Here is a 60775-nt window from a genome sequence, read left to right as displayed (position 1 = left end):
AGCAAACTAGGAAACTGGAACTTGAATTTGATGAAATAATTATCAAGGATCTATGTATGTCTCAACATCTGCAGCTAGACTCAGTAACACCAAATCAGGTTGAAACCGCTATTCACCGCCTTAATACCGGGAAAGCTCCAGACTCTGACGGTATCACTGTGGAACATTTTAAATTTGGAGGAGTTTTAGTTACGCACATCCTGGCCTTAATCATTAATACCATCTTTAGACAGAAACGATTACCTGACGTCTTAAAGAATGGCATTACTACACCAGTCTTCAAAAAGAAAGGCAGACCTGATGCTGCATCCTCTTATAGAGGCATTACCATCATTCCAGTTATTACAAAAATTATAGAAATCATCATTAAAGATTTAATACAGCCATCCTTGCTACAGCTGCAACATCCATTACAGTTTGGTTTCACCACTGGAATCTCCCCAATGTATTGTGCATTTCTCCTACAAGAAGCTTGCTTCAATTCAAAACTTGAAAAGTCTAATTCTGCTGTTGCCTTTCTAGATGCAAAGTCCGCATTTGATGTAGTAAATCATGCAAGCTTGTTTCGGAAACTGTTTCTCACTGGAGTACAAGGACCTTTATGGCTCCTCATCAGAAATCTATATGATACAGCTACAACCCAAATCAAGTGGCATGGTGATCGTTCTAACCCAATCATCATTACACAAGGTGTTCGTCAGGGAGGCATCCTGTCAACTGATCTTTACAAACTGTACATTAATGATCTACTTAATAATATACAGTCAACAAGTGCTGGAATCTCAGTCGGTTCTATTAATTGCTCTTCACCTACCTGTGCAGACGATGTCGCCTTAATATCGAACAATCCTTCAGATCTTCAGCTTCTGTTAAATATTGCCAGCGATTACAGCTTGTTACAGTTTTATGAAATACAACCCCTTAAGAGTGCTGTTCTCACTAACTCCAAAAGTTCTCAACCCTCGTACACTCTACAAGGAACATCATTACCAAGCCCGGAAACTGCAGTTCATCTTGGTATACATAGAGACTCCAAACTAACTGATCCTAAGTTAACTATCGAGTTTAATATACAGAAAGCCAGGAGAACGATGTATTCACTTCTCGGATCTGGTCTACATGGTATCAACGGTCTAACTCCACTGGCCTCCTTCCACTTAATCAACACATACGTCTTACCAGTCCTACTGCATGGTACAGAAGTTTTCATCTTTAATAAGCTGCACATTTCCATTTTTGAAGATTTCTATAAAAGAACTCTCAAACAAATTCTTGGCCTACCGGACAGAGTGGCGGATCCTGCTCCATACATTATTCTTGGTGCACTTCCAATCAAAGCGTTAATACATCTTAGAAATTCACCTTGCTAAGTAATATTTGCGTGACTCCAAATAGTATTCTCTACGAGATTACAATCCGACAGGTTGTAATGCAAGGATTCTCTGCCAACAGCTGGTATGCTGATACTCGCTCATTGTTATCTAAATACAAATTACCTTCTATACATCTTATCATGAAGAACAAGCCAACCAAGACTTATTGGAAAAATCTAGTAAAGAAAAGTATCTACAGTTACTGGTCAGATGTCCTTTACACACAATCACAGTATTATTCATCATTGCGTTATCTTTCCACTAGAACACAACCAACACTTCATCCACACTCCTCAGTGACAACTGTTTCTTCCGCTGCCTACGATATACGGACTGTCCCTATTCGTTTAAGACTTTTAACGGGAACATATACTCTTCAAAGCAACCGTTCAGTATTTAACCAGTATACAGTGAACCCAACTTGTCAGCTCTGCCTTGCTGCATCTGAAGATAGACAACACTTTATTTCATCCTGCAATAGTCTTCGTCACATCCGGACAAAATACATTGCGCTTCTACAGAGTAGCCTCTGTCATCGCTGTTACACTAACTTGACTGATCTGTGGTCCAATGAACATGCCTTGACCTGTTATATCCTGGAACCTACTTCAGTACTTAATACAGCCAGCTGCGATTGTTTTTATAAACAGGAAAAGTACATTAGACAGTACCTATATGTGCTCAACAATGCAAGATTAGAGATCTTAAATCGCTGAGAAGACACACCAGAATCCAGCATCAGGAATCCTGATAGCAGCAGTCTTCTTTTACCTTTTTATGTTCTTATTTGTGATGTATCTGTTTGTATTTGTTTGCTTTATCTTTACTCCACAGTGGAGGTGCTCCTATACAAAGGAGGGATTTATGCATACTGAACTGAACTGATGGCGGATGCAGTGACACCATACAGTGTACGCTCTGAGTGAGTGAGACATCCAGTCTCTAATCCAAGCCATCCGGCCTAGATTGATGTACTGCCATAAAGATATGTAACTAAAGCAATTCATGCTTCAGTTTGGAACAAGTTTGTCAGTGTTTTGGCAATTTATGGTCCATAGGAAGTCTTCGATGAGTCTGTTCCATATAGTGCCATTGACCGCCCGTTCATGCTGTGTTGCAACTCATGAAGAAGTGTCATTTAGTCTGGTAAATATAACTGAACTTGATATAACACAGTTGCAGTTTGTAACATACCGTCAATTCCAACGCTATGCTGCCGTCATTGACATTGTGAGATGTTTAGAAAGAGAGCAACCTTTTCTGTTTTTTGTTGCTTTGAGAAGTTGCCGAACACAAAGAAACGTGTAACTCAGCCATGTGCATTATGCAAATTAGCAAAAGTTGAGAAACATCTGTGTCGAGTGTTTCCAGAACAGACTTTCGCTTGCTGTTGACTTCATTACCTGAGTATATACGTTTGTTCAAGTACTGTATCCTGTTATGTTAGTCGCTGATACCGAGAATACAGTTTGCTGTCATTTCAAAGGAAGATTTGCCGTGTATCTGAACACTAAAGCCATCGAGTACCAGCAGTTGGAAGCCTATACGAGTGATGTTGTGTTTGTTCATGACTGTATAGCATCGTTGAATTATCTGCTTGGAACTCTGTCAACAGGTTTATGTAGTCTTTTGATATTGACTCACACTAAATGCCTGTTATCAGTTTAGATATTTTTCTTTTGAAAAGTGTGTCGAGTTGAACAATATTGTATGCGCTTATACAGAAAGTTTCATGTATTGAACTCAGCGATACTGTAATACATTTTTCTTGGTAATAATTAATTTGATATATCATTAATTTTACCATTTGCTTCAGTGTTTTATTTTATGTTTAGTATACAGCAACACCTACGCGAGCAAAAGCCCCTACGACCATGCACAAGTCAGAAAGCTCACAGTCCCAGTATAAAATTTAAATATGAAACGTCATGATAGCAGTTTGCTTGTACGTATGGCTTACACTCGTCTTTTTTAAACTGTCAACTTTTTTCATTCGGGTGCAACAAATATATACACAGCGTCGATTTACATACATTACAATACGAATAAATTCTAAAAATTGTGTTTTGCGTGTTTATTTGTTAAGCTATTACAGCTTGATCGTGCAGTTAAGTGAATTAACTTGATGGAATGACGTTGAATTAGATTGTGTGTTTCACAACCTTTTAATTTATAGAATGTTCTCAGGTTTTCATGACGGACAAAACCGTTTACAAGAATTCAATGACTTGAATGCCTTGTCTCATAGTGTTGGAGCGATGAAAAGTGATGAAGTTTTGATGTCATAATGGCTTAAAAACATACGAAAACTATTATTTTTTTCTAGGATAGATCATTTACTATTATGAGTATTTCATTAATCTCTCCTGCTATTCAAATTGCCTTTAAGATACCGTCACATCCATCCATCCATCCAACCAACCATCCATCCATCCATTCATCCATCCCAACATACATACAGACTTGCATACAAACAGACATACACAAATTAATTAATTAATAAACAAAAATCGAAATAAATAAGAAATAAAGAAAGAAGAGACGTGAAAAGAAGACGTAAACAAGAAAAAATTAGGTAAACTCTTTCACGGTTATAATTGCGTTCATTGCCGGGAGTCCCTGCTGGAGTGATTTTGAATCAAAACGCCCTCTTGTGTTGAGAAAAATAGCAACGAAGAATGGAAAAGGAAGGTGAGGTGATTTAAACAGGAAAACTTCGACAACACGTAAATCGGCGAATGATGCTTTATCAATTCGACTATTGTCTCACTACGCCTGATGGTCTAGTCTACTGCATCGATGCAAATCACGACCAACGTGTATAGATGGTGATATCCCCTCATCAATCTTTACGTTGACAACTGGGATGTTGCTCCCGCAAAAACGCTGAAACTGCGATTGTCTTTGTAACTGACCCGCAGTACGCTCAGCCGGTTTAAATAATCTACCTCTTGTTTAGCATACCACGGAAATCATCAAATCCATCACACAAAATTCGCCATAACCAACTTTGACAATAGTGCAACGCAGTTTGCTGTGGGAATTGTTGTGTACTTTCATGGGTGATCCTAATTCAAGAGCTACGTGGCTGTGTGCCCAAGTGCAAAATTTCTGCAGTTTAAGTAATAAACAGATGGTCAAACCAATTTACTCTATCGATTCATAAATCACATTAGGGCTTCAACGGTGCCTTCAATAGGCATGAAGTGGTGATCTCTGATATATATTAACGAATTCTACATGTAGGAGCCCAGCTTATTACGGTATGACTAAATCGTGGAATCACCTGACCCTGCAAAGGAAGCTGTGGCCTTATCAAAAAAATTCACTTTCCGTCGATTCGATGTGTTCAAATGGTCAATCCATGGTTTCACATCGTATTTTCTTTCAGCCCCCTTTTCGTCATTTTTATGCATGGCCTTGACACTTTTTCTAGTTGAAAGTCGTCCAAAACTGACGCAAACTGTCAGCCTACACGTAGGTATTATGTTAAGTCGAGAGGTGGCTATAGCGTGTCTTTGTGAAGTCACACTGAAAATTGTCCAATTATATACGCAGTCGCCGGTAAGCGGACATCAGCAATAACTTTTGGCTGTGCCGTTATTTTTGCCCTGTATATTACCATAGAGGTATAGGACTGATACGTAAATTGAAGTGAGCATGAATCTATTTCTAGTTAAAGGGAGGCGGTCGTCGGAACTGCGCGTGTGCGACTTTCTTGTTTACAAAACAATGTGTTTCATGCATGATACTAGGTGCATCACTTCAACATCGCTGCAACATTTATATTTTATGATATTAATTAATTGTTAACAAACATGTTTCAACTTCCATCAATCGCCAAAGTTCTCTAAACAGTATGTACATCAGTCGTAGGGGTTCCTGGCAACCTTTGAGCAGAGTTCCGACGACCGCCTCCCTTTGAGCTGCAGAATCATGGCCCGTAACATTTGGCATGCCGGCACGCGGCTCTTGAATTAGGCTTACCTGTATTAGGGCCCTGTGTATGTCGTTTCTTTCAAGGTTAACGTTTCGTATTAACCTTTATTTCACTGAGTTTGGAGCAGAATGAAGTGTAAGCCCGTTAACTTATTGTCGCTTTATTCGTGTTCATAAAGTAAATGTTTTGAGGTATATGCTTGTAATCATTGTCTCTTGGCCAAAGGATTGCACACTCTGTTCTTAGGCGTCAATTTCTAGTGAATTAGTGTTAAATGCCCGAAGGTACCCTACCATTGCACCAATTGTTACTCTGCACAGAAAATCGCTCTCTCACTAAAAGGTAACATGAATATGTCTTGATTCTTCCGTTCCATTTTCAAGAATAATAAACAGTCGACGTCCTCGATATTTTAAGACTAAATGTCACACATTCACCAATCAACACAAATGAACTGTTTCGTCTGCATTGCTTGATGCATATCCGTCTCAAGTTCGCCTGTCATTATTAAGTCCAAGCAAATGTCCACTGTTTTAGTTCAAAGGCGTGGCACTCAGACAGGAAAGAATTCCATAAGGCTCACCACCTCAAGATTTTTTTCTTAGGTAGGATTAACCCTAAAACTAACTCTTCCCCTAATTCCTATCCTCTCCAAATGTTATATTTGATGTGCTTCTTCCAAAGAAAGTCCGGGACCAAAGTGATTTCCAGGTATTAGGGGAAGGAACTCTTGCTCTCAGAGATAACACTCCACGTCAACGTCCAGCTCTTTTAAGGAGTATTCCAGCTTTCGTGAGATCACGTCAGTGCAACCTTTTCCAGTTACAGCGCTTCTCTTTCCGTTTCTGTGAAGTGAACAGGGAATGGAAATGAATTAAAGTAATATTGTCCGATCCCGAGTAAATCAAGCTGATTCTTGGCGAAATTAATTTCCCCTCTTCAACACATAAACGAAAGATGTGTGAATCACAAAAGGCACATTCGGGGTTTATTTTGTCTTAGTTTGTTGCGCACCTTATAGAATAAACTGCTGGTTTATTTGAATGTAAAGTTGTCAGCCAAGGTGATATCTCTCTTGAACGACACAATTTCTCGTACCAAAACACTTATTGTGAGTTATCGAAAAATGAAATCCAAGAGAGATATTCCTTAAGACCGAGAGTGACAGATATATAAAACAGTCTGGCATATGTGCTGTGTTATCACCAGTCAGTAATAAGAGTTTTGAAGCTCTGTTGGCAATCGGACAAGATCAATTATCTGAATGTGAGGAAAAAAAGTAACTCATTATATATTTATGCTATAACGAAGCCATGTCTTCAAGTTAATAAGCGCCTCGAAAGTGAAAGACTTACACTGTTGCTCAAACTTTCCTTAATTAAACTGTCAACCATTCTCTTTCCAAAGCAAGAATAAAAATCTGGGGTTTATCGTGCAAAATTTGGTGCTAGAGAGACAAATTACCCAAGATTTCCCGATATTTGATATTCAAAATGGCCGCCATCCCTGTGTTAACTCTAAGGGGAAAATAAAATTTTCGATTTTCGGAAAAACTAAGACGGTAAAAGTTTTCTTTCATCAAAAGCTTTAAAATGAGCCCCCACAAATAGTAGATCAGAAGAGAATTTATATAATTTGAAAGCTCCTATTTCTGTCAACGTGGCGCGTCCTACCTTAATCTTAACAAACCTTAATATAAGCTTACTGCATTATCGCTGTGAGGCTTGCACTGGAAAGTCCATTGAGTTCATAAACACACGTGTCTTTATGGCAGACACAAGTCCATGATCATGATGTGTTTAGATGTCTAGCGACTAATAGCAATGAACTTACAGAACAAAGATCCACACGTTTGTTTTTAATCTAACATTGTGCAAAGACGAATTTTAGAGCGTGTTTCTTTTGAAAAACACTTCAACTGGCCGCCTATAATAGTTTACAGCTTCTATACTCTACTTTCTTGTATAACGTATATCGGTGATTTGCATGACATTATAGCCCGTCCGATTGTTTTACCCACCCATGCATTTCTTCAAAATCTTCCACTGTCGCCGGTAGAGGGCGGTTCAAGGTTTCGGGGGCAATCAGAAAGAAAGTTCCTGAAATTGCAGTCAAGGTACCGATGATGACGTAAGGAAAAGGTGGCCAAATATCTGCAAGCAGCCTAGTAAATGGTATGACGCTCGTTGATACACGGGCGATGAGTATAGAAAGACCAATAGCCATATTGCTGAATAAAGAAACATGCAGATATATGTTCATTAGCAAGATGTGCTCTTCACTTCACATATATTGCAAAATATTTGCCCATAAAAGTACGAGTTCAGACATGTACGAAACAACCCACCCGACCCACCCATGCATCCATCCGCCCACCCACCCACCCACCCGCCTACCTACCTACCTACCTACCTACCTACCATAATGAGCAAATGAAGAATTAAAGGCTTAAAATAGTCGAGTTTTCTTGGATCTTACAAAGTGAATTTCAAAGGTGTGATGATGAGTAACGACATCGATCAAAATGCAAGTGTTCGCCTGATTTTATTCAACAGGCCGAAAGGTGAACATGGTAATGACACAATGTACCATTCATTGAACTACAGTAGTGGCGAACGAAATACCATGAAATAGTTAAACAATACTAGTCTTTTGTGGCTCTTACCTTACAACAGTAGGAAAGAGTTCAGCCTCGTAGATGTAAATTGACCAGAAGGCGGCCGCAGCACCGAGTTTGCCGATCATGCCAAACGCTGTAGAAAGATACTGCCAATCTGAGACAAGGAAAATATATGTAAATCCGGCATATGAGAAATTTCAAGTACAATTATACATTGTATTGTTTATGTTGATAGATTGATAGTTAGAATGGGTTACAGACAGACACACACGTCAGACAGACAGGTTGGACAGAAATACAAATAGATAGACAGACAGACAGACAGATAGATAGATAGATAGATAGATAGATAGATAGATAGATAGATAGATAGATAGATAGATAGATAGATAGATAGATAGATAGATAGATAGATAGATAGATAGATAGATAGATAGATAGATAGATCGATCGATCGATCGATCGATCGATCGATCGATCGATCGATAGATAGATAGATAGATAATAGATAGGTAGGTAGGTAGGTAGGTAGGTAGGTAGACAGACAGACAGACAGACAGAGGCAGATAGACAGATAGATAGATAGATAGATAGATAGATAGATAGATAGATAGATAGATAAATAGATAGATAGATCAACGCCACCTACCTGCCGGAGGGAACGGACAGATGAAACACGATACACCGCTCACGATATTGAATATGGCTATTGGTCTAGTTCGCCCCCACCGGTTGATAATGTATACACAAACAAGGATGGATGGAACTTCGACTACGCCGGAGAGAAAGAAGTTGACGTATGCATCCCCAGCCAGCGATGTTGAAAAAATAGATAACCCAAAGTAGCACATGGTCACTGCAAAACTGAAAAAAGACAAAAAACGAAAACCACAAATTTGGACCAGCGAAACGCAGCGTAAAGTAGCTGTAGGCTGCCGGACATGTTTACAGCTAGCCGCCATCTTGAAATTATGCAAATTAACATGTCATTCAAATAATATGTCAATATCTATGTTCCAGTTTTCCGTCAGCAACTGCTTGGCGATTAAACGAGAAAAACAAAGTTACAATATGTATAAAGCCATTTGAGTCTTCTTTCTCATACAAAGTGCAATAAGCTGGCGGCCATTTTGATTATGCTAATTTTCTCAAATTGCTCAATGCTGACAGAGGGCCAGTAATTAAATTCTTTTTTGTGGTGGTCTTGACAAACGAAATCCACCAAGAAAAAACTTAAGACCACAAAGCAAGGTTTACCCCACTGGCTGCCGGACTACTGTGGCAGCTGCAAAAGATGTTGAAGGTTAGGAATTAAGGGATGGAAGATAAACTTTCTGTAGTAAGCACCTCTAGATATTCAGAGTCTCAAACTTACGATGCTGGTTTTGTCTACCATTTGTCGGGGCTCAGTCCGAAACTCATGAAGTAATTAAATTTTTAACGATTTATATTTTTTGAAAATTGAAAACACAATTTTCCCCATAGAGTTAACAAAGAAATGATGGTCATTTTGATTTTCACGCATCGGTAAATATCGGATAATTTGTTTCTCTAGCACAACATTTTGCACAGTGACCGCTGATTCTTTATTCCCAAAGGGTTTGGTTAAATGTTTCCCTACTGAAAGTTGTGAGCAAACGTTTAAGTCTTTCAATTTCGAGGCGCGTATCTCAGAGTTAATGTCAAGTTTCAAGTGTTAGAATCAAGATATTTAGTTCAAATTTTCAGGATGACTCCCTTAGTTAATATTTTTTCCAGAGAATATAAAAATTGTATATTTGCAGCCATGATTTTGAAATATGACACCAGTAAATATTAAAATTTAATTTTTCATATTTTTTTTACATATTTGAATTTAATAATAATTGGATAGTATTAATATTACCAAATTAGTTATAAATATGTTGACACTATTAATTGTAAGATTTACACGGCAGGATTTGTAAATAAAATTTCTTTTCATGATTTTACATGGGTTTATATATCAAAAAATTATTAAAAATTCTTTCAAATTTTAAAATGTGATTTTTCAAAAAGTACTTCAAATACAGGAAAATTGTGCCATACCAATCTTATCTGTAACCTTGTTAATAGGCTGTAAAAATTCCATGTCCATATCTCATTTCAAAGTTGGATTAAATTGGTATACAATTATGTAGGAAAACTGTTATTCTGTCAAAAATGTTGAAAACAAGCCATATTTGCACCCCTTTTTTAAAGTCATAGAGCAGGGTTTTTTTTGTTAATCTCACTTTTGACACCTCTTTGACACTCAAAAAAATCTAAAAGTGCATTTACAATAGCAGTCACTCACTCTGAATGCCAGCACCGCCTTGTCAAACTTTCCTGAAAAACAGCGAATAATGACTTTCCCTTTTCAAACATTTTATTAAAAGCTAGGGGACCTCTACCATAGTTAATACACTAAGGACTCCCCCCAACTTCTTCTTATTTGGTCAGTTTTTAAGAAGTTTTAACAGGCTATAACGCCGCAATGCCTTTGTGCCCAAATGTCTAGTTTTTTTATTCCACAGAGAATGTTGACTCCTTTTATATTTTAATAGTTTTGTTGAAATTTATAACTGACGCTCGAGCCTTTCCAACCACCTTAACCCTTTGAGTGCTGTAATTTTTCCCACAAAAATTTTATCGCAACATTTTACCAAATTTTATGAATTTTTCTGAAATCGTTTTGATAATTTTTGACCAAATGTATATTACATTTCATTGCCTACACTTTTTTATCAAAATTTAAGCAAAAATCTCAAAAAACTTGACAAGGATATATTTTATGAAGGCAACAAAACTTGACTTGGCGCTCAGAGGGGTTAATATAGGCTCTCCCGCCCGGCCTATCAGTATGCCAAGATCAAATTTTAATGAATGCTACTCACGCATTGACACAAATGATCAAGGTGACATTTCGAAGTTTCGTCGTCTTGAATAAATCTGCTAAGCTATGTTTTTCTGCCCTGCGTGCCATCGACCAGTTTTCTTCTTTCCTAGCGCAGCTTCTTTTCTCGAGATTCTAGTGGGTAGAAAATGAGAAATCATCACGCCACTGAAAATATAGCCCACAAGAAGTAAAACACAAATCTAGAAAGATGTGGTCATTCTTGAAACCCATGCATTAATTCATACTAGCATTCACATATCCACAATCATACAAGTGTGATTGCAGACGATAAAAAATAAACGATAGTGACGTCATGAGCTCACACATAAATTATGTCCGACGTTTTGAGGACGCAAAGCAGTCGGCCAAATAACATTTTAAAGCAAGCTATCTGTGAAGTAACAACCTACACAACTTAGCAGAGAAACCACTAGATATGTAGAAAAACTATCCGATTCAACAGCATTCAGTTAATGTACATCGTCTACAAAAGCAGAAACTGAAGTAAAATTTTATATGAGATGTGAATTATCGCGGATTGGTTCCCGCCATTTTGTCATTCATGAACCTGAGAGGCCTCTGTATTTTCATTCATGACTACATCTTTCGCTCGAAGATTAAATTCCCATAGGATCAGAAGAATACCACAAGTGATTTAAAGAAAAATACTTGGATCGTCTTTTATTTACATGTGTTACAATCAAAATATAAGCAGACTACCGGTCTATCAAAATCCTATACTTATCACCTCATCCTCGTTCAAGACTTAAATGTTGCCCACACGTCGATATTTGATAGGCATAGATATACATAATTCCTCACTTAACCTACGTAGTAGAGCATGAAAAGTGCACTAAGAATAGTTTTCATACATTCGAGAATGTCCTGGTGAATACAAAATAAGAGTTTGGTAATGTCGCACGGTTCATTCGCACGGCTTTGCGAATGATCACATCAGCCTCTTGCACATGACCCTGTGTCAGCAGCCATCTTGGTGACTCGGGAACGACTCTAACAAAAATAGATAATCGAAAGTGGTCATCTGAATGTCAAAATCGCTACAAGGGTCTTTTGTACCACAGAAACGGTAATGAGCCCGTGGCCCTAGAAAGCTTCTTGTCTGTCACTAAAATTTATCATCATTTTGCACCTAATAAGTAGCAGCATGCACCTTGTCTTGGGAAGTCGTTTCAAGTTGTACCAAAAAATTAACGGCATAGTTACTCTTTGTGCATATTCAATTTTTCTGTCTAGAATGTTCATCCGTATTCCCTATCCACAATCACCATTGATAATAGTGGGGTTGAGCAAAGCCATATAGTGGTGAAAGGCTTAAAAAAAATTTACCCTCAGATTTCTAGTCAGCGTGACGCCAAGGTCTGGCCTATAGGCGAGAAGCTAACCTGTTCACTGTCGATAAAATGCCAAACAATCCTTTCGCACCCGTGAGGGAGTTGGTGTGCAGAGACCAGAGTCGTATTTCTATGTATTCATTACTCCCACAGCAGTTCACTTACTAGGTATTTTCACTCAAGAGTGAAGCAATTAGTCATAGCTTGCTGCATCAAAGAATAAAGTAACTGACTTGAATTAGGAAGGTAAATACAAAAAAACGATTTTGTGAATGAAATTTTCCCAAGAACGCCGCGGTCGACAAACGGCTGTATAAGCCTTACATTTATTTCGAAGTTGTGAAAGTAATGAAGCATACCATTTGGCTATATCAGTACACATGGAACCGTACCTGAACATGTACACAACCAGTAACGCCACCTGGGGTAAAGCGATAGCTACTTGTAAGATTCGCCAATGTCGAATGAAATAGGCAAGTAGGGCAAAGGTCATGTGACCACAAACATACATGAGCGCCAATAAGTTTCCGACTGCCGATCGTTTCGAATGCCCAGTCCATTCGAGCACTGCAGAATACAAGGAAAGTTATACTGCGATTAATTGTTATTATGGGATATCTTAACGAATTTACACCAGGTGTGAAAAATAGTTGACAAGACCCATCTGCTACTATGCAATAGATGTTTATTCTTCCTAACGTTTCGGACGGACACGGACGACCTTCTTCAGAGGCTATACAGACACAATGGAAAAAAGGGGAACGAAAATTACATTTGTTCTACTGTTCCACAAAATATAGTCGTCGGAACTGCGCTCAAAGGTCGTATGGGACCCATACGACCCATGGCAACAATGTATCCAAGGCACAATGGTGATTGATGAAAGTTAAAACATGTCTGTCATAATCTATCATCGTATAATTTAAATGTTGCAGCTATGATGATGAGGTGCATCTTGATATCGTGCACGAAATACATTGTTTGTAATCAAGAAGCTCGCACAGGCGCAGTTCCGACGACTATATCCCTTTAAGTAATACTGGGGATCTTAACCATTATTTCTTCCCACTGAAAACCATACACTTGTTCTTGTCTGAATTAGATATAATATCATGATCATTGCCATACCCTTCACAGATATAAAGAAGGCATTGCAAACCTTTGATAGAAGGACTGAGCAGTGTCATGTCATCTGCATAACACAAGTTATTTGCATTTATACCACTTATATTACATCCAACCCCAGCGTTACCTAATTTGACAATCAAATCATCAATATAAATATTAAAGAGGTAAGTTGACAAAACGCCACTTTGTCGAACACCATTTGTCACTGCAAACCAATCAGATGTAACTTTACCCCATCGCACACAAAATTGTTGATTTCTTTACTGAAAATAAATTAATCTTACAATGTACATTGGAGCCTTTCGATCGACAAGTTTCTGAATTAACTTAAAATGATTCACTTTATTAGTGTTAGTATATCATAACAGCTTTAAAATACGCCTGAATTTAGGTATCCATATTGACATCTGCCCTTTCACTCATGTTCGTACAGTCATATACTGTACCTCAAACGATTTATCGAAATTTTATGATCTGAAGATTCCCCATACACTTTTTTCATAAACATCATGCGCATTCAGTTATCAGTACATTTACCGTATGCAAACGGCGCCAAGAACACGCCTGGGTAGGTGCAGCCAATAGCAAACTGACAAACGATATACATGGCCAGATAGGGCGATACAGCCGATATGAAACAGAAGACGCTCTGCAGAAGCAGGCATGAGGAGATGGACATCCATCTGCCATATCTTTTGAAGAAGAAAAATATAAAATATAAATGTACGATATAAGAGAGTCAATAAACATCAAAAGATGGCGTTTTGTAATATTTGTAAAAACCTGCTATCATGACAATCTGTGCTTGCATGCAAAACAGTCACTTACTTACGTCATGTCACGCACGTAAGTGGCTGAATTTTATGGAGGCACTATAAGTACTGAAAAGTTCTCAGCTTTTTGCACGTGATTCGTCCGAGTATTTACAGTCATGTTGTTTATTGTTAATTTTGTATATTTAAATAACATGATTCAGTTCCATGGGTATGGTTATTTGGCGTTCATTCAAGCGATATTAAAATGAACGAGCTAGGTGCCTTGTCTTAATTTTCCACCATGGTTAAAATGTCTGCACTGTAAAAATAGCGGACGCTAGACGCGTCTTTACGCGTTCAAAATGTACATGTCGGTGTTCAAATTTGAACGGTTAGTGTTCATATTGTTAACACTAGTGTTCATATTATTAACAATGATGTTCTAAACCTGAACACGTAGTGTTAACAACTATCTCCTTCAAGTGTTCAAAATCTGAGCATCACAGAAATTTTACAATACTGTGAAACAATTAACAATCTTTTGTGTTTTTTACTTTACAATGGCTATATTAACTTTACTACTGCCTCGCTGTCCGGCATACGTACACGGATTTCGGTGTAACGAATTTCACAATAAGTGGAAAATATTTCCGGTCTACAATTGCTGAAAGCATGTTTTTTCTAAAAAAGGAAGTATAAAAAATAATTTTACACGTTTATTACGGGTTGAAATTTTGAAATTTTGAAAAAAAAATCAAAAAACCACCATGAACGTTCTAATTTTAACATCGGCGTGCAAGAGGCGTTCTACTTCTTAACACTTGGTGTTCAAGTTTGGTGCCTTTTCTTATCCCATGATGCATCAAAACGGAAGTTGCGACATTTTTCTTGTAAGCGCACGCTGAAGTCGTGATCGTGCGAAAGCAAAGACCAGAAAGGGTAAGTTTTCTCTCAAAAATATTAAAAGGTATTGGATTTTGAAGCATCTGTATTATTATCCTTCGAAATTAATTGTATTGTACTTTGAAAAAGCTTAACTACGTGAAGAAACCTTTATTTCTTTCAGTGGCTGGTGGACCATACACTAGCTGTGAATACGCAGCAGTGTTTTGGGCCATGGGGTATCGATCGCACTCGCGTCAAGGGTCATCACTGGAGCGATGACCCTTGACCCGAGCGCGATCGATATGCACATAATCGCTGCGTAATCACAGCTTACACATGTCTTTTAGTAACCACAATCGCATGTAAATTTAAAACTTTAGTTAAACATCGAAGAATATTATTTTAGCATATGAGAGTTGGCTTTGCTTTTACTTTCATCAGTTGATGACACGAAGAAGCCTATATTTTGTAACATTGAGGCACTGTATACAAAAGTCACCCCTTTTCCTTAAGCTAATAAGGCCAAATTGTCTTCATTTGAAGTCTCATGTCGCCATATTATCTATTGTTGTATTATTTCAGGATGTGAAAAGTTGGATGAACGTGAAATCGAAGAGTTATTACAGAAGCTATTGGTACAGAAATTGAAGAATATGAGTGTATAGATAGCTGTCTGGAAACAAGCTTGAGAACCTCAGTTCATCTCTGATGTAGATTTGAACTTTCGAGGGTTAGTAACTGAATTGATAAGTTTCTGTATTTTTGTTCTGAATTTATCTGAGCTATGTCCAGAACGCTATGATTAACTTAATGTTACTGAAGAATAAGCTTTCAAATACTTGTAGTCGCCCTTATCAGATGCAATGGTGGAATGAAGAATTAAAGCAGAAAGTCACAGAAAATTCACAGTGAAAAATGTACACTCTACATTTCGAAATTTTCTGAAATTTCCACTCTGAATTTTCTGTCGCTTTCTGCTTCAAATCTTCATTGCACCCTGGCATCTGATGAAGGAGACTTCACGTCTTTGAAGGCTTATGCCAGTAACATTTAGTTGATCATAGCCTGCTACCAAATCTTTGATTATTTTATATTTTAGATCAAGACGTCTTTTGTTCTCGGTTTGTTACTGATTTTAGCTTTGCTGCTAAGGACGTAGACCTTATATCATAGGTGAATGTGTGGCATCATCCTCAAATGTTTACATCCCAAGCGTTTTCTTCAAAACGGCCAGTACGATTCATTTAATATTTGGAGTACAGGTTTCCGGGAATTTTTCTAATCATATATCTACAAGTTATGATGAAATACACAAAATTGTATTTTTGAGACATTAAAGACATTTCAGACATTTTTAAGACATAAGGAATTATCAAAATGTGATATATTCAAGTAAGCCAAATTTTTAGCTTTTTCAAACAGATGTTTTCGTACGTTTTTGCAAGTATGAACATATAACGTAATCCACAATAAGTAAAACCTGTTTTGTCACTACTTTGTTCATATTGTTTGAAAACGATCTACAGTGTTTATGGGGATTTTCTTTTGTTTAAGTTTTGATAGGAAGGTGTTAATTAGCATTGGTGTTTTCCTCTGACAAAACTTTACAAAGTGGCCATATGGCCACTTTGTAAGTTTGTCAGAGAAAAAATACCAACGGTGTTTATGTGCCCAATTGACACTAAATAATTGTATTTTACTAAAGGAATTTTTGTGTATTTTTAAATAAAATAATTTTACTGAATATAAGTGGTCTGTTTTGTTATTTCCAGGCTTGAACACCCCATGAACGCGCAAAATTAAAAGTGTTCAACAAGTGCATATCATGTGTTCTAACCTTTAACACACTTATCGTTGAACGGCGTCCATGCGTTCAAAAAGTGTTACATCCCTTTGAACGCGTAAATGCGTTCAATTTTTTGAACGCATTTCATGTGCAACGTATGTTCAGATATGGAACACATGGTGTTCAATATAATGTCTGATGAACACGAAGTGTTCAAAATCTGCACACGTGTGTTAAAAAATTGAACGTTGGATGAACACGTAGTGTTAAATTTCTGAACGTCTAGACGCGTTCAAAAAGTGTTACAAAAAGGCGTTTAATTGGTGTTCTATCCTTTAACACTTAACTTTACAGTGTGTGAGCGACTGAGTGCCTGTGTACACACAGTTTGATCGGGTTCTCTCTGCATACAATCTCCGTGAGTTTTGCTTGCATGGAGTGCAACAATAAGGAAATAGGGCAAGTAATAACGACACCGCTAAAATATCTACACCCATACATAATTTTCAGAGAGATTTGTAATGTTTAGCAATCTCAGGAGAGAGGACAAAGAATGTCTCATACAGAGAACTGGAGACGACAAAAGTGGTGGTTGTACTTACATACGCTATACAAATACAACACTTTCGTACAAATATTTATTATAAAACTAAATAACACTCTTGAAGCTTTGAAGCAAAGTAAACTTGAGCATGTCAAAACAGGCAATCACATACTATTTAAGCGATCTGTATTCATAACTTTATTCTAATTCTGAAAATGACTCATTGAACCGTCAGTGGACCTTTCTAAAAATTTAATACGCATTTTAGGATATTTTTATATTTGTATACCTGTACGTTTCGTTAAGCATAAATAGGGTGTTGTAAGGTATATATAATAATAATAATAATAATAATAATAATAATAATAATAATAATAATGTTTTTTACAGTTTACCTGTCAGATATACTGCCAAATACGATACAGCCGATCACCATTCCAGCGTAGACTGCAGACTGCGCTAGTTCCCTCAGCCATTTTCTGTCACATACCAGGTCCCACTACGAAGAATTGAATACAAACTTAAATCCGTGTCTTAAAGAGTTACAGTCGTCGGAACTGCGCTCAGAGGTCGTATGGGACCCATACGACTAATGTAAACACTGTATCCAAGGTACGATAGTGATTGATGAAACATGTCTGTCATAAGCTACATCGTATAATTTAAATGTTGCAGCTATGATAATGAGGTGCATCTAGATATCGTGCACGAAATATATTGTCTGTAAACAAGAAACTCGCACAGGCGCAGTTCCGACGACGGTTTCCCTTTAAACGCTATCTCAACAGGTGCCCCATACAGCGGCAGACGTGAGAACATAAAATTGAGACCGAATCTAAGGTCATAGAAGGTATAAATAGCTGGCCGACAAAATACAGCTTCAAAACAATAAATTAACGGGATTAAGATGTAAATTTTGACCATGTATTGTTTTTGTTGCCTCTTATTCTTTTACTCGCAAAAGGTTGTTGAAATACAAGGATAAACCGTACAAACGCAGCGCATTGTGTACAAAATAAAATGTAATCGTTATCACGTGAATTATCGTCTGCACCAAAATTTCACCTCTCAGCAATAAATCTGACGCAAAGTGTTTGCCGGCCGTTTGACATCAATTTTCGAAGTAGAAAAAGAAACTGCATTTCACAAATATTAAACACAAATATATTATTTAAAACACTCCAAGAGAGATCCTTATTTATTTTTTCATGGAAACAATCGAATACCAGATATGAACTGTAAATGCTCACGTGTTTCATTATATATTGCAGTTATGTGTAAATTTGAACCTTTGCTACATGTTTGCAACTTCATCGAAAGTATTATGATCAACATAATGAACATAATTCACCACAGATTAACTCTATAGTCATTAAGTATTCAAATATGTAATTAGCTGAAAAAAATATTAATTTCTTTGACTGCTGTCATTGTATAGTGTAATTGCCTTTGGTCAAGTCCTCCAAACTAAGTTCCAAACTTTACAGGCTCATTAGATATGCAAACTATAAAGTAGCTGACATGAAAACTTAAATACGAAATGACTTCCAATATTGATATAACCTGGTATAATCATCAATGTACATGGCATGTTATGCCAATTTTGATCAAATAAATCCAAGTATATATCCCTAATTAGGAAAGTTCATTAAATACACAAATTAGGAATTGGCTGAAGTAAAAATTCTTAATGCCTTTCAATAAAGTTAGCCTACATAATAGTATCTTTAATGTACATAGCAAGTTTCATCAATTTTGGTCATGTAAATTCAAATATATACCCCTAATTTCAAATATTCATTAAATATGCAAATTAGGGGCTGGATGAAGTAAAAATGCTTAATGACTTTCAATAATGTCGTATCATAGTATCTTCAATGTTCATAGCAAGTTTCGTCAACTTTGGTCTTGTCAATGCAGATAAATATCCCTGATTATGAAAGTTCATTAAATATGCATAAAAGGAATTGGCTAAACTTCAAATGCTTAATGACTTTCAATAATGTTCTATCATAGTATCTTTAATGTACATAGCCAGTTTCATCAACTTTGGTCTCGTCAATTCAGATAAATACCCCTAATTAGGAAAGTTCACAAAATATGCAAATTAGGAATTGGCTGATGTAAAAATGCTTAGTGACATTTAATAATATTCTATCATAGTATCTTTAATGTACAAAGCAAGTTTCATCAATTTTGGTCATGTAACTTCAAATATATAGCCTTAATTTCAAAAGGTCATTAAATATGCAAATTAGGATTTGGATGAAGTAAAATGCTTAATGACTTTCAATAACGTTAAATCATAGTATCTTTAATATGCATACCAAGTTTCGTCAATTTTGATCGAGTAAATCCAGATGTATACTCCTAATTAGGAAATTTCATTACACATGCAAATTAGTAATTATCTTTCATGTCATCCCTTAATATCTTTCAACGCTGATATATCTTGGAGTGATCAACATTTGTAGTGAATCTCATCAAATTGTGTACAGTCGTTGTCAATATATATCAGTCTTTTCTAAAATCATTAATTATGCAAATTAGCAAAAAGTAAGCAAGCCACACCTACCAAAAACTAATCAGTTCTTGCCATTTGCAAACTGAATCTATGTACCAGATTTGATTCTGATCTGATGAGCCGTTTTTGAGATATTGAGTACACAGACAGACAGACAGACACACAGACAGACAGACAGACAGACAGACATCGCTGCGACATATGCCCACGTGTGTCAACACGTGAGCAAAAAATATTACGAGTTCATTTACTGTTTAACTTTTACCTTACATATACATTGTTTTCGAAAAATGCTTTGTCTAATTAAATTAAGTCATGTCTTGCTTGGGTTCTGTTTTCAGTTGATTTTACTCATATCCGATGATTGTCACTGAACTAGAATGCAATTTGTGAATACCCTGGACTCTCCGACACTGTGCAACGCTATCAGTGAATTTAATTAATGGCACGGTTGCCGTTATTGTGTACCATGCAGGCGATGAAATGACCTAAAAATAACTTGTAGTCCCACAATGTCTTCCAATAAAAGAAGACTTGAAGATGTAACCCTTCATGCGTGAATGAACGGTCCTAATTGTTAGATGGACGGAATTGTTCGTACCTCGGTTACTGTGGTGGACTTGTACTGTGTCAAATCGTACGTCCAACTGCTACATTGCCGATGCACTGCTCCGCTGCTGTTTCGTGGTAACGTTTCATTGATGTACAAGTGCATATGGGAGCTGTTCATGAATGATTTCGCACCGATCGGTCTGTCATCCTGTCCATACTCAAAAAAGTAACATTCGCTTTGACTGGTAGCCACAGTTTCGAAGGACGTTCCATTCTGTTGATCACCGTAGTGCATATTTGTCTGGCACGCAAAGGCAACATCCGCACTCATGAAGACCTGTCCAAACGTTATTAACGGGACAGTGAACAAGATCGCCGAATTGATGAGAAACAAGCGCCTCTGGTAGGGACCAAAGTCACCGAGGAAAACAAGAATTTCATCGAAATCCATGTTTAGGTGTCGAGCTCTATTACAGCAGTATTGTAGAAATACAACTCAGCTGCGCAGCTGATAAACAAGGCTAATGAATCAACGGCAGTAGTCATGTGACAAACTAAAATTAGCATCCAATAAACCGTTGAGCACCATTCGTTGTCACAGTCCCTCTACACAGGACTGTGCTTCTTAAGATTTTTGGAAAGTGTCTTTGCACACTGCGCGTGTCGGGTCCGTGTTTTGAAAAGGCACAAAGCTTACGCAATCGACCAGACTTTCAAGGCCTCGCGTGCTGGACAATACATTCATGAACAATTATATGCGTTTCGAAGAGTAGCATATAATTACTATCTATTCGTTATATAAGAGAATTCCTTTGACGCTTGTGTCACCAGGTGTTGAATGCGTATATATTGGTGTAAAAGGTCTTTTGTCTTCAGTCTCGGTCGAAACTCCACGATGTCAACACAAGTATTTTTTTTATATGTATATTCTCTAAATCTTGTGATGCAGTTTTATAGATCTTGTAAGTCCGTTGCCTTTAGACAATGCGTTGTAAGGGGGAATTGTGTTAATAAAAGTGGTGATTTTTCGAGGGTACACAGTACGCTCGTGGGGTGTGACAACCACCGCATACCGCATATTATCGCTGTTGTGTATCATTTATTATCAATTCTCGAAGTTCAGTATAGATATAACCTTCCATACAATACGATGCCATACAACGCAATGCAATACAGAGTCAAAATGGTTGGCACGTAGCAGACTAGTCTGGTTCCCTGACCCATTTCCCCGGTAGAGGGCGTGGGGAAATATAGGGTCAAGTACCGGCTAATGTAAACATGGACGCTATTGGGTTAAAATAAAACAAGCTGTGATTGGGTGAAAGTAACACTTGTAACTTGTTCTCATGTTTCTTGGGTTTCGCACTTTCAGGCTCACTTGACACCAACTTCTTGTTTGTACCACAAAGCCGTGGAGGTAGAAAGAAAGACTTTTTAGCTTCATGATTTAGCTACTGTGATTTAGCACACCTCTTGATACTTTTAGAACGTCGACATGATGCCTGGCATTTTTCACGAAATTCGGACACCATTCTATCCATCGAAATCAATCGTCGTTCACAGTTCCAACAAGGTTTGCTTTCAATCAGCTGTGATATCGCAGCAGTAACTGTGGCGTGTATCGAACGTGCTCTGGTCATTGGGGTCACGCTACAGTCGGCGATGACCTCAATTACCCTAGCGCGTTCGACTGGATACACGCCACAAGTACTGCTGCGATATCACAGCCAGCCTTCAATCACCTCTATTTCCCCGTACTTCCGGATTAATCCTTTCAGTTTATGTTTCCTGTCTCGTGTGCCAATGTTTTTGGTTCGGATACCAGTGTTCGAACATAATTCTGATCCAGTCGAATTTTGACCGGCGTTTTCATGGTAGCAGCCATATTTGTTGTAGCATGTTCTGTCAGGTGACTAACCTCCGCCATCTTGAACAAAATTCTGTTCAAGATGGCTACCCGGTACCTGACCCTATATTTCCCCACGCCCTCTACCGGGGAAATGGGTCAGGGAACCAGACTAGTAGCAGACCTATTTCCAGAGCAAAGCGCAGCCAGCGGTAGAAATGGGCCGGGGCAGCGATGTAGTCCAGTGCGACAACAGGGCGTCAGGTTCATGTGCATTTGTACCTAAGAAAGTGTAGATTTTGAATAAAATTGACAGCTTTAACACCGTGCAGGATAGCTTGGGTAGGGAAATGATAGATGCTAGAATGGAATCCGCAGGTTTGGTCATCTAAAACGATAGCTTTGAATATATTTTGAAGTTGAGGGCGTAAAACAGGATGGCTGACAGCAAAAGCAATGGATGCGGCGGTAAATATTTTACCCGTTTTCTACAAAAAGTCACCAAGTTGTGTTGTTTAAGATGCCGCGTTCAGTGAAGTTCAGGTTCGATTACATTTCTGTAAAGTTTCTGCCCCACAGGCTAGCAGGACGTCCTATTCTAATAAATGTACATGGATTGTGTATATGATAGTGTAAAGACTAGTCGCGAGTGTTGGCAATGTCTGTTTTCCAGAGTTGGTAAAGGCTCAGCAAGACTTCAAAGTCTGCTTAACTTTTAAATCTTGATAAGTCTTAACTCTGTAAAATAGACATTGCCAACACTAACGACTACGTCTTTACACTATCATATACATTCTCAATCTATGTACATGTAAGCTTATAGGACGTCCTGATAGCCTGTTCAGTTCGAAAACGGGAAGGGTGATTTCTCTGCAAGTTTTGTAAAATGGGGGCAGAAACTTTACAGAAGTGTAATTGAACCTGAATTTCACTGAACGCGGCATCTTACACTACAGAACTCGATGATTGTTTGAGAAAACGGGTAAAATACTTACCCTCGCTTCCACTGATTTTGCTGTCAGCCATTTTGTTTTACGCCCTCTACATCAAAACATGTTCAAAGCTAACGGTTTAGATGACCAAGCTTACGGATTCCATTCAAGCAGCTATCGTTTCCCTACCCAAGCTATCCTGCACGGTGCCAAGGCTGTCATTTTCATTCAAAAGCTACACTTTCTTAGGTACCTCTGATGTGATGAACCATATAAACACAAGAGAGGAAGAACTCTATTCGTTTGTACATTATACTTGGGCGAAGTCAAACACTTTACACCGCAATGGTGCCGTAATCTTCAATACTTGACTTACTCTTTAGCAGAATGCTTTCGTGGATCCATATATTCGGACTCTCGCATTTTAACAATTCCTTTCCAGTTCAACGCTTGAGGGGGCTGTTGGGGTGACTTTTCATCGTCTTAGTTTTGTGGCAATAAAAATAATGTAATCTTTCCCCATAGAGTTAAAAGTATACTGTCACCTGTAATCTAAATATCCCATATATGGTCAAAGGGCGTTCCTTTGTACTAAAAATGCCCATTTTAAAGGCGGCCACCCGCTTAAAATCTGTGGTTGGTTAGATTTTCTCTTTCCATGGTAACTGTGGCAATATTGGAACAGGTGACAGTATACCTTTAAGATAGTGGTGGTTATTTTTATACCAAATATGGGTGATTGTTAGGTAATTTGTATCTCCAGTGCCGACATTTGCATGGTTATATCTGATTAGCATTCTTACAATAAGTGAAGGGATCAAAGTTTTGATCAGGGAAGTTTGAGCTCAAGTTTAAGTCTTTCATTTTCAAGGAGCCGGCGTATTACCTTGATTTTATTTTCATTCAAAAATTATGTACATAGAAGTTGTTTCCTTATTTTCACTTCCTTTGTCACCCTAAGCCCCATGAAAAAAATAAATAGTTCGTTTATTCAGTTTTACTGGCCACCGGCCAAAATGTACAAAGGTATATACATTACGTGTATCAGTCGCCAGTACATAATAGAATAAGCAAACATACAAGTCTGTGGAAAGAAGGAAAAATAATACATCATACAAAACTATATTACAAAACTATCCAAAAATTCGTGTCTACGATTTGTCATAATGAATATGTATCTGCTAAGTTTCCGAAGATTGTCCATAATATCTACCCCGCAATATTGCATGTACTTCGACGATGCTTTTGGCAGATATTGGATCGAAACACATTGAGCAGTTTCTTGTCGATTAATTACCCATTTTGATATTTAAATATCAACAATAAGATAATAAGACTGTATATCTCAACAAGTACACTGTCTGAAAAAATTATGAATTCATGAAATGTTCGCTGGGACTAATGCGTGACAAAATATCAAGGTGTGTGACCAATGCGGCCGAGACTAATTTGCAAAATCACCTATAAATAGTATTTAGGTCATACCTATATTTAGGCAATGTTTCATGTCACTCATGATGGACAATTGCCAGCAGAAAAAAGCCTATTAATAAATAATTTGCCCATTTCATGAACGTTTGCATTCTTTCGTTGTGCACAGAAGCACTGAACCAAATTTCAAAATTTTTTACATTCAGCATGTATGAACAGTTCCTGATTTTTGGGAGAGTGGTTACAGTTCTTATTTAGGAAATTTGTAAAGAATTAGCCAGTTTTGACTCCGGTGACATTGTCTAATTTTACGGACATTTCTCATTTGAGGAAAACATTTCACACCATCGTCCTTTGTTTAAACTCAATACGTAGGCCTAGACACGGTAGAGCTATTAACTCATATAAAGACTTTGGAGTGAGACACAGCCTATTTGCACAAAAGCTGAAACAGCTTCCCTGACTTTGACTCACAAGAGTAATTTGGTGTTTTTTCCAGATTACATTAAATTTTTCACTTTGGGTTAACATTGACCGGTATAGCGTGCTAGCAGGGTACGCTTACTCATTGTGTCATCACAAAACAGTGGCTCAAGACAAATCCATTGTTGCTGTAATTTTCCGTTTGTTCCTTGTACCTGGTGAATTATTTATTTATCTGAATGACACTTACCATATTGGACCTGTTTTTATGTCTATTTACCCTGAACCTAATGGCCCTGTCACACCTTGACGATTTAGCCAGCGTATTCCGACGTAACAAAAACATTCTTTAAAAGCGCTTGCGAAAGACGTATTTTTCAATATTTGGCGTATACATAGCGTATTCATGACGTACTCATAGGTTAAAAATATGTTTTGGGTACGCTGGACAATTCTCTTGACGCATTTAGACTTATGAGAAACTTACAAATAAAATGTGTGAACGTGTGTCAACGAGCGCATAACCTACGTACAACTTATGTGTGCTGGACGCATAAGCCATACGCTGGCATACGTCGAAAACTTTTGTGCATGCACAAAAAAGTGCTTCAGCTTGCTCTTAACTTACACAAAACCTATCCATAACGTATTCGACGTACGCCCTGCGTATTCACCAAATTGATACGTTAAAATACGCTGGCTAAATCATCAAGGTGTGACAGGGCCATAGTCTTTCACTGTCTGAGATCACACTTAGTATGTAAGTTGCCGTACCCCTAGTCGGAATATGTGATAGCGGGAAAGTATTTAGTGGCGCTGCCTACATTATAAATTGACAGTTTTATGTAAACGAAATGACTATTAAGCTCGATGTCTTTGCTGTTTCACAATATGTTCCCAGTAATGCATCTGAAATTATAACACAAATGAGGCAATTTTTGGAATTGTTATTGTAATTTTTGTCACGTTGTAAATTTTTTATATATGATTTAGAATTTACAACATGATATAGTCAAACAAGAGAATGGCGTAACCCGTACGATAGGCGTAACGTTCTTTGCCCTAACTCGATCGAGTTTCGAACTCACTTAACCCTCGAAAGCCTGTCCATAACATACAGCAAGCAGTTTGAACACGTCCTCTGAGTTGAGCTAGAACATTAACATGACATGCTGGAAATTGAAACGAAGTCGGTCAAAATCTGAGTTTAAAGGTCACCCGATCAGACATCACAAATACCGTAAGACTCGGGTATTGCCCAACGGCATTCCATCTTTTTGGGGACAGCTTTGATAGAGCTCTTGTCGAACGAATTACGTCTTCTTCTGTGAATGAGAAATCAAAGGGAACCTGTCTTAATGAGTGATGTTGCCTTTGTCTGAAATGTTCTCTCGTTTTGCTTAACAAAAATATCGTCTGGACTGTCTTCGAATTATCATTTTACATTCTAATAACATCGTTATTCGCTACATATTTATGTACGCGTGTAATGTATGTATGTATGTATGTATGTATGTATGTATGTATGTATGTATGTATGTATGTATGTATGTATGTATGTATGTATGTATGTATGTATGCATGCATGCATGTGTGTGTGTATTTATGTATGTATGTATGGCTGTTTAATACAGTATATAATTATCATTTAACATAAATCACGAAATGCAAAACACTGTAGGATGTTTGCAATTTCATGATGTCACTTCAAACACCTGAGTAACAATTCATTCGTGTTTTTTTTTTGCTGGCACATAAATATTTGTCAAGCATAATGGTAATTAAGAGCTAAATGATATTATCAGAGACCAATTCTGACAATTTTCATGGTGATTTTCGTCAGGGTGACTTCACAGAGCGACAACGAAAATAAGAGATATCAAAATGTTACTTATTTCTCAGCATGGGATTCCTTTGCTATGACATATATTAGTGTACATGGCACCCATATTGGATGGGTTCAGTCACTTTATGAGGCCTCACCTATAGTGGAGGTATTATAGTTTCAGCATGATTAGTTGATAGACTGTCTATCAAAAGGGAGGGGGGCGGAACTGCGCATGAGCGACCTTCTTGTTTTCAAACAATGTATTTCATGAACAATATCTAGACGCATCGCGCCAACACGGCTGCAATATTTAAATTCTACGATGTACATTGTGGCAAACCTGTTGTAATTTTCAGCAATTGCCAAGGTACCTTGAACACAGTGTTTACATTGGTCGCATGGCTCAAGGCACATATGACCTGAGTGCGGTTCTGACGAACCCTCCTATTCATTACAATCTAAACTTTTAAACCAGATAAGCTATGCTTTAAACTATCTGGTACGTTGCGCATACTGTCTGTAGCAATGTCAATTTCATTCAACCTGTTCTGAAGTAAAACCCATTTCAAAAAGCGCAACAGTCCAGCAGACGAAAAAGACTCACTTGTGCAATTCCTTAAACTCTTCGATGGTTGCCGGTAGAGGGCGGTTTAAAGTTTCCGGTACCAAGAACATCAAACTACCGGTTAGAGCCGTTGATGCGCCGATGATGACGTACGGAAATGGTTGCCATACATCCGACAGCAATCTTGTGAACGGGAGTAAAATTGAAGATGTGCGAGCGGCCATTGCAACAAGGCATATACCCATGTTTCTAGAAGAAAGAAAATTCAATATTGTATTTTGTCCTTTGCATCGTCACGGAAGCATTTCAATGCAAGGAATGATGTATGATTCGGATAAGCCATGATATTCTTTCTTTTACCTCCACGCCGCGTCATAACAAATAAATACATTTAGATGTCAAGTGACCAGAAAACTAATTGTTGCGAAAGATCGACACCCATACAATACGTTTTTGTATTCAGATTAATATGAAAGCCCATAAGGGACATGTTTGAAAGCAAAAAAAAAATTATCTTGTGCTCACGAGAAACTATCTCGTGATCACAAGATCTTTTCTTGTGCTCACGAGATGTTTTCTTGCGATCGCAAGATCTTTTCTTGTGCGCACGAGATCTTTTCTTGTGATTACGAGATCACAAGAAAAGATCTTGTGATCACGAGATAGTTTCTCGTGAGCACAAGATAAAATTTTTATTTGCTCTCAAACATGTCCCTTATGGGCTTTCATAGATTAGTGCTCGTTTTCATGCAATCCAAATTCTCGTGCATGTATCATCATGATAGGTTGATGCACCAATTCAATACCACTCATCAAAACAACATAAGTGATTTTTGAAAAAAAAGTCTCTCACTTGTGACATCAAAGTTAGATACCGTCTATAAGATCGTTTTGACTAATTTTCCTATGAACTTCTGTTTTCTACATAGTGCATGTATTACAAAGTGTCAGCATTGTGAGCCTACCTGACAACTGTTGGAAACAACTCAGCCACATGGAGAAATGTTGACCAGTAGGCGGCAGTAGCTCCCAGTTTGCCAACCAGAGACAGGGCTGTAGCGATATATTGCACATCTATTGGACGAAATGAACGAATTCATACAAATAGTCAGTTAGTCATTCAACTCACGTCTAGAGGCCAGTCGATAATGGGAAGCTTTCGTTACTACTCTTGTTTATTTGATAATTGGAAAGTAGTTCATAAACAGTTGATCACATGTTTCTGAACGACCAATCATTTTGTAAACATTATGTGTGTATGTCCATGGCAAATATGTCTTTGAAATTGATGTTTCGATGTTAATAACCCATAGATAATAGTTCCTTACTTTTAGGCGGGAACGGGCAGAGCAGGCACGACAAACCACTCGTTATGATGAACAAGGCAATTGATTTCGAGCGCCCCCAACGGTTGATAATGTAACTACCCAAAATGATGCCTGGGATTTCGACCAGACCAGATAAGAAGAAACTGACGTAGTCATTGCCAGCCAAGTCCGTTGAAAATAAGGATAGTCCATAATAGCACAGGGACAAGGTGAACCTGTGAATGGAAGGGAAAATAAGTCACATGCAGCTGCGTCTACTTTAATTTCGATGGAGCTGTGAACACGAAACAACTGTCGGTCCCACGGCGCTGACTATCGATTTGATGAGTGGTTCGATTTGAGAATAAGCTACAGCGGAAAAAGTTGTTTTAAACCAGAACAAACGCGTTGATATCATAGAATAACAAAAACCATACTCAGGTATATTTACACCTGATTCGGGTACTATTTGCTCTCTATAGCGTTCACCTGGCGGCTTGTGCCATATGTCTCCCTTTGTACTCAAATTTCGTGGATTTCGACTGCGATGGATGTTACAGTATTGCTTACAATTACCCACCAATTTACAAACATAATACAAGTTGTAGCTCGAAGTTTGGACGTCCTAAACAGATCACTGAAGTCGTATTTTCTTTCTGTGTACGGCACTTCCTTCTTCTCTTCCACCTTTTTCTTTAATGCCTTATCAAAAAACAAAATGGACATAATGTTGAGTGAGCAAGTGCTTCTGCTACTTTTAGTAGAAAATGCAAAATTACACGTGAGTAGGTGTGTTGTTTTTTGTGAACATAACACTATATTGTAGCACTGTTCGGTTTGATATATGGTCACGTGTTACAGTATTTAGCACTTCATTGAAGTTTCCGATCTGTCTTTCAGAGGGGCACTATCAAACGGAATTAGAAATACTGGTATAATTGGTCTTAAAACGCCGATGGGTAGATTTAAAGATTCTGTCGCGTGTTGGCGCTCTGTTAAGAGGTAAAGTCGCGCCTGCACACCACAGCCGAATCGTCCTGTCTTTGCTTTCACTCTGATTTTTACAAGATTTTGCTGCCAAAATCCGACGCAATGGCTCACAGAAAATCAAATATGGGTTGTGTCGAAATGCTTACATTTGAGTAGATGCTGGTGATTGTAAAATAAGAATTTGGCAGGGATACTTTGTTAGCTCTAACAGCCCTGCGAATGATGACATCAGCCTCACTCACGTGACCAAGGGACAGCAGCCATCTTGGGGACTCTGGAGCAACTCTGCAGTAAAACGGAAACATGATAATTTTTATCTGTTGAACAAATAACTTGAAAATTAATAGTGATATCACACACGCGACGTCTCAAATTCATTTTTCATGGCGACTTTTTGTAATTTTTACAAATGGAAATAATAGAAATGCATGGTTCGATCGTTTCCATCTTGACTGTTTTTTTTAAGTCCTCGACAATGTGTGATTCACGGATTACGTAAATTACTGCAAAATTACAGATTTTACATCAGTGAGATCATTATTGTACATCATAATCCTTTCAAATCGAAGCTTTCCGCGAAAATCCCTATAACCCCCCCCCCTTTCACAACACATACCTTAACAAGTATATAACCAACAACGGCAGCTGAGGGACGGCAGTTGCTATCTGCAAGAAGCGCCAGTGTCGAATGCCATACGCTAGCAGAGCTAAGGTCATATGACCACAAACATAGGAGATAGCCAACAAACATCCTACTAAGGCTCGTTTCCTAGGTCCGGTCCACTCCAACACTACAGGGTATTCAAGAGAGCATATAATTTTATCTAACGGGAAAACACCTCGAGTATTATCAGCTTCTCGTTTCAGCCAGCGATGTTCAATTATATTATATACCTCAAAAAAACTAGTAGCTGAACCATACATACCAATTGGCACATAGATTTCATTGTCAATTTTATAGTACTTTTTAGAACTAATTTGCGCTCTATAATTATTGTTGTTATTGTTGTTGTCGTTATTTTATTCCTATTTATGTTTATTCTTTGTTGTTTTCTTATTCTTGCTGTTTTCATCGTCGTTGATGTTGTTCGTGTTTGTTTTGATCGTTTGCTTTTCTGCCACTGTCTGCCTGCTGTCACATATGATGCAACAAAGATATTCTCTCACCGTTTGCATATGGTGCAACAAAGATACTTGGGTAGGTACGGTGGCCCCTACACGCCACGGAACTCTACTACTTTTGAATATAAACTCTAATTTTTCTTGTCAATATCTTTAATATTTGTTAGAGATTTTATTTCTCCACCGCAAACTTTTAATTTTGTACGGGCAACTTTATCTTAACATTATCTTAACTTTAACTTCTCGAAAGTAGTTTTAGTTTTAACAATAAAGAAAATATGTTTCTCAAAAGTATTTTTATTTTGTAAACAAACGTAAAATTTTTCAAGATAACAAACTCCCCTACACGTCATGGAAATTTATTACTTTTGAACATCAACTCATATTTCTTGACAATATATTTAATATTTGTAAGAAATTTATTTCTCCACAGCAAACTTTTATTTCTGAACGGGGAAACTTTATTTTTGGGGTAAACTGTTTTTAAAAAACTGTTAACAAAAAAACTTTAACTTTTAAAAAATAACTTTTACTTTGAACAAAATATTTGTTTCTGAAAAACGTTTTTTATTTCGAAAAGAAGTAAAAATTGTTCACAGCAAGAGTTGAAGATTTTTGCTGAGCACGAACTGAGTTACTTAAATGACATAACCTATGTTTTTAGAGCAGAAAACTTAAATTCTTAAAGAAAAGTTTTATTTTTCAGGAGTAAAATTAATTTCTTTATGGAAAAAGATTTTCTCAGAGCAGCAAATTGAAATATAGTGAATAAAACTTTTTCTCAATGGACTAGAAATTATTTTCTGAAGACAACAAAACTAATTTTTTCAAGATATATTTTCTACATATGAGTGTGGTTTAAGAATTTGGTAAACTGAACTGAGAAAGAACGAAAAAGGAAGGATGAAAAAGTCAAACTTACTTTTCTTCAGAGCGAAATTTATTTCTGAGAGGAGAAATATTTCATGTGAGGGCGCAATTACCTATAATGCATAGCAAACTCTTTCTAGCGAGAGTGAACATATTTTTGGGAAGAGTAAAACATTTTTCCGACGAGCAAAACTATTTTAACGGCGGCGGAAGTTAAAGTATCCCACCATGCAACACCCAAGTGTGATGACCCAGAGTCTCCGAGTTGGTAGCCGAGCAGTTCGTGTTCGCGTCGGCTACATGGACGATCTGCTCTCCGAGACAACCATGACTGACTTCATCAGCGATACGGGCACGTCCGCCGGCCCTACCCTGCCTGCGTACGATGCTGTGTGTTGGGGCTGTATAACGTCGGGAACTCACAACATCGTACACAGGGCTATGGGCACGCGGGTCAGTTGCCACTTGTCTGAGTCCCCGAAGAACGGTTTTATGTTTGAGTGATTCGTCCTGACGGCAGACGGTGTGCGACGGGACCGCATTGGGGTTCTTCATTAGCTCTGCATTGCATAGCCCTGCGTCCACGGTACAGGTCTGTTCGCAGGGCTATGCATGGCAGGGCTGTGTGTTACCGGCGTTATACAGTCTCCCACCACATAACACTGGTAACACACAGCCAATGTGTGTGATATTCATTTTTTCTAAGAAGAGAAGCCAGATTCGTAATTTATAGAAACTGAAAGTGAACGAGCCCGCCAGATTTGACCACAGTCGCGGACTGGTTTTGACTTTCACGTGTTTTGCGGGGTCAAAACGTGAAAGTCAACCAGCCTGTAAAAGGCATATCCCGTCCGAAAACACCACAGCTGTGGATCCACAACTACTGTATTGAACCACGCTCGACTGTGGTCAAATCTGGTGGGCCAGGTTCAGTTTCAGTCGAAGACTCTATCAATTACGAATCTGGCTTATAGAAAAGATGACTATCACACAACATAACATTAACAACACAGAAACTGATGAAGGAATAGCTCTGCATGGCAGGGCTGTGTGTTACGGCTTTATGTGGTGGGAGGCCGGTAACACACAGCCCATGCAGAGCTAATGAAGGAACCCAATGCTGTCCATCCCGTCGCACAACGTCTGCAGTCAGGACGAATCACTCAAACACAAAACCGTTCTTCGGGGACTCAGACAAGTGGCAACTGTTGAACTGACTCGTTTGCGTGCCCGTGCCCATAGCCCTGCGTACGATGCTGTGTGTTCCCGGCGTTATACGGCCCCAACACACAGCATCGTACGCAGGCAGGGTAGGGCCGGGCTAGCTGCAGTACAGTACGGCAAACCGTCCGACCCAAATACCCAGGTAAAACCTCGAGGTACTGTACTGCAGCTAGGGCCGGGCTAGCGTGCCTGTATCGCCGATGAAGTCAGTCATGGTTGTCTCGGAGACTCTGGGTCATCAAACTTGGGTGTGCATGGTGGGATACTATAACTTCCGCCGCCGTTAAAATAAAGTTTTGCTCGTCGGAAAAATGTTTTACTCTCCCCCAAATATGTTTACTCTCGCTAGAAAGAGTTTGCTATGCATTATAGGTAATTGCGCCCTCACATGAAATATTTCTCCTCTCAGAAATAAATTTCGCTCTGAAGAAAAGTACATTCCTTTTTTGTTCTTTCTCAGTTCAGTTTTACCAAATTCTTAAACCACACTCATATGTAGAAAATATATCTTGAAAGAATTAGTTTTGTTGTCTTCAGAAAATAATTTCTCGCCATTGAGAAAAAAAGTTTTATTCTCTGTATTTCAATTTGCTGCTCTGAGAAAATCTTTTTTCCATAAAGAAATTAATTTTACTCTTGGAAAAATAAAACTTTTCTTCAACTCTTGCTGTGAACAATTTTTACTTCTTTTCGGTTCGCGCTTAGCAAAAATCTTCAACTCTTGCTGTGAACAATTTTTACTCTTTTCGGCTTTTGAGAAACAATATTTTGTTCAAAGTTAAAGTTATTTTTTAAAAGTTAAAGTTTTTTTGTTAAAAGTTTTTAAAAACAGTTTACCCCAAAAATAAAGTTTCCCCGTTCAGAAATAAAAGTTTGCTGTGGAGAAATAAAATTTCTTACAAATATTAAATATATTGTCAAGAAATATGAGTTGATGTTCAAAAGTAATAAATTTCCATGACGTGTAGGGGAGTTTGTTATCTTGAAAAAATTTTACTTTTGTTTTACAAAATAAAAAATACTTTTGAGAAACATATTTTGTTTATTGTTAAAACTAAAACTACTTTCGAGAAGTTAAAGTTAAGATAATGTTAAGATAAAGTTGCCCGTACAAAATTAAAAGTTTGCGGTGGAGAAATAAAATCTCTTTACAAATATTAAAGATATTGTCAAGAAAAATTAGAGTTTATATTCAAAAGTAATAGAGTTCCGTGGCGTGTAGGGGCCACGGTAGGTAGGAGATTCCAGCTACGAATTGACACAAGGAAAAGCAAATTGGATTTGGTGAAGCAGCCGACAATAAACCGAAGGTCGACTGGACAGCTAAAGCCAAAGAAATGGATTTCCATCGGCCGTACCTGAAAAGATGAAAAATGAATACATGAAACGATTATCTGTTTATGTATATTGAGATGTTGCCATGTTCATATTGACTTGAATGAAAGTTATGGTCTTGTTAGCACAGTGAGATCATTTTAAATTTTGGCGGTTTTTAAATTCGCAGAATGAACATCACAAGAATCTTAATCGTGTATAGCTTCAATTGAATAAATGACTGCAAATTTGTGTTAATGATGCAAGTCACACCCAACAAAAAATAAACAGTTCTTGAAAATACCTATCCTAAAATGATTTGCCCGAATATTGGATGTATAATGAAAATACCTATCGGAAATGGCGCCAAATAGGATGCAGCCGACTGCCATTCCCACGAAGAGTGCAGACTGTACTGTCTCTCTCAGCCATTTTCTATCGCACACCAAATCCCACTGTGTAAAAATATTAAGACAGATATAGATGTAGTATGAACGTTTATCACAATTTTTCATTCAGAAATGTCGGTTCAAATGTACATGCTATTCTTTCGTTACAAATTTTATATCAATTCATGAAAATCTGGGATTATTATGATGTAAACACAAATTGGTATGGAAAGGTTGCAAATCTCTCTCTCTCTCTCTCTCTCTCCCCCCTTAAAAAGACATTTAGATAATAACAACACACTGTATACCATACACTGTACCCAGTGGTCACAGAATGCGTTCATTGACAAGGTGAAACATGTATAATCTGTTAACGTACACCACACATTTACAAGCACTATACCGTCTTTGCTTACTTTTCCACAAATTTTCACCGAGAGAAAAGGAGAGGAGGCGGTTTACGTGGGTCAAAATTGTTCTGGCGGTGATTTTGACCTCTGCACTCAAGCAAAAGCAGTTACTGTAAGCAGGACTGTCTGACAGTCAGTATTGCTATTCACCTGAGACACAACACACGGACGAATGCAAGGCTGTTCCCACAGCCTGAGAAAAAAATATTCAATATGTTACGTAACATTTTAAATCCAACATTCACCTGCACGTACACACAAACAAGCTGAACAGAATGGCTAAATATGCAGATACCTCAGTAACGGTTGTTGATTGGTACTGCGTTCGGTCGTATTTCCACTCTTGGCAGCGCCCAGCTTTATGACCCGAACCTATCGATGGGGTCACATTTCCCTCACCGTGTGATGAGTTGATGTGAATTCCCGAGAAGTTGGCGAAAGACACATCGGCAGACAGAAGGATACCGAGAACGTGACACTCTCCCTCGCTTTGGTTCATCAAGGAACTCATGGGCACACGCTGATCCCCAGGCTCTGCTGTTTGGCAGACTTTGGGTACGTCGGCGCTCGTGAAGACTTGTCCGAACAAAACGAAGGGAAACGTGAACATGATGGCTGCGTTGATAACAAATATCTTCCTCTGGTAGGGTCCAAAATCACCCAAAAGTACAAGAACGTCATCAAACTCTATCATATCTGATTTTGTTCGATGTACGCAGCATGTAGGCCCATGCTCGGTGTAAACAGTGAGATTCGGCGTCGACCGTGAATGTCTACAAATAATTGATAATACAAATATAACACTTCTGTCATCATCGCGTATGCTTACATAAGCACCAACCTGTACTGAAATCGTAAGCGATGTTCTATTCGCGCGGTTTCTGCACGGATCCTCAGAAATAGAGTCTATAGTTGTAGCATTGCGCAGGGATGCTCGGGCATAACACTGCCCAGCCTGCGTAGTCCCTCCTAACGGTAAATAATATAGAGGGCGCCAGCTGTCAGTGCACTGCTATGATGCTGTTCCTTTTGTTGATGATTCAAGGTTTTTGGTCAATTATTCATGTAAAAGGACGCTAGCAACTTCAATCCCAGTTGAAAGCAATGCCAATAGCTCAATATTAAGAGTTTTCGAATGAGATATTTGATTCACGATTATTTCCTTGCGGTCGCTTGTCACAAAAGCGTATTTTGATCTTCTATGTACTGTAACCGAGGGGGCCTTTCCCAATTTTAAACTTTCAGTGAACTGAAGCGCCTACTGTATTAGCACGGGCACAGTTTCGTGGGTTTATGGAACTATACGAGAAGAAGCTGGCTACCATGGGCTGTATTTCAAGTCTTCACTAATTATTTTCCTGCTATTTGAGTTTTAATGCTTAATGAGTAGGGGAACACGGCCACTCGAGACGACTATACAAGCAGAGTGCGTTTTCTCTGTACTACCCACTAAAGCGGCGAAGACTTAGCGTGCAATGCAGCGAGGTGATGCCTTTCGTTTCTCATCTTTGAGCCAAAGAGATTCCGTTGATCGTGTCACTAACGTTCATAATTTCGTTTGAAAGAAAATATCGGAATTCTCTTTTCAAACCGTTATTGTAATAGTCACCTGCATGTCTTTATTGAGAGACACTTTAAGGGGCAGTAACGTTATGTATCGTGGCTGAGGTGTTCACAACGATACCTTGTTGGGGATGTGAGAAGTAGATGGAAGAGCACAGCAGATCGATTGTGAACATGTCGTTTGAAGTATTCTAAAAAGATCAATAAAGCGACTATTCATCGTATAGTAAGTATCAGTGGCTTCAAGGCCGGCCGGGGGAGGTCGACATTACAAATTCATCAAAAAGGTTCGTTTTATTCACATATTAACGTTCGCCGAAATACGTACCTCATAAAATAAGGCTGCATGTAAACGTGTTTCAAAGCAAAGAGGTAGGATGTGCAATATTTAAAGCTCCAAATTTGAACCGAACTGATTTTGAAAGAATAGTTAGACACATTTTACAAAGAACACAAAAATTGGCTTTAGACTTTGGGAAACATGCGAATTACTGAGCTGTGATGTCGCTGAGAAAACATTTGCGTCGTCCAAAAAAAATAGCGGTAATTAATAGTCTTAAAATTCTTAATTACCGAGAAGGGACTGATAACATGTATATTTCAACAAAATCAGATAAACTACTTAATATGTCTGTCACCCTTGACAGTTGCAAAAATTTGTTTAAGTTTTGCCAAGTGTAACTATAAAAAATATATTGTAAAACGGCAGGAAAATCCGTGCCCAACAATCAAAATATTCTTCAATTTTGCTTCACCGAGATCTCTTAACCTGGTCGAGATAACCCGCTCAGATAGATGGTATTTACTAAAGAAATAATGGGCGATGCGCTGACCATTAACGTTTATTTGTGGGCAAGGGGGAGAAGAAAGCCAAACATTAAGGGGCGAGGCTTGCCGAGCCCGTTAATTTGGCTTTCCTCGAGCCCGCGCACATAAATAAACGTTAATGGTCAGAGCGGAGTCTGTTATTTCCATTATATTATCAGCGAACCCAAGAAAACCGTCAAAATTTCCGAAAATTTCAGGAGCGAACGACAAGCGGGCGTCAGAAATTGTCTCTTTAAGGGAGCCGTCATTATTTACGGCCTGGAGGAGGGTCGGAGGAATTTCATCGAAAACTCAGAAATTTCGAGTAAGCCCCCTGCCAACCATGACGAATTTGGGTAACCCCCTCTCTAACTCAGAAGTTATGACTGGACCCCCTCCCCAACTTGGAAAAGTTACAAAAATGCAGCATTATTAAAGATCTTTCAAATCCTGCTGTACCCTGCTGGATTATTATCGGTTATCTCAGTTTGAAAAGGTGAAACCAACAAAATGAAATTAAAAGTAGCAACAAAAAGTAGATATAAAAGTCACGCTATAACCAGTATCCAACCATATGGATGGGTATCATGACAGGGTTGTGACTAAGACATCATCAGACAGGGGCAGAATTTTAAAGTATGGAGAGCAGACGAGGGAAGCTGAGGGGAGAGTGTCTGAGGGGGGATGTCCCCTATCTTGCGTGGAAAAAATTGAGAAATTGGGCACATGTGTGCAATAGTGCAGTTTTATGCAATCCGCGAGGTGTTTTTGTTTTTTGTTTTTTCATACGTCAAACTGTTACAAGACTTGAAGGGGAGAGCACAAGAGGGGATGTCCCCACTCTCGCATCGAAAATTTTGATAAATTGATGAGTGAAATGATGCAATCTGAGGGGTGTTTCAATTCATTTTGCACCAAAAATTTGTAAACCCCCTTTATTTTGAGCAGTCCCTTCTAGCTTTCAATATTTTGAGTGACCCCCTAACATTCCTCCCAGCCCCCCTGCCGTAAATAATGACGGCTCCCTAACCGCATACTAATGCCCTCTAAATGTTTTGAGTCTCACTCACGTTAAACGGTGTGATGTTCGAGTCAGTTCAGACGTTCAAAACGTTGAAACGGAAAGTTTGAAAATCGACTGTGCACAAGTAAGGTCCGGCGTCATGCACAAGCGCTCGTTAGCTGGGTAGTCTGCTAAATCGATCGATTCTCGGCTCGATCTATCGATCCCGTAGTCGATATGCCCGCCACTGCAACCTTAATACTCACACGATGTGCAACAGAATCACTCAAACGACACAAGACCTGGTGTTTTCAACTGGCCATGCACTCACACAAAACATTCAGAACTACACTCCCATATACCTAGTTGGATCATAAATTTAACCATCTCCTCGAAAATCACGCCGATGAACGTGTTACTCGCATCGTCTTGAAGAAATCGGCCGTGTTTTGAGACAAGGACAGTGAAACGCGGCCCGAAAACGAAGTTTTTCGTCAGTATTCCATTATCAGCGTAATACCTTGGTACGAACATTTACCAAAATACGAATAATTATTGGTCGTTTTAGATTCTCTTGAGAATCTGCTACTTGAAACTTTGCTTGTCCCTTCTGTTTTTGAAATTACAACAAAACAAATATAGCAGTGCATATACTACTGTAAGACAACGGTGAATCAGGCGAAAATTGTCTATGATGGATATGAGAAACCCAACATCTTGCTGTGAGGAATGTACAAAGACTCTCTTTTAAATTTTCAAACTAGGAACGAACATTTATTAATGTAGTATGCTCCTCGAAAGTGAAAGATTTCAACTTTTGCTCAAAATTTCCTCGGTGAAACTTTCAATCATTCTCTTATCAAATCAAGAACAGAAAATCAGGTTTCATCGTGCAAAATTTGGTATTACTGAAAAATATTACCTAACATTTAGACTGAAAGATCCGTCGCTCGAGGGCGCTCTCTACGCCCCCTCGCTTCCCCCCCCCCTCGGAGGGAGGGAGAGCACAGAGAGCGCACTGAGCGACTGATCTTTCAGGAGGGGAGCGTAGAGAGCGCCCTCGAGCAACGGATCTTTGAGTCACCTGAAATTTACTTATACATGTCATTTAAAATGGCCGACATTCCTGTGTCAACTCTTTGGCAACAAAATTCGATTTTCAATTTTCGAAAAACTAAGATGGTGAAGTTTTTCTTGCTCCAATAGCTTTAAAATGAGTCCCCACAAGTGGTAGATTAGAAAAGTATTGAAAAAAATGACACTCCCAATATCTGTCCCCGAGGCTGTCTCCGTTTGCCCTTTGTGCTGAAGATTATGTAAATTAACAACTATAACCACTGGCACATATCAAGACGACATGCCTTTAACGGTTCAAAACTGCTAAAACAGTGTTAGGAGAAAACTAAATCCTTACTCAATGACCCTGCAAAACGTTATCCCATGCATACAAGGCCTTTTCAACTGAGAATAATTGAATTAGAGATATAAAGAATGAATATCGCTGAATGAAACTCGAAACCATTCTTATATTGGGAATCACAATGCACATGTATAACAAACAGGCAGGTGATAAGAAATCTATAGGCGGATTTAAAAGCGTGTCTATACAAGTGTCAATCAGAAAACAAAGGCAATGATTTTTAGAGTTCGAAAATGTGTCCCCGAGAAGCATGCTGCTTTAAACGAGATCCAGCCACATGTCGTTACACGTAGTTCATGATTTGGAATTTCGCAGTCAATACTGAACATTCTGCTCAGGTGCACTTTCAGTCATCAACCTCCCGGGATAACTGTGCGGCGACACAACAGGAACACCAACAGGATAAACAGCAGTCGCTGAGGGCGTCACCCTGAAACGGAAATTGAAATACAGAAAGTGTATCTATCCAACCAAGTTCAGACCAACCATTTTTTTATGGACGTCGGTCAAGTATTATAAAAGATGCAATTTTCTTTTTCATTTAATCAATGAATTGATTGACTGATTAATTTTCTTAAGAAAATGCAAGGTAGAATCGTTATATGCCTACTGCAACAACATGTGTATATTGATATCATTACAACCCGTTTCGTATAACACTGGGAAGGTGTATCGCCCTCTAGTGGTAAAATAACAACAACTGGAACAGAATCAACTGGTCAAGAGAAGTATTGGCTTTGACATGGATGTACAAAAATAGTACATCCATGGTTCTGACACTTGGGTTCTACAAGAATTTCAAAATAGTTGTATACAGATGACAATGTACACATATGTGACAGGTAGGTGTGTTGATCTAAGCCCGAGATCTAAGTTGGTAATCACTGGGGTTTAGGTAACACACTGAGATCAATTGTAGTGATTGGTTGTCTTCTAAAGCTCATGCTAAATCACTAAAGTTGATCTCAGTGTGCTACCTAAACCCCTATGTACACATAGAACAAAATATTGAGGTGACGATGTCTCATTTGAATTACAGATGGAGACCGTGTCAAAGTTCACACAGTCTGTGTGAACTTTGACATGGGTATTGCTGTCTGTAAAATCATTGTTATTATACATCAATATCAGGCACAATTTACAAAGTGTTCTCTGGAATCGTCGCCTTTACTTTTGACGAACATTTTTTTCGGCATTACTATAAGGTAAGCTGCACATTTTATACATTGCAATTTTCCTTCTTGCTTAAGTTGTGATGAAGTTCTTATTGTTTCATGGCATACCGAGCATATTTGTTCGAAACAATATTTCGTGTTTTTCCCATTCAAATAATAGGATGCGTGCAGTGAGTAAGCTCAATATTATGAAACTATTCTAGAATATTTTAGTTTGTAAATTAATTAATGAAATTCTCGCCTAGTCTAGCGGAGAATATCAGAAACATTATTTTGTCTCATTAAATGGTTTAGTTTCGTTTAGTTCATGTTAATGCATTTCGTTTCCGGTATTAATAGAACGATTTATCGCCTTGACCTTTATACATTCAGCTCATAACTTCCCCAGATGTGAGGGCCTCGATCACAGCGCCATTTTATTAAACTCACTGTCTTTGTTTGTGTGTGTTTGTGCGTGTGTGTCTGAGAGAGAGAGAGAGGGAGAGAGAGAGAGAGAGAGGAGAGAGAGAGAGAGAGAGAGAGAGGAGAGAGAGAGAGAGAGAGGAGAGAGAGAGAGAGAGAGAGAGAGAGAGAGAGAGAGAGGTGCGTGTACTTTCAAATACGATACGTTCGAATTGGCTGGGGTTAAGGATTCTAATCCGATAGAAATATTACTGGATCAGAACTGTTTCCGATGCTTTTCGTGCTCTGAAGCCTAGTTGAGCAATGTTTACAGATAGCTAGATAGATAGATGATATGACATAGATTCAAAAAGTTAATCATGAGAAATCTTACAGTTTTACATGAACGATATTAAACCCGAGCCTTGTGTTCGGTTTATGAGCTAGCTATGTTCCACAGTGCGCATGTCAAATATAATTTTTGTACAAATATCAACTGACTGAAATGATATTTCCTTCTCTAAATAACCATCTCATATAGTAAATTTAAGAAAGCTTTGACATGTTTACAAGAGAACATATCTTAATTTCTCGTAAAGTGACAAATCGGTTCGTCAGAAATGAAGTTCGTCTTCCATATAACATTGTCATTACAAAGTAAACACTTCCTCTCTTCAACATCAAAATTAGAATACCGATTTCAATTCTTAGAGGTCATGTTCCTTCATATAGTCTCGCGATAACTGAACGGTATTTATGCTGGCAGTCAGATGAAACACAGGGTTTGGTATCGTAGTCAAATTTGAAAGTGCAATAGCATCTCCAATTTACCAAAACACCCGATCTTAGTTTCTGTTTGGTAATATCCAATACGTAACCCGGAATAACATTCTCAGCATTTCACGATTGAAAACATCGAAAAAATTCAATTATGTGCGTGTGACGTTTGCAAGCGTATTATTTATACTTGATTGCAGCACAAGTATTATGTGGAGGGATTGCAGGTTCGCTGGTACAGTGACAACAGCTTAGCTTTATCTACTGGCCGATCCGATGGCAATCTAGCCATTTCAAATGTTTTAGAACGAAGATTTCTTTCTTCGATAATTTGCTATCTAGGACGTTGGTTGGAACAGATACACGTGAATTTGTATCATTTGTCTCTTACCTCGATTTGTTTGTTTGTTCTCAGTTTGACTCTCAGCACCGACAAGTCGAACGGGTGGCAGTAACAGAAAGGAAGGCAGCAACTCTCACCTAATTTTCTGGCCAGGAAGCACTTGAAGCAGGGAAGACAGCAGAAAGACAGCGCACCTGTTTTGATGCAGATATTGGAAAATATGACAACATTAATTTAACACACGAAGTGTGCCACAAGTTGTTGAGGATTATATACCATAATTTGTAATGCCATGATCATCATAGGTCGACTAGACGGATATGACAATATTTGATTGTTCGTCTCTGAAACTGTTCTTCCAAGAACAAAGCATTGTAAAAATATTCAGTCTGTTGACCGGTTGGTCTGTCTTTATACATCCGCTGTCTTCATTTTACGCGTACTTTCCACGGTCTGTATACTGACATCTTGATTCTTGCTACTTGAATTTGGGACTTTAGGCCAAGAAAAATAAAAAGTCTGTTTCTCATCCTCGCCCGCGTCAATTCAGACCCGCTGCGTCAACCTTTTTATCTACTCATGAGCATAGGCACACGACGAATTTTAAAATCACTTGTCTGAATTTTTAATGTTGAAACATGCATTTTATTAACAAATGTGCAAACGGAAATCGTGCGGCCAGATTTTGAGGCATACAGTGAACAGTGCCCATCACTACACTACAGTGCAGTGCATGGCTGTGGCCGTTTAGCTCTGCTGTTACTTATACACTCGGCGAATTTTAAAACCACTTGTCTGTAATTGAATGGTGAAACATGCATTTTATTAATAACTGTGCAAACAGAAATCATGCGGACAGCTTTTGAGACATACTGTGAGCAGCGCCCAGAACACGGCTGTGGCCGCTCGGCTGTCTTGTACACATTACTCTAAAAGGTACGAAACTATTGGGAAAATAATTTAAATAAAATCCGTAAAATAAAACGTTGTTGGCAACCCTGGGGATTCAAACTTCTCTGTGTTGTCGCATGCGTGGTACTAAATCGATCGACTGGGTTCTTGAATCACAAAAACTGCACCGGGCCATGTAATTGCTTGTAAGTCGCTAAATTTTACCTCCGGACAACTCCCGTGACACCGCCATTTGAAAGCTATTCCTCAGTACGAATAACAATAACGTTAATGACGTATTGGTTTAAAGAGAAAATATGCGCATGCGTCAACTTTAAGCTGCACACTTTGAAAATGGCGCTGGCACGGGAGTTGTCCGTAAAAAGACATTGCGCTAATTGTCCGCCGTAGATAGGGCCAATGTTGACTTTACAAGTTAGGAAGCCAATCGATCGATTTTTGTAAGCATTCCATTGATTACGTTGAAGTTTGAATCTCGAGGATGGCCAATAACCGTTAATTTTGTCTAATTTAAAAATTATTTTCCAAATGCTTTCGTACCTTGAGAGTAATGTGTACAAGACAGCCGAGCGGCCACAGCCGTGTTCTGGGCGCTGCTCACTGTATGTCTCAAAAGCTGCCTGCATGATTCCATTCGCACAGATTTTGATAAAATGCATGTGTCAACATTAAAATTGTAGACAAGTGATTTTAAAATTCGCCATTTGTATAAAGTTAGTAACATTAACAGTAGAGCTGAGCGGTCACATCCGTGCACGGGGCACTGTTCACTGTATGTCTCAATAGCTGCCTGCACGATTTCCGTTTGCACAGATTTTAATAAATTCCATGTTTCAACATTAAAATTACAGACAAGTGATTTTAAAAGACGTCGTGCGCCTGTGCTCGTGAGGAAATGAAATAAAAAAAAATACGCGATGATAGAGCATAACACAGCGCTGTATAAACAGAACCGTAAACAAAGTAATTGACACTAACATTCTATTCGGAACTTTACACATGTGTCACTGTTATATTACGCTGTCAAAACTGTGTATTGCTGCACTAAAAGTCAAACCGCAGAACTGTCGCTACACAAAAATACTAAAGCAACACTGCTGTGCATTTTCTCTGCGTGCATTGATATGATTTTCTACTATTTTCGTTTATAATGTTAACTTCCGTTCCTTGTTCTACTTCCCTAAACAAGTTGACTATTTAGCCTGTGAGCACAGCGTCTGTACATGTACAATGCACTGAACACGATTGGAACTAATTTTGGAAAATACGATATTGTTGTAATGTTGGTTTAACAAGCAAATTTAAGCTCAACAGCCAACTTTTCTTTTTCCGCAATTCACTTGATTTTATGGGTATTTGTAATATTGCAACTTATTGCTAACACCTTTGACAAAGTTGAAAATTAAAACATGCTATTCTCCCAAATTAGTTCCAATCTTGTCGACTATTACTTTTTACTTTTGAATCGAACTCCAGACCAGACTTCACTTGTAAACAATAACATACAATCGTGTGAGTTTACCGGGTTTTTTTTTCTCATGGATATCTTTACTTACAGGTAGACATGTCATCGCAGCATTGAAAAAGTCCGACGTCGAAGTCCCCCTCACCATAAAATACCTATTGCAGTGAACAAGAATTAGCATATCATTAAAAACAGATTAACGCATGGCCTAGGAGATATAGAATGCGAATTCTGTACTGCAAAATGAATAACTTTCTGTTACTTTGTCATGTAAATACATTCATCAAAACTTCGTTTTGTTTGTTTTTGTAAAGTGTGAATCAAGCATATCTCGGTTGAAAGCTTGACGTCCCATCAATTCAAGGTACAGGCGTTATATGAACCTTTTTATAGCAGTTAATGTTGGTATAATGTCTGGTGTGTAAATTGTGACTTTTGGTATGGGCTAACCCCTATTCCGAGCTCATCTTGTATGGTTTAAATTCAATTGAAAGATGAAGACTTGACAAAATGCTTCAGACGTGTATATTGCACCATAGACCCTAGAATTGATTATACGTAGATCGTTTTCAGGGTTGGCTTTGAGATTGGATAGGCGTTCGGTTTCTTGAGCTTTAAGCCTTCTATGTAATCATGTAATATCATTCTGCCTGGTTTTTCTTCGTGTAATCCCTTATGTCTATTGTAACAGGTACTAAAAAATAAAATAAATCGGTAACTTTGCACAATATTCCAGTAAACGTCTATAATTCTGATTTTTCATGTGAATCTAAGTTCACAGAATCCGTGAGTCAATTGCATTAAAACTCGGTCACAGCAAAGTTGCATATAAGAGCTGTGTCTGCCAAGATCCATACACTCACAGAACTTTAGTTGTACTGTTCTTTCAGACTACAAAGTAGAAATCTATATTTGGCTACAACAGTAACAGGTGACAAAATTCTTTCAAATTCAACTTACCCTCCTTGGTTGTCTGAATACAGTCTGACTCATATCTGGTACTGATTTGCTGAAAGATAAGTAAAATGTTTTTGCTTTTTGCCTGTGTTCATACTTTCAACTCCTTATAACTTCCGTACGCCTGCGCAAAAATTTAAGGTAGAACGCGCCTCGGGCACAGATATTCGGGCTCTCAAATTTTTTCGATTCTTTTTATGGTCTATCACTTGTGGGAATCCATTTTAAAGTTCTTGGTGTAAGAAAACTTTTCACCGTCTTAGTTTTTCGAAAATCGCATTTTTTCATACAGTTAACACAGGGACGGTGGCCTTTTTGAATTTTAAATATCGGTAAATTTTGGACAATTTGTATCTATATTACCAAAATTTGCATGGTAACCCCAAATTTTTATTTATAAGTCTTTAGGCATGTATTTTGAGAGATCACATTCACTCATGGACATATTGTCACTAATATACTGCAAAGGTATGATTCCTTCATGGACAATTCAATGACGTCATTGCAGAAGTTCATGTCGTGCCGCGTTCAAACGTTGCTTAACTTCTCTCATGATTTTCGGGTCCTTACCAAAATATAAGTATCAGGGAATGGAGTACTTCTCTAGTGAATTGCAAATCGTAGCGTTATGTAGAGCGAAGCTCTATGACTATAATCTAAAAATTCCGGTTGCATATTGTTTCAGCATTTTGCCTGCCATGAACAGCTTCAAAACCGTCTCCCAGCTATGAACAATCATTTGAAGGCCTACAATAAGATTGGGAACATATACTATTGTATGTCCAGTGGCCTACAATGGACTGGAAAAACACACGACTTTAAACGCCGTACTTACCTTATAATTCCCCTATTTCCCTAGTGAATGGCAAGTTCCTTCATGGCGAGTCCGTGGCGCATGTGTGTGAGTCAGTGTTACGACGCTGCTGTAAATAGGTTACATTGTTAAACTAGATGTTTTCCTTCAATAAAACCCAACATCATTTTATGCAAAATTGATGTCACTAATAAAAGACCCCCTTTTCTTCCGGGTCAACAGAGGGCATTTAAACAATAGTTTTGAAACTACCCGTCCAAATTTATTATAATTTCAAAAGGTCTATGAAACTAGGAAACCTTATCGCCTACTTTCAGTTATTCTTTCACCAGCACATGTTGACAAACTCTTTCAATGTTCAATATGATGTGATTCATTCGTCTTGAAGGTAGAATGCGCCGAGGGGACAGACATTCTGACTCTCAAACTTTTATAAATCCTTATTATCTACCACTTGCTGGGGACTCATTTTGAAGCCCTTGGATTAAATGAAGTTTTCAACTCGGCTTGTTTTTATGACAATCGAAATTTAATCTTTCCCCATTAAGTTAATACATGGCGGCCATTTTGAATTTCAAATATCGGTAAATGTTTGGTAATTTGTTTCTATGGTATCAAAATTTGCACCGAGACCCCTGATTTTTTATCATTATTTGGAAAGAGAATAGTTTTAGATTTCGTTGAGGCTTGTTTGAGCAAAAGTTTGTCTTGCGATTTCGAGGCATGTCCTATGTTCAGCATGTTCAATGTGTAATCATTTTTGTATCCCATACTTATTTTGATTGTAGATAATTGTGTCCTAATTTGTGTGTTTTTAAACCCTAATAATTAGAAAGCGAAAGTTAATATAAGTAGGCAATTGTCAGTTTAAAAACTTTTCTGTCATGCTGTGTTCGATCATATTGTGTTTGTAACGTTCACGTGACGTTTGATTTATATTCAAACCAATTTCTATCAGATTAAAGGTATACTGTCACCTGTTCCAATTTTTGTACAGTTACCATGGAAATAGAAAATCTTGCCAATCACAGATTTTAAGCGGGTGACCGCTTTTTAAAAACAGTGCCCTCGCATGGGCATTTGAATACCAAGGAACGCCCCTTTGACTATATGTGGGCATATTTAGATTACAGATTACTGTATACCTTTAAGGTAGAACGCGCCTCGGGTACAGATTTTCGGACTCTCCAACTTTTACATTCCTTTTCTGCTATACCACTTGTTGGGGTTCATTTTAAAGCTCTTGGAGAGAGCAAACCTTTTCACTGTCTTGGTTTTTCGAAAATCGAAAATTTTATTTTTCCCCATAGAGTTAACACAGGGCTGTCGGCCATTTTGAATTTTAAATCTCGGTAAATCTTGGGTTATTTTTTGTGTTTTATTTATTGTCTCTACTACCAAAATTTGCACGGTGACCCCCGATTTTTAGTCCCCACGGACACCGCCGGGGAGACTTATAGGTTTGGTCATGTTCGTGCGTCCGTCCGTTCACGCAGATATCTCAGAGATGCCTGGAGTGTTTCCATTCAAACTTGGTACAAGGATTACTTCATATGTCATACATATGCACGTCGATTTGTTTTCTGATACGATCCAATATGGCCACCAGACGGCCATTTTGTTACAATTTTTTCATGTACGGAGCCATAACTCAGGCACATCTCAACCGATTTTATTCAAAGTTGGTACAAGGACATTGACCTATATCATACCTATGCACGTCAATTTGTTTCACGAAATGATCCAATATGGCCTCATGGCGGGTATTTTGTTTCAATTTTTAGCTCACATTTGGTATACCAATGTGACGTTATCGTATAAGCTGAATCAATTCATTTGCATCCGATTTGCATGTCTGTAAGTATGTATGTATGTATGTATGTATGTATGTATGTATGTATGTATGTATGTATGTATGTATGTATGTATGTATGTATGTATGTATGTATGTATGTATGTATGTATGTATGTATGTGACCGGGTAATTAAACTGACTTTAAATTTAGCCAGTCAATTAAACCCGACCTAAATTCATATTACCCAATCAACAAACCAGGAAAGAATGATTATCGTACAATTTGTGTTGCTGTTTATATTAAGGTTTATTTCACGACAACTAAAATCTCTACTACTAATGATAATAATAATAAAAGAAAAAAAACACTGGTCTACAATGATTAAAACTAATAGCAGTATTACTGGAAAATAATTTCCAGGCGCAAAATCTAAAGTTCATCCACCATAATAAAGTTCCAGATAATTCTAAAATGGATGTTGTCTAGGGTTTATTCACTTAGCTATTGTTCATATGGCTGTATGAAAGTCTATCCAATAGGAAACTACGTTACACACACAGAGTCCTTCCAGACGATCCTCCCTTGGGATTTTGTATTCCAACCCTGGTAGCAATAATCGAGTTGATGATTGATACGATCACTTCCAGGCACTCCTTGCTGGCTCCTTAATCAGGTCACACAATAGGAACACACGCAGTGTATCACAGGGAATTGAGTAATCTTGTTGTTGCTGTTGTTGTTGTTGTTGTTGTTGCTGTTGTTGTTGTTGTTGTTGTTATTGTTGTTGTTGATGGTGATGATGATGATGATGATGATGATGACGATAATAAAAAATATTAAAAAACAATGTGTCATTCCTTGCTGTTGTTTGTCGATGTTGTAGATAATTGTAAAAGAAATGTGTAATCGTGACAAAAAACGACGTAGGTCGCCCAACGTCACTCCCGTCCTATATAGGACGGGAATGACGTTGGGCGACCTACGTGTCCTATAGGGCAGCCCTATAGGGACCCCTTTAGTGCCCTATAGGGCGGCCCTATGTGGACCCCTTTAGTGCCCTATACTGTAGGGTGGCCCTATAGGGACCCCTCTAGTGCCTTATAGGGCGGCCCTATAGGCAACACTGCCAAAATACTATAAGACCGCCCTATAGGGCAGTCCTATATGATTTCCCAATAGGGTCCAATAGAGTTTTTTGTACGTGGTTCCACAGAACATCAAACCACTTACCTATTGTACGGTCTTTAAGTGGCCTCCTAGACCCTAAAGTTTTAAGCGAACGATAAAAAAAAATAGGTCCCTTCAGTGGTCACCCACGACTTCGATTTCGAGGTCGCCTTTCCCAAAACCAGCGTAGCGCAAGTAGTTTGTCTGTGTGTCGTCCTTCACAGACATGGAAAGACCCTTTAGCATAATTAACAAGGTTGAGTATGACTGCCCTAGTTCTACTTTATTCGCACTTTACTTCCTTGCTGCACAGATCCAAACAACCTTAATCCAAACAGTCCGTCCGTAGAGGGACTGTGCTTACAAAACGGTGACGGTCAGTGATCCTATCCACTCCATGTGTAGCATTATTAAGTTTACTTTTGTAACTTTGAGATTAACATATGTATATAGTGTAATCAATGTCAAGGTAGAGAGTGCCCCGAAAGTGAAATACTTTTGCTCAAACTTTCACTAGACTTTCAACCATTCTCTTACCGAATAATGAATAAAAATCAGGGATCATGGTGCTAAATTAAAAATACAGAAACAAGTCACCTGATATTTACCGATATTTGAAATTCAAAATGGCCTATGTTAACTCTATGAGGGAAAATAAAATTTTCGAAGGGACAAGATTTTCAAAGCAAAGACTTTTTGTATTTTTTTTCTCAGTAATCACAACACTTTTATTGATATGATAATGATTTTCTTTCATTAAAGTGTGGTGATTACTTATTTACATATAAAATTATGACCAATTACTACTTTACATAAGAATAATAGGTGGCAGTCGTGTATTCAGGAGATAAATGGATGACAAGAACAATAGGTCACATGACCTGGGGCGGTATAAAACGTATATCTTAAAAAGTAAGATTGGAACGCCTATTTACATGAGTTATTAAAAAAGGCGGTCATGCTCATATCGTGGCATTTGACGTATAACTATGAGTATGTGTGGGCATTGTTTACACTGGGCTTTTCAGTTTTTTACGTGCACTACAAACAAACAAACAAACACACGATGGATTTTATTTGCGTTTAGGAACCGTTTTCTAAGCGTGTTCGATATTCGCTATATGCAAGCAAATAGTGGACAAACTTTACAAAGACATTGAATTCCCGTACATACACATTAAAACGTAGACTTGGTTCAAGCATGGTTACTCTACCCCTCCCCCTACTCTACCGTGGTTCAAGTCGGTGAATTTCTAAAAGCAAAATCATTTACAGCAGTTTCCCATGTGTCTCTCCTTTTTTTCATACAAACCTATCTGGAATTTGGCAGCCCAGGCCAGGTTTTCCTAGCGATTGAACGCGTTACCTTTGAGTCTGCGCAGACGTGAGTTAGTTTCCTTCGGTTTCTAAACGGTGAAAACAACGATGGTGGATCCAATGGCATGTTTTTCGAACCTGAACTTTCTTGTATTTTTCTTAAGTTCGTCACCAATTCCTGAATTTCTTTCGCTGTTCCTTGTCAACCTTGTCTCAAAGGTCCACATGTTTACATGACCATACTAGTTCACTCGAATATTGTGAATGCCGTGAAACTTACAGATCGAGGTTCCAGATCGAGCAGTGCATAAGACTTCTTTGTCCACAGTGGTATTGGGGAACAAACTGCAAACGATCTCTCGAAACAGCCCAACGGCAGAAAATGAAGTTTGAAATCGGGCGAAGGTAAAGTTACGTCACTGCCACACAAAGAAAGTAGAAAAATTTACCAGTTTCATTTTTTCAAAACATGCAAAGTCCTTTGCTTAGTTTTGTACTTCAAAGTTTTCCCATTTTGTTTGGTTTGTTCCTGTTTTTCGTTTTGGAGAGCAATTCGAATTTCAGAGAAATTTCTCTGGCACATGTGTCTGACCCTTCGAGGGATACCCAAATGTATCAGTGTTTGCCGTCGGACTTCAAACGTATAAAACGTCTCGAAATACCCAGTATGGCCTTTAAGAAAACAAACGAAAATATCGGAAAATTCATCAAAGTTACAATTGCTGGCAATTAGAAGATCGGATGTAAAGTTTGATGACATTTTCATCACTTTTGTTCAGGGAAACTAGTGTATTTTCTTATATTGCTTCGTGTTGACAAGTTGCATGGCACTCAGGCACGATTTTTGCAACAGAGCAACGGCTAGTAGGATCGGCGGAGTATAGTCTCCCTAACCAACAATCGCAAGCGAATTTCTTGCTTATGTGCAGCATGGTTGGAAGGTGATATCTGATTGATCGATTGTCACTATTCACAGCAGCTTAGGGAGTCTATTTGTGTATTTAATTATAACGGTGAGATTCAGCCAACCAATTGGATAACAGCTTCCGAGACGCTGCACATTAGCATTTTACCAAGGGAATAAAATCAATGGAAAATACTGCGAGAGTTGTCGCCATTTTCCCTTCATTGATCATCAGCATTATCGGAAGGACACGATAGCTGAACATCGGGTATAATTTGACGTTAAAACTGAAAAAAAAAACAGGCTATAACTTTTTTGTTCTTAAAAGTATTTTAATACAACTTTGCTTTTTCTTCCGTAAAAATCCGATTTTAATTTTTCTTATTCTAAATAAAGGATGTTGTTAGCAATGACGTCATCACAGGCTTATTTTTAAAAAAAATGACCAGAAGGTGATGTCTCATTACATGTGTAAAAAAATCAGCGAAAATCCTTTTACTTTCTGACGCAGTCAAAGTCTCCTTTGGCAGCTGTAAGAAGAAAACAAAACACATAAACGTTAAAGTTTGAAGTAGTGTGTCAGTATGACTGATCACTATGGAAACGAAGACAGCATTCTGAGAACTAGTCAGTCTTTCCTTTCAGACCTCATGCCGATCGATTAAAAGTTCCTTGTGCAAGAGGGGAAACAAACGTAAAGTGCGCCGCCAGCGGTAGCGATGAATACGGCGAGGTCTTTCTCGCCTAACCGCCAGCAGTGCATTTTACTTTTAATTCTCGAACGGAGCGACATGGTCGTGAGAAAGTGAGAACAGAAACTCACGCTGAAATATACCTGACGACAGAAAGTGCGAAATAAATGTCCTTATCGTATGAGGGCGATGCCAAGAGTTAAGTGAAACCATCGCAAAAATGAATTAATGGTCATGACCATGACCATTGATTCATTTTCGCGATGGTTTCATGTATTGTGTCTAAAACCAGGGTCGAATATATGCATGGTTTCACATTTATTCAGTATCTTACAACATGTCAAACAATATTTGTAGGGTCTCGTATCAAACAAAATTCATGAAAAATGGCCAACTTTGTCCCTTTAAAACCGAACAACCGAAAATCGATTTAATATGTACAAATAAAACTGACTGACAAATGCTCCTTTTCCATTGAACAATTACTAATAGGTGGGAGTTTCGTATTTACTACTTCTCTGACCCAGCCTTTGCATCAAAATGGGGAGTTATGCTGAACCCGAGAATACTTTAACTATTTTGATATTTCAACACAATGTCATGAGCTTTAGAGGATTGCGCTTGACATGTGTGTGTGTGCTCGGGTAGCCAACAAGACTCTCTGGAATCACCAGTTTCGGGTTGATCCTCTACTTGGAACCCATATGTTGCGGAGCAAGACTCTTCTGAATCTATTGCTAAACTAATGACACCGTCCCAAGCCCTGAGAGCCATGTGCGAGCATGCTCAGAAGTCGTACAGCATAACTTGAAAATTGCGGACTACTCACCATGCTCATGTTGTGATTTGGTACAGAGACCGTAGTATTCACCACTTTCCTTCATCATGTGTAGATGCTCGCTGAACCATTCAGGCACGTTACTGTCCTTGCGGGTCATCATGTGGAGGGTTCCACCAAGACCACATGCTACATCTTCGCCGAGTTTCTCAAATCCGTGAGCATCGGCTTCCGCTGGGCTAGGGTCGATCAGGAAGGCAGCAGCCAACTGACAATATCGAAATGTAAAAATAATCAAACATCTTTCTATGAAACTATCTTTGAAGCAGAGCTCGGACGAACAAGATTATGGTTTCCGCGATTCCTTTAATGGAGTGAACGACCTTTAATTTTCTATCGGGAGTATGGGTTGGGCTTAGTATCCTCTCATGTTGATAATCACATTTTTCGTTTAACATTTGAAGTAGTACTTGGCCTTGAGAGAAATCAGTTAACTTCTAAGGAAACGACTCTGTCAGAGACAACATGTCCAGTCTCTGTATCAAGGGATACAGCGCCTAAACTTGCATTAAATTTAAAACTCCTCAATGAACTTGTCCTTCAAAATGGCCACTAACCCTGTGTGTACTCTATCCATGACCTCATCTATTTACGGAAACGATCTATTCAAGAGAAAAATCTGTTTCAGAAAATCAAGACCGCGAACATTTTCTTTAGTTCAAACACTTATAAACGAGTCCAAGCTAGAAGTAGTTGGTGAAGTATTGAATACAATTTTAGTGTCCCACAAACCTTTTCTATGGCGCATATTCTACCTTTAACATTGTGGAAATGTAATTTTTTTTTATTTTTAGTGGATTTTTTTGGGTCAAAGGAAAATGTCATGGTGTCTAAACAGAGAGCAATAGATGAAACATCCTTTGGTGTAGCTACTGGTTGTTGCCTCCCGTCAGATTTGCTTGTGGCTTTGTGGTTTGGAAATGCTGAGTATCTATTAAAGGTCAATTAGGGCGTCGAATTGAGTCTATAGCTTTCTTTCTCTGTTGTTTTTAGCTACTATAGGCTATTGGGATGGGTATCCGTCTGGCGTCCGTCGTCAGTATGTTTGTCTGTCTGTCTGTCTGTCTGTCTGTCTGTCTGTCTGTCTGTCTGTCTGTCTGTATGTATGTATGTATGTATGTATGTATGTATGTATGTATGTATGTATATAATAATAATAATATTTTTATTGCTTGCTTGTAAATATAGGATTTACATCACATTTGTGGCAATAAAAGTGTGATACAAAAATAAGTTAAAATTTTCTTCAATAAAGATAAAGTATTACAGTATAATAATAGTAGCTAATAATAAATATAACTAGGTATTTCTTTGTTTATATAAAGTAAAAATATAATCTGCGAGTTGTTCATTAAAAGATAACTCTTGTTTTGTTAGTAGAGAAATAAGCTGATTTTCAGTATCGTCGTTTGGGAAATTTATTTTACTGAAAAAGTTCTTTCTTTGGACTTTGTATTTCTGACAGATTAATAAAAAGTGTGTTTCATCTTCAATACTGTTGGTGTTACACTGATTGCAGTATCTTTCAGTAATTGGGGTTTTTGGAACAGTGTGTCTCCCTTTTTCAATTGCTAGATCATGATTGCTAATGCGAAGTTTGGTGAGTAATTTTCTTTTCTCACCTTGTAACTGTGTTAAGTAGGGTTCTAATCTAAAATTACGTTTTATTTTGGCATACATTCTTAGTTTACTATTTTCATCAGTGATCAAATTTTTCCAAAAGACTTCATAATTGTTTGTTAAATTTGTTTTCATTAATCCAGTTATAACTTTGTGGTGTTTAAGTGATGGAGCTTTATCAAGGAGAAAGTCCATTCCATTGTCTTTAATTAAAGCACTTAAACAGTTCAACCAGGATCTATTGTTAGTGTTGTTTACCATTTGCTCTAGAAAAGCTTCTTTAGCAAGATTACAATGTGGCAGTTGTACGATATGAAGCAAGTGTTTAACAATATTAAGTTTGATCTCAAGTAGAAGTGGGAATTGTCCTAGTTCACCCCTCACAGCATGTATGTATGTATGTATGTATGTATGTATGTATGTATGTATGTATGTATGTATGTATGTATGTATGTATGTATGTATGTATGTATGTATACGGTATGTATGTACGTACGTATAGTATGTCCGTCAACACCAAAAACACGCAAACCGCTGCACATTTCAGCTTGGTATTTGGTGTGTGGATGCATAGATGGGATTTTGTTCAAATGATGTCTGCATCGCCAAAATTATGCAAATGAGTTTACAAAATGTGAAAATGGTCAAGAATTAATATCTCAAGAACCACAGTTTTGATTGCTTTGAAAATTTGTGTGCAAGTACCTTAGGTAAACATTACACAGTTTTATGAATGTTGTGAAGAAATCCTTAATTTTGTATTTTTGCTGAATTTTTTGGTGATTTTTCTCATTTTCAGTAAAAATTCTTCTTCTCTGAAACCGCCGGCCCAATCGCTATCAAATTTGGATTTGATATTTGCGAGGGTGTTACTCTTCTAATTTGTTGAAATTATGACAAAATTGGGAAAATTACTATTTTTGAGCTATTTTGTCATTTTTGGTCAAAAAATCTTAAACAATATTTTCTTTTTAAAACCCCTTGACAGACAGCTTTTATATTTGGTACACAGACGTACAGAGATGACAATAGTTAGAAATGTGGAAATTGTCGTGAAATATACAAATTTGTATTTTTAAGACAATATTGTTATTTTTGGTCAAGAAAAGTAGTTCTCAAAATTACTTGTTTGATAGCTTTGTAATTTGGTATATAGTCCCGAGGGATGTTATTAGATAAATTTTCTGCTCAAAGTGTTGGGAAACCCCCAAATTTGTATATTTTAGGTAATTTTCTCGGTTTGTGACCTTAAATGACCTACACCAACCCAGGATATGTTGTGAGAGAGTTTCGAAGGCTGTGAACATAATTTTGTCATATTTAATATCAATTTGTAGTAAAATTTGATCCAGAAAACAAAGTTGAGGTAAATTTTTTCATTGCGAACCAATTTTTTGCAACTTTTGCATGTAAGACACACAAGAACTGATAAGAAATTTTGATCCAGGATAATTCCAGATGTGGTATCCCCCCCCCCCCCCCCAGTGGAAGGCATTTCACTATCTTTAACTGATTTAAGTGTTGTTTACATTCGAATGATAGCACTCATAGCATTAATTAAAACATCCGCAATGTTGTAAATACATTTCCTGCCAGCTGGTTTTATGTAAGGGGTGGAACATTTGATATTCAGGATGGGGTAGGGGCTAGAAGATTGATGAGGTAGCATTACTTTTTACTAGATCCATTGTACATTTTTTCCCACTCTTTATTTTTTCCTCACTCTCCCACCTTTTCTTTTTGTCAAGCTTCTCTGGCTAATTTTTTTGTTGACATTTGCTTATGTATGTAGGATCTGCTTGTGCCATTGCTATAGAAGTCGATATGCATGTTCCTCTGTGCTAAAGATGACCTCCAGTAACTGAGTTGGAGACCTTATTTGCTTTTGTCATTCTTGTTTTTCCTGGTTTAAATATTTCTCGAATGGACCAATTCAAATCGAATGTTAGCACACTGTCCTTGACGGTATTTTTGTATTTTTTGGTCAATTTATGCCATTTTTGGTCAAAATATTTGTTTCTCAAAAGTTGCTCACTTGATAGCTTTGATATTTGGTATACAGGTTCCTAAGCTTTATCTTAATGTAATATATCGAAATTATGATGAAATCATCAATTTTGTATTTTTGCAGCTAATTTTGCCATTTTTGGTCAGGCCATCCTGAAATGAGCTATCAAAGATATCCACTTTCTTCATCAATACATGTGTCACAAAAAAGTTATTCTCTAAATAACACAGAAGAGCTCTGTTGGGTTGCTTGTATTTTCAAAACCGCTTGTCAGACAGCTTTTATATTTGGTTTACAGGTCCCTAGGATGACCTTAGTGAGATAATTTCATACAGTCAGGAAATACTTTATTTTGTATCCATGTCTATAGTAGCTTCAGGGACTTTGGCCCTATGTTTAAATTTTGTTGTACGCAGTCTCGAGCTTGTCAACTCATCCCGCACAAAATGTAGACTGCATTGTTATAGTTGACAAGGGAATTCTGGCCCGAACTAGAATAACAAATGCTATCACAAGTAACAGCAGTGAACTTGGCACCTACGTACGCTGTGTGTTCACAAGCTAAAATGTAGGCATTGTGGCACGAACTTGCAACTGACATACAAGAAAAAGAATTGGTGAAAAAAATAATAAAAGATGACAGCTACTGGTCCTTGCAAGTGGATACGTACCTCTCCACTTTCAACGTTTGTGAAGAGTTCCTCTCTGGTTTCATAGTAGTGGGCCTGGTCGGGATGGAGATGGGCGCCCTTGAATGTGTGCTCTTCGGTGTCTTCGTGTCCAAATTCTTCAAGATCTTCTTCGTGGCCCTCGGCAACGTGAGCCAAACAGTATTCATTACTAACCCAGCCGTTAAGGAAACCTTTGGATTAAAGGGACAAAAGTACCGGTGCAATTTAATATATATTTGAAATCTCTCTCTCTCTCTCTCTCTCTCTCTCTCTCTCTCTCTCTCTCTCTCTCTCTCTCTCTCTCTCTCTCTCTCTCTTACATATTCTTGCCCCGGACTCTATCCTGAGAAAGCTTGTACATAGTGAAAACAGCGTGTCTTGGTGTCATTTAAGTTCAATATAGCATCTGTTGCTACTGCCGGCGCCAGTTGTGTCGACCTTAGCATCACACTAGAAATACGCCCCATAGCATGCACTCACACGCAAAATTAGGTGTGTACGTTTATATGCACGTTCAATATTATACACACCAATGTGCTTGTCTCCAATATTGTTCATGTCAAAGCCGTCAGGGTTGCCCTTCTTGACGAAGAAATGGGCGTTGTGTTCGACGTGGGCGAAAGCTTCCGTGAAGGCGACGGAACGCTCACGTTCATGACTTCTGATCCAGGTCATACAGGCATCGTAGTAATGGTTCATCAGACCTGTTGAGAATGTTACAGACAATCTGATAACTCGCGTATTCCGAATTGTGAAGAGTAGTGCGAATCGTTGCCAGCTTGCATGGTTGTGATTTTTACTTGTATTTTATATTATTTAATGTATTGTTTAAGGAAGAATGCGCCTAAATTCGGAATCTCTACCACTTGTTCGGGTTCATTTTAAAGATCTTGGTGTAAGAAAACTTTTCACCGCCTTAGTTTTTCGAAAATCGATTTTTTTTTTCTTCTCCATAGAGTTAACAAGGGATGGCGGCCATTTTTAATTAAGAATATTGGTAAATCTTGGGTAATTTGTTTCCCTACTACAAAAATTTGGACGGTGACCCCCGATTTTTATTCTTGATTTTGAAAAAGAATTGTTGAAATTTTCCTTAAGGAAATTTTAAGCGAAAGTTTGAGTCTTTCACCTTCGAGGTGCATGCTACCTTAAGTTCACTGTGTTGGTACATTATAGGTTTTACACCAGTTTAAAGATAAACTTGTCTCTTTTTTGTCCCTTTACCCTCAGCTATTTTTTTAAATTTCATGTTGCTTGGTCAGGGCTTGAAATTAACTTTTTTTCCCTGGTAGTCCATTTGGGCTACCATTTTCTGAAGTTGGTAGCCCAGTGACAATGGCTGGTAGCCCATGTATATTTTAGTTTAGGGATATTGTTTTTTCAATAACCAGATAAGAAAAAGCAATGTTTCAAGATTCTGCCCATGAAGTGAATTTTATAGTCATTTGATATGAATACTTGCACACCTAATACCCAAAGGAAACAGGTATAAAGCCCCAAAAATGTGTCTGGTCCTTGACATTCAGCAAAAGTGATGCGACGACGCGGTTTTCTTTTTTCCCCTGTTTTAATTTTAAACTATGCTGGTTTGGCACTATTGGTGCAACAGTTATTGTCTTTTATCACTGGCTGCATAATACTTCTATTTTCGTTTTCGCATTTTGGACATGGAGACAGGGATATCAAGGATAGCTTTACTGATGAGTATGTAAGCAAAAAAAAGCCACGACGCACAGGTTCTGAAATGACGTACACGGTGACCAGAAACGATATGTTTTTTGGCTTAATGGACAACAGTGATACTCAAAAGTTTGGTGACCTATTGACAGCTCGTTTCCCTCAGAGTTGTACGCAATTTTGTCGTCATGACAACGACCACGACCTCAGCACGACTAGACATACTGTACCAGGGCTTAAAACAGAGCATTTGCTTTCTGTAGGGAGGAGGCATATTCTCTGTAATTGATACATTATGATCAAAATTCAATGAAAATACGTTTTCATTGCCCTCATTTTCTGTGCCTGTCATCCAAGTACATCAACTGAGATATTGAAACTTGGTTGCAAAGTTTCACTGCACGGCTGTCTTCGTAATTTGTATAACAAAGTCATAGTCTGGCCTTACTCACATTACTCTGTCCAACTGGATTTAACAGACATTTCTGTCAGGCCCATCCTTGGGTCAACTTGAGAGACATAGGCCTTAAAGGGAGACGGTAGCCAGGAATTGCTTTCGAGCGTAAAGTTATACCTACCGTCACCAGCTCTGGAGTGTTCACCGTGGACGTGAGAATAGCAGTTGGAGCGAGTGTCATACATGACAGCGCAGTTCTTGCCGGCATGCTTACAGACTGAAAAATAATAGAGGTAAAAAGGGGATCATAAACATTTAGCACATTCACCAGTGATTTCTTAATGAGAGACCTGACAGCAGAGGGCAGATACTTGTAAGAAATCGTCATACGCCATGTTTCTACAGTAGAAAAGTGTCTGACTTGGAGCTGAATGCGCCCTGGAATGAATCTTCGGCCTCTCAAACTCTGAAAAATTTTGCCAGTTAACACCCGTTCTGTCATGCCTTGATTTTGTGTAATCGAAAATTCAGTTTTCGACCACAGAATGGCGACCACCTTGTAGTTGCTGCTCTAATCAGAAGTTTCAATAATGGCCTGATTTTTATCTCTGATAATGAGTTGAAATAGTTGGACACCTTCCTTGCTAAGTTTGCCGACAGTTTAAATCCATAATCGAGTCTTAAACAGATGTAGGAACAAAACATTTAAAAAATGTATCATGGGGATAAAAAGTTGACAATCGACACGGAAAATTCGGCAAAATAGAATTTCCTTTGGGAAAAGTCATCCGTATAGTTCAGCCTCACAGGTCTTTTCGACTTTAGCCAATGTTTAGCTGTGACCTTTAGATTCAATCATGCAGTGGGTTCTTGTATTTTGACAGACACGGCATCTTTTAAAGATTTTAATTGAGTACCGATTTTAATGTCAGTTGTACCGACTTAATCGTCAAACTTGACCCATATGCATAATTTGACACACATCTATATATATTTTCGTTCCTAAAATCAGTCGACTTCGGGAATTTCCGTAAAAGTTGCAAAAATTCAAATTTGTATCAGTTG

General features: G+C 38.1%; 4 protein-coding genes across 8 annotated transcripts in view; all 4 read right to left on the bottom strand.

The window, feature by feature from the left end:
• Positions 1-4376: 4376 nt before the first annotated feature.
• On the bottom strand, positions 4377-21007 carry LOC139137506 (organic cation transporter protein-like). The gene is made up of 10 exons (XM_070705654.1): positions 20405-21007; positions 17675-17778; positions 13847-14001; positions 12574-12748; positions 11702-11840; positions 10828-10961; positions 8583-8797; positions 7979-8087; positions 7334-7543; positions 4377-6158 (listed from the first exon to the last, which is right to left on the bottom strand). The coding sequence occupies exons 1-10, from the start codon at positions 20804-20806 to the stop codon at positions 6050-6052; spliced, it is 1752 nt and encodes a 583-aa protein (XP_070561755.1). The 5' UTR covers positions 20807-21007; the 3' UTR covers positions 4377-6049.
• A 3092-nt stretch (positions 21008-24099) lies between these two features.
• LOC139137507 (organic cation transporter protein-like) lies at positions 24100-35967 on the bottom strand. Of its 4 annotated transcripts, XM_070705657.1 has the most exons (9): positions 35302-35967; positions 34559-34662; positions 30294-30468; positions 29824-29962; positions 29268-29389; positions 28709-28923; positions 28346-28454; positions 27420-27629; positions 25751-26312 (listed from the first exon to the last, which is right to left on the bottom strand). In XM_070705657.1, exons 3-9 carry the CDS (start codon positions 30392-30394, stop codon positions 26210-26212), a joined length of 999 nt encoding a protein of 332 aa, XP_070561758.1. In that variant the 5' UTR covers positions 30395-30468; positions 34559-34662; positions 35302-35967; the 3' UTR covers positions 25751-26209. The 4 variants fall into 4 exon arrangements, with proteins under 4 accessions (XP_070561759.1, XP_070561758.1, XP_070561756.1 ...); XM_070705658.1 differs by lacking the exons at positions 34559-34662; positions 35302-35967 and adding an exon at positions 30845-30947 and having other exon boundaries at positions 24100-26312; XM_070705655.1 differs by lacking the exons at positions 34559-34662; positions 35302-35967 and having other exon boundaries at positions 30294-30928.
• Positions 35968-39124: 3157 nt separating this feature from the next.
• Positions 39125-49816, bottom strand: LOC139137505 (cornifelin-like). 2 transcript variants are annotated; one of them, XM_070705652.1, is made up of 6 exons: positions 49650-49816; positions 46645-46732; positions 45813-45861; positions 44944-45007; positions 42524-42669; positions 39125-40229 (listed from the first exon to the last, which is right to left on the bottom strand). In XM_070705652.1, the coding sequence occupies exons 3-6, from the start codon at positions 45843-45845 to the stop codon at positions 40146-40148; spliced, it is 327 nt and encodes a 108-aa protein (XP_070561753.1). In that variant the 5' UTR covers positions 45846-45861; positions 46645-46732; positions 49650-49816; the 3' UTR covers positions 39125-40145. The 2 variants fall into 2 exon arrangements, with proteins under 2 accessions (XP_070561753.1, XP_070561754.1); XM_070705653.1 differs by having other exon boundaries at positions 46645-46729.
• A 2302-nt stretch (positions 49817-52118) lies between these two features.
• LOC139137504 (uncharacterized) overlaps positions 52119-60775 on the bottom strand; it is a 20588-nt gene continuing 11931 nt past the window's right edge. The window contains exons 5-9 of the mRNA XM_070705650.1: positions 59892-59987; positions 58167-58340; positions 57637-57827; positions 53329-53545; positions 52119-52337 (exon numbers count right to left, since the gene is read on the bottom strand). Of these exons, the coding sequence (XP_070561751.1) occupies positions 52303-52337; positions 53329-53545; positions 57637-57827; positions 58167-58340; positions 59892-59987 (713 nt within the window). The 3' untranslated portion in view covers positions 52119-52302. The remainder of the gene's footprint in view (positions 52338-53328; positions 53546-57636; positions 57828-58166; positions 58341-59891; positions 59988-60775) is intronic.

This window comes from Ptychodera flava, chromosome 7, assembly GCF_041260155.1.
Source record: "Ptychodera flava strain L36383 chromosome 7, AS_Pfla_20210202, whole genome shotgun sequence".
Classification (NCBI taxonomy): Eukaryota; Metazoa; Hemichordata; class Enteropneusta; family Ptychoderidae; genus Ptychodera; species Ptychodera flava.
This window is presented reverse-complemented; position numbering and strand designations above follow the sequence as displayed.

What these genes read in the sequence shown, in the direction of transcription:
- LOC139137505 (XM_070705652.1), bottom strand. Translation starts at nt 45,845, where the DNA reads ATGAGTCAGACTGTATTCAGACAACCAAGGAGG. An exon ending in TATTCAGACAACCAAGGAGG is followed by an intron (nt 45,008 to 45,812) that starts GTAAGTTGAATT and finishes TCACTGCAATAG; the next exon opens with GTATTTTATGGTGAGGGGGA. An exon ending in CTGCGATGACATGTCTACCT is followed by an intron (nt 42,670 to 44,943) that starts GTAAGTAAAGAT and finishes GCATCAAAACAG; the next exon opens with GTGCGCTGTCTTTCTGCTGT.
- LOC139137506 (XM_070705654.1), bottom strand. Translation starts at nt 20,806, where the DNA reads ATGGATTTCGATGAAATTCTTGTTTTCCTCGGTGACTTTGGTCCCTAC. An exon ending in AGTCCACCACAGTAACCGAG is followed by an intron (nt 17,779 to 20,404) that starts GTACGAACAATT and finishes AATTCTTCGTAG; the next exon opens with TGGGACCTGGTATGTGACAG. An exon ending in TTTGGCAGTATATCTGACAG is followed by an intron (nt 14,002 to 17,674) that starts GTAAACTGTAAA and finishes CTTCTTCAAAAG; the next exon opens with ATATGGCAGATGGATGTCCA.
- LOC139137507 (XM_070705655.1), bottom strand. Translation starts at nt 30,601, where the DNA reads ATGTATGGTTCAGCTACTAGTTTTTTTGAGGTATATAATATAATTGAA. An exon ending in TGTATTATGTTTGTAAATTG is followed by an intron (nt 28,924 to 29,267) that starts GTGGGTAATTGT and finishes TTCCATTCACAG; the next exon opens with GTTCACCTTGTCCCTGTGCT. An exon ending in GAGTTTAAGGAATTGCACAA is followed by an intron (nt 26,313 to 27,419) that starts GTGAGTCTTTTT and finishes TCTCATTCACAG; the next exon opens with AAGAAGACGTAATTCGTTCG.